Source organism: Bidens hawaiensis, unplaced genomic scaffold (assembly GCF_021521415.1).
Source record: "Bidens hawaiensis isolate Kalapana, Puna unplaced genomic scaffold, B.hawaiensis_p1.1 tig00027824_1, whole genome shotgun sequence".
NCBI classification, from domain to species: domain Eukaryota; kingdom Viridiplantae; phylum Streptophyta; class Magnoliopsida; order Asterales; family Asteraceae; genus Bidens; species Bidens hawaiensis.
In genome coordinates, this window is record NW_027494517.1 from 166450 (window position 1) to 235704 (window position 69255).

The 69255-nt window shown below is 38.1% G+C and overlaps 9 protein-coding genes, 1 long non-coding RNA gene, 1 other non-coding gene and 2 pseudogenes across 11 annotated transcripts; 6 read left to right on the top strand and 7 right to left on the bottom strand.

Moving 5' to 3' along the window:
* Positions 1 to 360: 360 nt before the first annotated feature.
* LOC143575977 (non-specific lipid transfer protein GPI-anchored 1-like) lies at positions 361 to 2275 on the bottom strand. The gene is made up of 2 exons (XM_077060204.1): positions 1954 to 2275; positions 361 to 684 (listed from the first exon to the last, which is right to left on the bottom strand). The coding sequence occupies exons 1-2, from the start codon at positions 2258 to 2260 to the stop codon at positions 488 to 490; spliced, it is 504 nt and encodes a 167-aa protein (XP_076916319.1). The 5' UTR covers positions 2261 to 2275; the 3' UTR covers positions 361 to 487.
* Positions 2276 to 4138: 1863 nt separating this feature from the next.
* On the top strand, positions 4139 to 4676 carry LOC143575979 (uncharacterized). Its single transcript, XR_013142867.1, has 3 exons — positions 4139 to 4208; positions 4283 to 4366; positions 4492 to 4676. It is a non-coding gene; the product is annotated as an uncharacterized LOC143575979 (long non-coding RNA).
* A 28-nt stretch (positions 4677 to 4704) lies between these two features.
* LOC143575978 (arabinogalactan O-methyltransferase 1 pseudogene) lies at positions 4705 to 5553 on the bottom strand (annotated as a pseudogene).
* Positions 5554 to 6815: 1262 nt separating this feature from the next.
* Positions 6816 to 7352, top strand: LOC143575980 (uncharacterized). Its single transcript, XM_077060205.1, has one exon. The coding sequence runs from the start codon at positions 6907 to 6909 to the stop codon at positions 7201 to 7203; it is 297 nt and encodes a 98-aa protein (XP_076916320.1). The 5' UTR covers positions 6816 to 6906; the 3' UTR covers positions 7204 to 7352.
* A 1897-nt stretch (positions 7353 to 9249) lies between these two features.
* Positions 9250 to 10332, top strand: LOC143575966 (uncharacterized). The gene is made up of 4 exons (XM_077060197.1): positions 9250 to 9357; positions 9754 to 9848; positions 9917 to 9993; positions 10085 to 10332. The coding sequence occupies exons 1-4, from the start codon at positions 9250 to 9252 to the stop codon at positions 10156 to 10158; spliced, it is 354 nt and encodes a 117-aa protein (XP_076916312.1). The 3' UTR covers positions 10159 to 10332.
* Positions 10333 to 10476: 144 nt separating this feature from the next.
* LOC143575967 (protein DUF642 L-GALACTONO-1,4-LACTONE-RESPONSIVE GENE 2-like) lies at positions 10477 to 12021 on the bottom strand (annotated as a pseudogene).
* Positions 12022 to 12082: 61 nt separating this feature from the next.
* Positions 12083 to 14573, bottom strand: LOC143575968 (putative arabinosyltransferase ARAD1). Its single transcript, XM_077060198.1, has 4 exons — positions 14025 to 14573; positions 13115 to 13417; positions 12916 to 13011; positions 12083 to 12801 (listed from the first exon to the last, which is right to left on the bottom strand). Exons 1-4 carry the CDS (start codon positions 14571 to 14573, stop codon positions 12388 to 12390), a joined length of 1362 nt encoding a protein of 453 aa, XP_076916313.1. The 3' UTR covers positions 12083 to 12387.
* A 13-nt stretch (positions 14574 to 14586) lies between these two features.
* On the top strand, positions 14587 to 16950 carry LOC143575969 (large ribosomal subunit protein uL22y-like). The gene is made up of 7 exons (XM_077060199.1): positions 14587 to 14646; positions 15571 to 15610; positions 15711 to 15756; positions 16054 to 16279; positions 16356 to 16458; positions 16534 to 16601; positions 16697 to 16950. The coding sequence occupies exons 1-7, from the start codon at positions 14587 to 14589 to the stop codon at positions 16733 to 16735; spliced, it is 582 nt and encodes a 193-aa protein (XP_076916314.1). The 3' UTR covers positions 16736 to 16950.
* A 457-nt stretch (positions 16951 to 17407) lies between these two features.
* Positions 17408 to 27534, bottom strand: LOC143575958 (pre-mRNA-splicing factor ATP-dependent RNA helicase DEAH7-like). The gene is made up of 18 exons (XM_077060189.1): positions 27443 to 27534; positions 27018 to 27075; positions 26790 to 26919; positions 26403 to 26621; positions 25998 to 26041; positions 25443 to 25704; positions 25111 to 25299; positions 24854 to 24993; positions 24672 to 24760; positions 23832 to 23940; positions 23157 to 23334; positions 22455 to 22684; positions 21646 to 21822; positions 21011 to 21082; positions 20439 to 20615; positions 19886 to 19947; positions 19629 to 19781; positions 17408 to 19218 (listed from the first exon to the last, which is right to left on the bottom strand). The coding sequence occupies exons 2-18, from the start codon at positions 27021 to 27023 to the stop codon at positions 17616 to 17618; spliced, it is 3840 nt and encodes a 1279-aa protein (XP_076916304.1). The 5' UTR covers positions 27024 to 27075; positions 27443 to 27534; the 3' UTR covers positions 17408 to 17615.
* Positions 27535 to 43648: 16114 nt separating this feature from the next.
* TRNAL-UAA (transfer RNA leucine (anticodon UAA)) lies at positions 43649 to 43731 on the bottom strand. The gene has a single exon. It is a non-coding gene; the product is annotated as a tRNA-Leu (tRNA).
* Positions 43732 to 48510: 4779 nt separating this feature from the next.
* LOC143575959 (urease-like) lies at positions 48511 to 62021 on the top strand. Its single transcript, XM_077060190.1, is given in 20 exon segments — positions 48511 to 48599; positions 48780 to 48907; positions 49576 to 49649; positions 50006 to 50051; positions 50307 to 50412; positions 50837 to 50979; positions 51192 to 51302; positions 54864 to 55027; positions 55221 to 55599; positions 56385 to 56493; positions 56674 to 56813; positions 57213 to 57350; positions 57438 to 57529; positions 57638 to 57767; positions 57841 to 57999; positions 58188 to 58300; positions 58302 to 58353; positions 61199 to 61333; positions 61418 to 61489; positions 61713 to 62021. Coding segments are annotated over 19 exon segments (2511 nt in total). The 5' UTR covers positions 48511 to 48599; positions 48780 to 48781; the 3' UTR covers positions 61935 to 62021.
* Positions 62022 to 64531: 2510 nt separating this feature from the next.
* On the top strand, positions 64532 to 67719 carry LOC143575960 (uncharacterized). The gene is made up of 4 exons (XM_077060191.1): positions 64532 to 65042; positions 66012 to 66443; positions 66513 to 66813; positions 66960 to 67719. The coding sequence occupies exons 1-4, from the start codon at positions 64599 to 64601 to the stop codon at positions 67103 to 67105; spliced, it is 1323 nt and encodes a 440-aa protein (XP_076916306.1). The 5' UTR covers positions 64532 to 64598; the 3' UTR covers positions 67106 to 67719.
* Positions 67720 to 67835: 116 nt separating this feature from the next.
* On the bottom strand, positions 67836 to 69243 carry LOC143575982 (uncharacterized). Its single transcript, XM_077060206.1, has 3 exons — positions 68442 to 69243; positions 68284 to 68365; positions 67836 to 68202 (listed from the first exon to the last, which is right to left on the bottom strand). The coding sequence occupies exons 1-3, from the start codon at positions 69071 to 69073 to the stop codon at positions 67993 to 67995; spliced, it is 924 nt and encodes a 307-aa protein (XP_076916321.1). The 5' UTR covers positions 69074 to 69243; the 3' UTR covers positions 67836 to 67992.
* Between the last annotated feature and the right edge of the window lie 12 nt (positions 69244 to 69255).

Sequence of the window (69255 nt, forward strand, 5' to 3'; positions counted from 1 at the left end):
CTTAAAATCAAATGGTCGCAGGTTCGATGTTGGTAGTGGGAGAGGAAAAATATATAAATAGAAAGGCAATTGGTTTATGATTTTCTTGTAAGTAATTGAAGTATGTCAAAAACTAAAAGAAATTTGAAGAAATAAAATACAAAATTAAAATATTTCAAATGATTGAAATGTAAATTGTGATTTATCACTAGACAAAGTAGTATTTTTGGTTTGTTACTGTTTTTTAAAAATTAAAATGTGGTGGCATTGGTAATAGTGGTTGATAAACTATATTCATATGATAGTAAACGGAAATATAAAAATAAATCATATCCAAACTTCAATCATAGGTAAAAACTAGTTAAAAGTGCTTGTGGAAGTAGCATACACACTTTATATATCAAACCAAAAACGCAACTACAAATAAACTATCTCGGTGCATCAAAAGTCGTAAAAAGGTTATTGGTAAGCATAAACTAAAAATATCACTCAAGACCATAACTGAAATTTAGACACTTAAACCACTTATCAAGAAAACAAGGTAACAAAATACAGAAACGAGAATGGATGTCGTCGCTTCATGTTTGAACCCGTTTGAGGGAGTTGTAGAGGTAGGCGTCGTTCCTCCTGTTGTTGGAGAAACTGTGCTTGTAACATTATTGAAAATTGCGGCATCCGGTGAGTTTGCTGGCAGCTTCAAGAGCTCTACAATATATATAACAAAACATAAGTCAACATCATCTTAACAATACAACATATATACATATTGATACTTTACATCAATAATTCTTTGTGATATACAAAGATAAGGATTTATGTTGTCAACTGTCATGTGTGTACATGCACGTTGCTTGTTACAGGCAATAAATGAAGATGCAGCAAATAATAAAAGTCTAAAAGACAGCCACGAGTACTTCCCATTTGACACCATGCATGCTAGTCAATTAATATTAAATAGCCACAACTGTTACCAAACACCAACATGTTATCGTTAAATATATTGTTTGGGAAACCGTCAAAGAAGTCTATAAAAGAGAAAACCGACTTATTATTTTAAAATAATTTTGAAGAGGCGATATTTTTTTTGTATATGATGGATATTATGCTTACGGATGGATGTGACTAAACATGTTATGAGAAATTACAAAAATAATTTCATTATTGGTATAAAGCATAATCATTAAATAATTAATCTACAACCGGTAAGACATGACATGTATAAAAATATATGCAAACATAGATAATAAATATGATCGAAAAGTTAGGCTAAAAAATTGAACTATGTCCAGTATCATCATATAAGTTTAAATTAGAAACAAGTAGAGTCTACCCTGTTAAGCATTACCTAAAGTAAATAACAACCTAATTTAATTCTGAAGTTCAGTTTTGAGTTTTTTTTTTTTTTTTTTTTTTTTTTGTAAATGGAAAAAAGAAATAAATCCTAAAACTAGTCTAAAATTTAAGAAAAAAATGATCAAAATGTCAATCTGCTAGTAATAGTAAAAATAAATGTATGTTACCCATCTACACATGAAATAAAAGTTTAATTTTGCTTGTCATTCAAAGTAGAAGTACAAAAAATATGGATTTAACTAGCCTTTTTTTTTTCCAAAATGTTCAACTCAAATCTAGTAAGCTTGCTAATTAATAAATAATTATACTTATCACCCGACGAGATTTTCAACCAACAAAATTTTATCATGCGTAAAAAAACCTGGATAGCTAGATCCCATCCTAAAAATTCCAATTGTTTTAACATTTTTCTAAATCTAGGCGTCAAGATGGGATATTATCATGTGACATGACCTGGTTGGTTGAAAAATATAGTAACGTTAAAATTATTAAGTAGACGAGTAAATAAGATTTGGGGTTAACATGCATCATGGAAAAAGTGCTTCCTAATGCTTTATCAAAAGCTATTATATTATTATTGATGAATAAAATAATATTTAGATTTAGATTACTAGTACGTACTGGGGCAATCACTGATGCTAGCATTAGCGATCTTGCAGGCAGAAGGCAGCTGAAGAAGACGAGACTCTTGAATATTCATCTTCTGTAAAGCGGGATTGGTTCCGTTATGGATCTGCTGAATGAGGAAGCACAGACACGCCGGATTGCTCTCTTTCATGGCGGTGACGGAGTCACAACACTTCTGCTGTGGAGTGGACTCTTTGCCGGAAGCAAACGCCACACACGTCATCACCTGAGGTAGCTGCTGCGAACACTGCTCCGCCAACGACTGCTCCTCCGCCCAAACATAACTACAAAGCACCGCCATGCAAACTACCAGTAAACAATATGGTGTCATTTTGAAAAGTAGACAGTTTGTTTAGATGAAGAGTATAGTATAGTATGAGGAGATATATATATATATATATAGAGAGAGAGAGAGAGAGAGATTGAATTGAAGGTTGGGAAGAGGATGGATTAATGAGGAGGGAGGAGTAGTTGGGTTTGAAATTAATAATAATAATGTAACTTATTCTTATTATGGCAACGGCACCCAGCTGCAGGCGGTTGTCTCTATCTGTTTAATGACTAGTCACTCACTCAGTCGGTTATATACATATACATATATCATATCATATCCACGTACATACTCCCGAGGCGTTAGATATTTACTTACATACACATTATTATTGTCAAGTGTTAATAGATCAATCAAACCAAAAACAACCGAATTCAAGTCAAAATAGACACACAGAAATTGGTTTTATATTTTGCCCGTTTTAACTTCTTTTTCGGGCCGTTTTGAAAAATCATTGAAAAGTTTGGGTTGAATACGAGAAAAAATTTGGGCATTTAGTTAAAAATTTAATAAATTTATAGAGCTTAAACGACTATATGTTTAAATTGGTTTATTTGTTATGATTTGGGTTATACAAACATTTTTCTTTCTATAGAAATGTATTTAAATAAGTTGAGTAATTGACTTTAAACATTAAGAATAATACATCTTTCTCTTAAAAATATATACATATAGAATAACCAGACGGGTGTCCGCGCTATGCAGCGGGAAACACATATCTTTGTAATTATGTAACACGTTTATGGGTGTTCGTTGTTTGATTTGAAACAAAAAAACATTTAAATTGGACATTGGTTTGATTTCACCATTGATTTTTTTCATTAACTTTTGGCCGTTTATTTACAATTTTCAAAGGTTCGTTTCGGTTTTCGAAGACAAAAACCGGTTACCAACAGTTTGACTCACGGTTTAATTTAAAAACCATTAAAACCAAGCCAGATCGCAAATGCCCCTACGTAAAATGTTATTTGTTAAAATTTAAAAAACTATAACAATATGATAGTCAAATTAAAGAGAAAAACATACTCGTTTTTGTGGTGTAATTTCTTTAAAAAAATATTAGCGCATGAAAAAGTTATTAATGCTTAAAAATCATGAGGGAAGTTGAGTTAAAAATGAAAATAAAAATCACAAAAGAGTGAAAGATCATAGTTGTAACAATTTTTAAAATTTACAAAAGTTAAGTAAAGTGAAGGGGTTAATGTTGTAACTATTATTTATTAATCTATTTAACTTTTGTAGTTGTCAATTAAAGATTGTACGTTGAATAATTTGTAAATCCCTTAAATCTAAAGTGTTTTAATTTGTCCCTCTTTCATACGTTATATATAGTATTATTATAAAAAAAAAATGGGCCTACCAGGGTGAACAGGCCGGGGGACGTAGACCACCCCGCCCTCCTTCAAAGCCGGCCTTTTGATGTAAACATTTCGTTCTTTTCTTGTTTAGAAATTAACAATAATATATCTTGGCCAACCTCCTCTGCTTGCCACTAGCACTCCCCATAAAAATTACCAACATGATATAGTTGTAAAGTGGGCAGGAGTGATGATGTTGCTTCAAAACAAGTTAGGGGTTGGTTTTTGTTACAAAAGTTAAGTGAGAGATGTCGCTTAATAATAGTTTGTAGGTTTCCTAAAGTAAATAGGTCACACCGAATAGGCTTATAGCTTTGTTATTTAATTTTAAACATGGATTTTTTTTTTAATAACGAGTTGATCATTCCAATTCCAAACTGTCCAAATAGATTTTTGATGGCTAATGAATGATTATAGGAATAGTTAGGCCAGGCCAGGCCCATTTGAATTGTTGGTTTTGGGTAAATAGTTACCCAACCGTTTACAGCCATGGCGGTGATGATTTTGTGCAAGCTATGGTTATTGCTGTTGAGTCAGTTGTTCAATCTCCTATTCCACAGGTACCTACATTAACAATAATAGGCTTTCTTTGTCTCTATGAAATCAAAGTGCTTGCTAATTTTAATCCTAACAGGGTCATGTCAAGCAGAAAATGTCGTCTGGTGGGAAGTACGTGTCCGTCAATATCGGACCCGTTCATGTTGTTTCCAGTGAACAGGTATTTCTTTCTTTCTTTCTTACATAATTGAGCTTAGAAACTTCATAGTATTGCCTGCATTTGCTAAATCTAAAATTATTTTGACTAGTAAATACTATGCAACTGTCTTTTCTTACAAGTTCAAGCCGTATACAATGCTATGCGCAGAGACGTTCGGATGAAATATTTTCTGTAGCTAGCTCCTTATATGTATCCGATTCTTTACTTGTCACATTCAATTCATTGTCTTAACTATTTCTTTTGCTTTTTAGTATTCTCTTTTTCGCTATTAGCACAATATACACAACTTTGTTTTTTTTTTTTTCTAAAATGTCATAAAACATACAAACAGACCAAAATGATACTAGCAAAACCTAGCGTTGTTGTCGGTAACATTCTCCACCGGTGGTATCTCAAAGTGCCACAATCTTCCCACGGCTTTCTTCAAATTCTTTCGACACAAAAACTCCTCTGCGTAAGCTTTCTCCACCTTCCGATCCACATCGTGTAAGAACACGTGTGTCACGCCTGGCTTTTTCCTGTTACGTGCCATTACAGCAGCCGAGTAAATCGCCCCCATTCTCCCTGGCGCCTCGTTAAAATACCCCCTGGGTGCATCAATCATTATCATATCCCACTCGTTATTATACACCTCCTCAGGTAGATTCGTGATTGCTAACTTGCAGCGTGTGTTCCCCTTAATATAACCTTTGGAGGGACCACATTCGGGTTCAGACCGATATGATTTCAGAAGCTCGTCGGCATCAGCGACCTTGGTCCGGTAGTTGATGATGGCAGCGTTGAGATTTGGCGCCGTTTTGAGGATGCTCCGGACCCACGTGACGTCTTCTTCAAGGAATAAAGTTTTGCCATTTGAGTTAAACGAGGCCCACATGAGGGAGTCGTGTCCTAAGCCGAAAACGAGGAAGTTACAAGGGGAAATGGATTTGAGGACGTTGAAGGAGACAGTGATCTCTGCGATGGATTGTTGTGGGACGATTTGGGAGGTGGCGTAGTGGAGGATGGCGTCGAGTTGCATTGGTGTCGTGGTTGTGGGGAGGAATTCATCGGAGATGGATTCGGTGCAAAAAAGAGGCATGTCACCGACGCCAAGGAAATTTGAAACGAGAAAAGTGCCGCCGATAATAGCGACCGCGAAAAATACTATGCAGAATTTGCTGTCCCGTAGGGTGTTCTGCATTTTGATTCTTCCAAATGTTGGTGTGGTTTGTTGCAGGTTCCTTAGGTAGATTGTAGAGAAACATACACTCAGAAAATTTAGTTATTGATCAATAACCAGCCACACAAATATTCCTAACTTGTATTTGATGGTCAATTGATTGATATTTGATTTAGAGAAATTTATGGATATTCACATATTTTACCTTTATATGGACATACTTGTTTCTAGTCTGGTGCATCTCAAATGACACATAGGTGTTTTTAGCTGCATAAAGCAACAAGCCTATTATTAAAATACGAACTAGGATTTAGGATCATGCACTTCACTACGGAACCGTTAAATCGAAACGTTAAACCATAAGCTCGCTGCAAGTCGACGCGAAGTCAGTATGTATCAAGTTACGACATCGAAACCAAACAAAAGAATAAACCCGTCAATGCCAAAATACAACAAATTATCATATGCATAACAAAAATTCAGTTAGTATCAGCGGTATCAACACAAATTCGTAAACATAAATTATTAAGCCAAAAAAAATATTTTAAAGGTTATGTATCAAACGTTGAAACGCGGATATAAAATCATGCGTCGATGGGATATTTTTAAATCTTGAAAAAGATTTGGTCATTGTAAAGACGAAATATAAAATATATGAAAGCAAAGTTTAAGAAAATCGTTTAACAGACAAATAAAACATGTAAAACCGACATTTGCCTTAGGAATCGGTTTTGGTTGAAAAAAAGAACCATAGTTTTTATGTGTGTCCTCATGGACCTAAATTTCTAGCAAGCTAGAGTTTTAAGATGTTTAAGACATCCAAAAACTAATGATGTTTAAAGCTGTTAAACTTGGACCTTAAATACATAGCTTAACCATGATTTTGGATATATAACCTTTTTGTTACTTTTAATCAGTTTTGTTCAAGAGTGAGATTTTAATTCAAATTGTGTTGTAACATCATTAAACCATTACAACTATTTTGACCACCGTAGAAAAGGTGCTCCTATAGGTAAAAACTCCCGGCTCAGTCAATGGTCTCAAAATTAAAAATATAAAATAAAGTACTTGGCTCCCTACATATAATTAAAATTGAGTATACAACATAAATTGATAATCATGTTGTTGGTATAATCTAGAGTTGAGTCATAATCACCAAAACAAAACAAGAGGACAAGGAGGAAGACAAATTGTGTCCATAATAACATCTTTCGTGTCTCACTACGTGTACATTTTTATCACCACTACAATTTTCACTCCATCCTATTTTCCCAATACACAAACACAAATCGTTATCCACTAAAAATAATATCCTTTGTATTCCTTAGCCTTATCAATCAATCTACAACACATTGCTTCCTCTAAACATTTGATTTCCAATATGGGTCCAGTTGTGTTAACTCAGGTTGCAACCGGTCTAAGCGTGTTAGCCGGAGCGGCTCTGTTAAAATCCATGATGGGTCCCGGTAGTTCCGGGTCAGGTCAATTCCCAAGGTGTTCAAGTTGCAATGGCACCGGTCGGGTTAGCTGTTTTTGTAACAGGTGGTCTGATGGCGATACGGGGTGTCGAACTTGTGCTGGTTCGGGTCGGATGATGTGTAATAGCTGTGGGGGTTCTGGTACCGGTCGAGCACTCCCGGTTCGGATCTCGGTTCGTCCTCCAAACCAACCATATTAACTAACACGTACATGTTGTTGTGTTGGGAAGATATAAAATATTACTCCATCAGTTTTACTATTGTAATAAATACAAACTTACTTTACTATTACTTGTAGTTATTTTGATGGTTGGAAACTGCTTATTGGTTTAACTTCTTTTTTCATGAATAGTTTTGGTGGTTGATTAAATGTTTGAACTAAACAAGTTCAGATTCACTCACATGCAAAACAAAACATCTTATCTTTAATTACTTTTTACATTTTGTGGCATAAAACTTTAGTTTAATTTATGTATGTTTAGTTAATGAATGAGTATAGTAAATTAGTTAATGTTGTGTACTATGAGCTATGATGGTCTTTCCAAGATATTAGTCCAAGTGGTAATGCATATTTGTGAAATATGAATGCTTATTGTATGCACATTTATATTGGAAGTTAATTCTGAAGCTTAATGGGTTGGTTTTTAAAGAAAGTGAAATTTGAAGGGGTTATTCAAGGCGTTGAAATGTTTTGAGTTATCAGTTGGTAATTTGTTTATGTTTATCTCGTTAGTTTGAAAGTCTAAAAAATAGAAGTTTGAGTCATAATATGTTTAGAACCAATATAAATAGATGGTTAGGGATATGTAGTTAGTTTCAAAAATTATAATAAACAGAAAGAGTTGATTTGGTTGAGATCAAATTTTGTATACGCGTTCTTGGCCTGATTTTCAACAGTTTATACGTACATCAATATAATGAATTAGTTCAAGTGGCAATCATGTTAAGATATAAGTTGTAATCTAGTTTATCATGAAACTTTAACACAATCATTTATTGTTGAGAAAGTAAACTCGGTCCAGGCTAATGAGAACTCAAAACATACATTCTTGATCGATTCAACATAATTACTAAAGTCTACATATAGTGATTTGTATCACTTCATCGCTACGTCTTTTCGCTTCACGTTATATTTAGACTACATCTACCAACAAACAAAATACTTTTTCTTTACTTATTGCAACTAATAATAGATAGACACAAATTAAATGGAGTAATGGTTGTCATATACTTGTTTAGTGCTTAAAGGTGCATAATGTCCGTTATTTCTTATACTAGGATTGGATGAGCCTAAAGAAAAACCACTCACAAATTAATCATTTATATTTTATTATAAATTAAGTGGTGTGGATATTAAAAAGTCTCGTGTTAAAATTTGTTTTTGAATAATGGATCAAATAAGTAATATTTAATGTGTATGTAGTGTATAGACTATAGTTTGGTAAAGACTCTCCATTGTGGAATTAGAAAACATACACCATAGTCCTAGTCATTATCAAATGGCGTCGCCATTCCACAACACCGTAATCTCCATGAGCCTTTTCTTCCCCAACGCCATTTCAACTATGAGGCATCCTCTCTTGGTGGATGGGCCCACTTTAAACATACACACATTTATTTACACACATTTATTCAAACATACACCAATCATATTCAAACATACACACATTTATTTACATAATTTTAATATTTTCTGTTTATTTTAAATATTAATTAAATTAAGTTAACTCACAACACGCTACTTAAGTTATATCTCCTCTGCCTACATGGTAGTAGAGGTGGGCAAATAAACCAGTTAATTGAAACATCCCGAAAATCAAACCGAAACCGACCGTTTTGAAACCGATTATATAGAAACCGGTTTGGAACCAATTGAAATTGTAGGTTCAGAACATGTTCGTAATGTTCTTCATCTAAAACGATTGACCGAACCGAGACCGGTCAAAACCCGAACCGAAACCGATCATAAATTGGTTTTGACTTTTGTTAATCAAACCTAACCAATTTCACATATTTTCTTTTGATAAAAGTGGCCCCTTAGATTTATTTAATTTTCTTCATCGTCACTTTGTGGTGTTGCCAAATTCTCTCCTCTCATCATTCTAGCTAGGGCTTGAAAAGAATAATAATAATAATAATGTAAGCTCGTTGTTTGAATTAAGCTTATGATTTCAATTTCAATATATCTTCTTCTTCTGTTGTTGTTAATTGTTAATTGATTGATGTATATATCTATATATATATATATGTGTGTATTTAGGAAGGGTTCTTCTTCGATCAAACGTCCGCCTACTCCAGACGATGAAGATCCAGATCATCGGGAGCCAACTCTTGAAGAAATTATTAACATTAAAGTAAGTATGTATGTATGTATGTGTATCTATCATTCCATTTAACTCTCTCTGTTAGGCCAGTCACACGAGTTTTAATATGTTTGGGTTTGAGCTTAACCTGTTATAGTAAGTAGCCTGTCTAGATTTTTAATTTAAAAAATACATACCACATTTTACTCATGCCCGTCAGAATATTTTTAATTGATGTTATGATTTGCTTCTATGGTCTTAACTGGTTAGCCTGTTACTAACCATGTTCGTGTTCATGTTTACTACCACAAGTCATCGTGTCTTATTGTGTCGTGTTCAACATGTTTTGACAGCCCTACTGTATGTCTGTCAATTATTATTTGGAAGTTTGTTTAATAAGGTAGTAAGGTTTGATTTGTTTTGTTTTTATAAACAATAAATAAACAGTTGATTGAGAGTGGAGAGAAAGAACGATTGAAGGAGCTGTTGAGAGAAAGGCTTATTGAGTGCGGCTGGAAAGATGAAATGAAGTCCCTCTGCAGGCAGGTTCTTAATTACTATATTATATTACTCGCTCCGCTCTGCTTTCTCATGTTAATGCCAACGACAGGTCATTTACAAAGAAAAAAGGACGGAATAACGTAACTGTTGACGACCTTGTTCATCTCATTACCCCCAAGGGCAGAGGTAGCTTTCTCAAAAACTACTTCATTTTTCTTCTTACTTTTAACTCATATCCAAACTTAATATTTTTGATTTCGTATTTGTTTTTATGCAGCTGCTGTTCCTGATTCAGTCAAAGCCGAGCTATTACAAAGAATCCGATCTTTCCTTCATTCTATGCCTCTCTGATTTCTATTGTTTCTTTCATATACTGTGGATAAGTTTCTTTCAATCAAATGCGTGTTATAAAAGTTTGTTATATGCATCAAGCTTTGCTTCATAGTCTGTGTTGTATAAATACAATCAAAACTGGGATTTCACTTTTTTTTTATTCATAGATTGGTCTACTCTTTAAATCTGATACGGTCTCCTGTATACCCAAAATATAGAATTTTGGGTTAAACAAGTGGTGTTTGTGTTAGCCTGTAGATACACGAGTCATAGTCGGGCCCGCTGGATTTTAGTATTTATGTTCATGTCATGTTCTGGTTCTTGAAAACTCTTTAGGTTTAATCCGTCAAATTCGTAAACACGAGCTATTTCATAGTCAAAAGACTGGATATTTTCTGAATACAAGAAGAGTCACAGACTACAGCGATTAATAAAAGTTTGAGCCTGAATAGACAAATAAACACAAATGAAGATGATATTCGATAAACCTACTTTATGCTAGAAATTAATAAAAACCGTTGCTAAAATGAAGCTAAATATCACGAATCCGTTATATAGTTGTGCTGGTGTTGATGCTGATGCTGGACTTGAGCCACTAGAAAACGAAAGGACGGTGCTATCAATTACAGGTCCACATAGGACTTGGCCGCTACTGGTTCGAGTCTCGTTAAACCTATAAAAAGTAATCGGAACCGACTAGTGTTGCTGAATTCCGCCTTGAACGACACCGAATGTCGCTCTCTTGATCCAACGCCAATACTCTTCATCGTGAAATTCCATACCGAGTTTCCAACTTGCAAAAAAACCACTAAATCTCCCACACACGAGTCATTAGCATCGCCCATGATAAAGTCTACATTAAATTGCCCATGCTGCATGAAGTATACCTTTGCTTCAATTCCCGATGGATCACCCGAAAGCAACTCGACTGCGCCACGTCCTCGTGGAACCGCATAGTGTTTTGAGTCTATATACTTTACTGTGCCTAATATGGTCCAATATTGTAGTGGAGATTGGAGAAAACTATAATGATCATTGTCGGAATCAGCCTCAAGTATGATACCCTGCGAGGAGTTATCGATGAAGGATGGTCCAACTTCGAACCCACTATTCACAAACCCGTTATCTGTCAAACATATATACATAATTATTCATCACAAATCTTATAAATAAAAACTAAAAGAGTCTTGATTGACATACTTTCATACAATCTTAGACTGTGAATCCCGTTTACCAAAAACGTGTCGACAATAGGCCAACAGGTCATATTGACATGACTACTGTTCACAAGACTTTGAATTTGTATTCCCACAATACCACTTCGGATCTCGTTGCTCCCTATCGAATAACCATAAGTTTGCCACAGTTGGTTCCCAAGTGATTCTCTAAAGAAGAATACTTGTGATCTACCGGGCCCCGAAACATTTACAGCTGTTAAGTTGTTGGCACAACTCATGCTGCTCGGAGCAAGCGTGAATGTGAGGACATAATCGTAACTTCCATCACTTTTAAATGTTTGGTTAATCATACCATTTGGACCCAACTGCAACCCGTGACCGTTTCCTGGTAAGGAAATGTTTCCACCTGCTGTCACGTACCAGACTGTACCGTTAAATGACCAACCTGGAATCACATTGGCTTTGGTATCGAGGAGCACCGGCTGGGAGGTGGAATTTGTGTTTAGGTTTGTTGGTGGAGATTCAAAACCAGGATTTTGTAGCTTGACCGCTTGAGTAGAATGTTCTTAAGTTTAAGTACAAAAATCGATTTAATCGTTAGATGAAATAAGATTATCGGAAAAACAAGATCCAAGAACATACCTGTAGAAGAAGCCAACGAGGCCAAGAAGAACAATACGACAACGATAACCGTGACAACCATTATGCATTCGGGTATTTCCTATCTAACAGAAATGGCAAGAGGTTGATTATGAACTAAATGCCTCAACTTATAGAGCAATGCCAAGTCAACGTTAAGGTCAAGTTGTAAAATGTATATTGTATGTGAAGTGTGTTGGAAATAGTATCATGTTACAAAGTCAATGGGTGTAAATATACAAGGCAAGTGGTAAGAGTATTTAAAGATGGTAACATGTTGGATCTCTTTGATTAATACAAAAGTTTGACAAAAATCACTACAAGAAATTACAGTGCCGTGTCAAAAGTCAACTTGTCTCACCCAATTGCTCAAAATTCATTTAAGGCATCTCATGTTACCGCATGTTATGATATGACAGCGTTGACATTGTCACCACCAATCGGGGATTGTTAATCTTCGGTTTCTATTTACAGCAAGTCTTTCAGCAGGAACCTTACTCCTAACCTGTCTCCATATCATATTAACCGCATCGTCTTTTTTTGGCGGGAACTGATATTCAAAATGGTGTGCTATTTCTTTGAGGCGGGCCCACATTAAAAGCCACTCGTTTTCGGGTATTTTTCTTAGGTGTTCAACCATGTAGCCCGGAACCAATGCATCGTTTACAGAAAAGAAAAGCGAGAACTTGGAATAGTCTAGCTCAGACTCAAAAGGGAGCTCAATATGGTCACTAATAATCACAGGTACGCAGTGGCTCACGATAGCATCGAACAGTCGGTTGGAGGAAGGAGTGTCGCCTGCTGGATGCAGACAGAATTTTGATGACCTCATGCCCTGCGTTGACTGGTCACGCCATAGGTTTGACTTTAGATATGCGTATTTAGAACATAGCCTTAAAACTGCATAAGCTTCAAAACAGTAAGTTTAAGGAAATCTAACTACTGGCAAAGGACTTACAGCATTTATGCCTTCTCCTGTAGCATAACTTGCTTCGAAATGAACATCGTCATAACCTTGCAGGATTTTCTCCAGCTTGCGGCGAACTTTGCCTTCCTGCACAACAAATTTTGTTCTCTTAAAATTGATTGTTTTTGTTTTTGTTTTTGTTTTTGTGAGAACAGAACAGAAGTTGATTAATTTTCTTTTTGTGACTTACAGCTTTTCTCACTGTTCTTCCTCGGAAGAACAGAAGTGTGGTACGCAACTTGTAAGGGTTCGAAGAATCATCACCATCATCCAGAAAAGATTCCACAACATGCTTATAAGGGGCGACGACGTCTTTCTGTAAAGTTGACATACTTTTGGGGAAACGCCCAAAATCTGCAACGATTAGAATAGATGCGTTCACTTGTTCCCGAAGGAACCTGAAAGCGTTGGGATGGTGCATGGGAATCACATGATCTCTTCCCGAAGTCCTTTGCCAGTAGTCAGATTTCCTCAAGAATTCAAGCATGTCAACCTGTATTTTAAACATATCAAATTATCATACTTTAAACACCCCTTCCCCCATCATACAATTTTTTTAACTAATACTCCAACTGGAAATGGTTACAGAGGTATGAACAGTGAGTTATGATCATCAAACATAATTATTGAGGAAGGTGTTTTGTTCTTTTAATTTTAATTGAAGAAGTTGCCTTAGCTCTTGTTTATCCAAGGAAAAATACATATGTGCATCTATTAATGTTCTTTTGTTATATAATAATGTCACATTTAAACATCATCAAACAAAGAACACAATAATAATAGTTTGAAGTAAATTAAATCAGTAAGTTTATTTATGAGGTTTCAACATCTTATGCAAATATTCGATCCAATGATTCTTTAGCAACTAGCTATTCGATCAGCATTTATAAACAAATAACCGGTTCTGGTGTTCAGCCAGCCTATGTTCTGCATTACATTACATTACATTACATTACATTACATTTTGTTAATGAATATCATCTGTGGCTATTAACATCCAATTAAACACTCCCTAATTACATTGGTTATATATAGGTTCGAAATTGAATCTAAAATTCATCCAGCTTAAACATTAATAATAATAATAATAATAATAATACCTGCAATTGTTGGTCGAATTGAGTATCGGGATCAGTCATGTTCCTCCCGTGCGTATTAAAGCTCAAGGAAGAAAAAAACGGGACGAAAAACACATCGGCAGCTTCAGGATCGAATACCCTAACCGGCTCATCATCATCATCATCAAGCACACGCAAAAGAGATGCCGTCATCCAATACTCGACACTGTGTTGCTGTTGCAACTGCGGATGATACGGCCACACCGGCAGATTTTCAACATTCAGCGGCGAGGAATCATCACGGTGGTAAGTAGTCGTGTTATGGTTGAGCATACCTACGTTGAACCGGTTAGGCAAATCGTACATGAAAACTCGAAGCGGAGGAGATCGACAGGCAGCAGCTGGTGATGGTGATGGTGATGGAGGAGTGGTGAATTTAGGTAAGGCGAAGAATGATAACTGCGATGATAATTTCAGATCACTGAATCCAGTATTATTATTATTATTATTGGTAATTGAGTAGTATGCGATTAACAGGACGGTTACCAGAAATATCACCACTGCTTTACCACCTTTCATCTTCATTTTCATTATTAGCTAGGTCATGTTTACGTACTGCTTCATTTCTCCTAATCTATTATATGTTCATTCAGATCCAAGGAAGGTATTATTATTATTATTATTATTATTATTATTGTGATGATGAACAAGACGAAGAATTTTGTCATCTCCCAAAAGTGTCACAGATGTTTCATGAAACAACTACCCGCCTTGGTTTTGTTTAACAACAAACAAGTACAGAATTGCTAGAGGTAATCGCCCGCCCGCGTTTAAGCGTCTTCTAGTTATCTCTAGTTTCAGGAAAATCCACATGCTCGAATTAAGGCCCACCGGTGGTATAACTCTCAGGATTGAACCTAAGATCAAAAAGATACAGATTTTCCTTCATTGAGCCACTCATGCCCTCTACAAAATGTTGTAAGGGTCAAACCTGAATCTCCGTTAAGAAACTCAAGCTTCCTACAACTACACCACTATTTATGTTGTAGTTGAGCGGATGAATCGAAAATAATAATAATATAAAATTTTATTTAACAAATGAAAAGTAAATGTAAATTAAGATGTGAAAAGTATTAAAATCGCTTTCTTTCGCCAAGAACTAACTATATATACCCCATCAGTGTAAGTTGTTTAGACATTGAACAAGAATGTATGTATTTATACAATCCAACATTATATAAAACGACATCTCGAACACTTTTTAAGGCATTTTGACACCATCACTTAATTGCTTTCTAAATACTGACGAATTCAGAAATTTCCTTGGATTGAGAACAAACTATGAGTCGATAAATAAACAACAAAAATATCTGTAACTATAGAATAATGCAAGCACAACAACTAAAAGAAGATATATTTTTTGTTTAAAGAGGCCCAAACGGCCTGCATATTTAATTCCTAGGTTTGCTATCCATCTTTCTTTCTGTTGTGTGCCGCCGGAAAGAGTGAGATTAGCAGGTAGCCATGGTATGCTATTCTTGTGTGTTATCATTCATCACCATATAATATTGATAATATTACATTGCAGGTGAAGAAGTACTCCAAAGAGCCTGATAATCCTACCAAATGTAAGCAACTAATTATTAAACACAATGTATGTAACCATAGCTACGTGTGACAGAAACAACTATATCTTTAATCATTTCTTCTATTGTTTTTATTTTGCAGCCTGCAAGGCTAGGGGTTCTGATCTCAGATGCCACTTCAACTACTTCTTTTTTTCTTTTTTTTTTTTTACTGTTTTTGCATTCAAATTGCTCTTTAGTCAAGCTACTTCAACAACTTCTTTGTAAAACCTTTTCTTTTACTACATACCTGATGTTATCAGTTTTTTTGGGGCTAACTGTTGTAGTGAAACATAAGTAATTTAACTTACATCATTGTTTGGCTGTTTTAATGCTTTTATGAAAGCCATTTTGTGTAATTTATAAAATGTTTTGTGCTGCCTTGATTAATGATTAGGCAAGTAAATTTATTGACTTTCATGAGCTGTATGTTTTTTGTAGAATACTAGAGAAACTGCACATGCTATCAGGAAGTTGCCTTTAATCAAAGCTAAAAGAAATTTAGAAGATGTTTTGGCCCACAAGCAGGCTATACCCTTCACTCGTTTTTGCAGGGGTGTGGGCCGTACTGCACAGGCAAAGAACCGACATTCCAATGGTCAAGGTCGCTGGCCCGCAAAGTCAGCAAAGTTTATCTTGGATCTGCTCAAGAATGCTGAAAGCAATGCCGAGGTAAGTTAACAAAGAGTTATTTTTCATGACTTAAAATAATTGATTGCTTCTTAATGTTTAAAAATTTAATTTGTAGGTGAAAGGGTTGGATGTTGATGCACTTTTTATTTCACACATACAAGTGAACCAAGCTCAGAAACAAAGACGCAGGACTTATCGTGCTCATGGAAGAATTAACCGTAAGTTTTCTGTTATTTTACATACATAAAGATACAAATATGTTTACAATAAACATTTGTGTTTTTTGCTTATAGCTTATATGTTATCTCCTTGCCATATTGAGTTGACTCTGTCAGAAAAGGAAGAGCCTGTCAAAAAGGAGGTAAAACTTATATTTGACTTCTGTAATAAAAATTGGCTTCATTTTTGCGATTTACGCTGTTATTTTGCTAATATGTTTATGTTTTAATTTTGCAGCCTGAATCCCAGTTAGCGGCAAGTGGCAAGTCCAAGTAACCATTGGTGTTGCATTTTGTGATAAGTTTTGGAAGTAGTGTGTGTTGGTTGATTGAGTCTGTTAATCTTTTGAGACAAATTTTGGTTTTGTAAAAGGAAATTGTATTCCTTGATGTGTCACACTTCTTTGATCATCAAATGGATTATGGTATTTATACTGGCAAACAGGTTTTGTTTCATGTTTTCTGTTACAGTTATTTTTAACTTGGTTGTGATTTATTATTTGGATATTGATTGTGGTGTAGAACACAGTCTAGATTTAACAACCCATGACGCAACTATCAGTGTACAAATATAGCTAAATATAAGAGTCGTTGAGTTGTTTGCTAATGCGCCAACGCCAAAGAGATTTATTGGCTACTAGCTGAGGCGGAGGTATTAAAGAACCTAAATAAGTGGCTCAAGGCGAGGACGACTGAGAACCAAGTTGAGAAGGATAATAGTGTGAGCATAGTTCAAATGCGATAGTTTTTAGATCAAACTGCGAACAAAATTGTTACTAACGATTTGGTATCTTTGAAAACCAATGATGGACGCCTTTGTTTGTACGGTTTAATGAAGCAAACAAAAGCGGAGTAAAATCTTAAGAATTGCGATCGTTTTTGTGGTTAAGGTAGGTCTAATATTTGAAGAGCAAACACGAATGATGAACTTTAAACTTTTTTGTCATAACATAAGAAACTCATGAACACCTAAATAGAAATCATGTAAATGTCCACAAATCCAAAGTGTAGTAATTTTATGGGATTGCACCATAAACTAAAACTCCCAAGAATAACATCTCTTAATGTTCTGACTTCTGAATATAAAGATCGTTAAAGAGAAGGCGTACGAATCAAGTTTGTATAATCATTGGTACATATAAAACATAATTTCGCAATTACAAACCGAAGTTTTTGGGTTGTCGTAGATAGGTGGAAACACCTTGCTTCAATCCAGGCATGGCGATTGCCTGTTGCTGCTTCTTCCTCTTCTCCCTCTCCTTTGCCCTTGCTCTAATCTCCGCTTCCAATTGCTCTCTTCTCAGATTCTCCATTTCTTTTTCCATTGCCGATTTCTCTTCTTTTTGCTTCTTTCTTTGTTCCTGCATTGCCTTATCAGAATCCTTAACCGAGAAAAACATGGGCCCCAGTTCCGCCAGCCAATGTGGCTCAACAGAAGTCGCACACTGCATGTATTCTTTTGTCGTCAAAATAAGCTCATGATACACCACATAATCCGGGGTGTACCCCAGCCCGTAAAGAGCCGAGCTAGGGTGCAAATGGCACGGCATCCCGTTCCTAGAATTCACATATTCTCCCACCCCTTTCAGTTGTGCAGCGTTATGAAAATAAGCTGAACAAATCGCTTTTCTTACAATATCCCAATCTGGCCCGCACGAGGTAAGTGGAATTTTCAGCGTTTTTAATATGTCTAGCAGCTGTGACCTCACTTCTCGAGCCTTTTTAAGCCCCTTCACCTGTAGATAATGATCATTACACCAGTCTCCACGATACTGATTGGCTTTCCATTGTTGGTAGACGTTCAGTAAAGTTAGATGATCGGATTCAGGAACAAAGAACTTTTCTCTAGCTGCATCGCTTTCCTCTGCTCGGTCTTTTGGTCTGAAAAATACAGACGGAACCGAAAGCATCGAGACAATTGTAAGTACTTCATTTACACATTCCAATTGTTCTCCCATCAAAAGCATTTTAGCTAACGGCGGATCCAGTGGGAACTCCACCATCTTCCACCCGAGAACGGTTAAACTCCCCGTGTTACTCAATGCACCCAAAACCCATAACTGGTACATTGAGTTTAGAATATTATCCTGTGGTGGTGGGTCCATGAAATCAAAATCCAGTAAGTTTTCCACTTTAAGTGACTTAAGTAACAAAACAACATTCCCAAGATTAGTCCTTTGAATTTCAGGGACCGGTTGTGGGAGCATTTCGTTTTGGTACGCAGACTCTGTAAACAGACGGTAGCAAGTACCAGGCCCAGTACGACCCGCCCGACCAGCCCGTTGGTCAGCAGCAGCCCGACTGACCGGAAACACCTGGAGAGCATCCATACCCATACGAGGATTATACACCTTCATTTTACCATACCCAGTGTCGATGACGTAATAAATTCCATCCACAGTTAACGATGTTTCCGCAATGTTTGTAGCCACAATGCATTTGCGGGCCCCATCTTCGGGTTTTTCAAAGATTTTTGCCTGTAAGTCAGCTGGGAGCTGGGAGTAGATAGGGAGGATTAAAAGGTTGGACACTTTTGCCTTTGTGGTTGAGACAAGCTGTTCCATGCGTTCTGATAAGGCATAACATGTGGCTTCAATTTCGTCTTGACCTGTCATAAATATTAGTATGTCGCCAGGCGGGCTTGTGATGTGGATTGTCATTGCTTGTTTTACAGCAGCTTCAACATAATCTTCACAGGGGCTTTTACTGTATAAAATTTGAACCGGGAATGTTCTCCCAGGAATATGGAAGATTGGGACACTGTAAAAAGAAATTTAGTCATATATATACATTACCATGAAGTCATATTGATATTATAATTTGAGGTGGCAAACTTGACCTATTTACTTATGAATGGATCAATAAAGTTTGTATTTTCTCTCTTAACAAGTTAAAACAGGTAACATAAAAAAATAAAAAAATAAAACCCTTGAAAGGGGACGGTCAAAAAGTGAACTTTGATAAATTGAAAAAGCTAGATTATCATTAAGATAAATTGAACTTGTCACTGATATTGTTTTAAAGTGGAAACTATTTAAATAAAAACTGATCCAGCTCGAATTGACTCAACCTGTCCTTAACCCATCCCAAAACAGCCCATGTTGTTTTGCCACCTATGCACAATATAGTTGCTTTAAATATAGATAAACAGATAAGATCATAGAAATTACCTCCCAAAGAAGGTTGAAAACTTCTGTGCATTAAGGGTAGCAGAAGTAACAATAAGCTTGAAGTCTCTACGCCTTGCAACTACTTTTTTAAGGATCCCAAATAATACATCAGTGTTTAATGATCTTTCATGGGCTTCGTCCATCACAACAACACTGCAATATTGCATGCAAATTTAGACAAGTTTAGCTAAGATAAGTAATTAACTTTATATCACACACACAACACCCCATCAAGACCACTATTAGATGATACTTACCGATATTTGTCAAGATCCGCATCTTTCAATGTTTCACGCAGAAGCACACCGTCAGTCATGTACTGTAAAGGAAAAAATATTAATCTATCTATACTTGCTACAAATACAGTAACGAAAGTTGACTACCATCTAAATATGAATAATTGCACAACTAGCCTGATACAGAATGATCCCAATTTTAATTTTTTATATAACAACAATTTTTAATACATAAATAAAAAAACGAGTAATATAATGTATAACTTAATTTATCTTTTCACCCACGCTACAGTGACCGAACTTTTAAATTGAATAATTTATGTTTCAAAGTACAAATGATAAGGAAATATATTATAAGAGCATTAAGGTTGAAAGATCATGCACGCTTTAGCTTTCAGAACTAATTAAATTTGAATTAAACCTCACATATGATATAGTTACATAATACATATTATTTTTAGTTTTTTTCAATGGTACCCATGTGTTACACAGGAAAATAATCTTGTATCTTAAGTGAAGAGTCAAATAATATGCGTTCCTAGCAAGTGAAGATCTAACACAAGGATTAACTTACCTTTATGACAGTCTTGGGGCCGGTCACATCTTCAAAACGAATAGCATAACCAACCAAATCTCCAAGTTCAGTTTCCATTTCTTCGCTGACTCTTTTAGCAACACTCATTGCCGCCACACGTCTTGGTTGAGTACAACCAACTATACCACTATTTGTATAGCCGTCTTCATGTAGATACTGCAAATGAAATTCGCAGACATTAGAACACAAAATAACTAAGATTCAACACTGTAGATAGAATACAAACATAGATTATATGAACGAATTAGAGGATAACATACGAAAAAGCCACCCAAATATGTAGTTAGTTCCGTTTATAACAAATCTGACGAATAACATGCTGAACAAGAAACTTTTGTTTCTTTTCTGACCGTTGAATAATTTCTTATTTACAAAATAAAACAAGTAACCAAAGATAACTTTGTTTTGTCTTTTCAAAACTATAAAGGATTCACTCATCATCCAGCCTGTTATTTTGCTGGATTTTGTATAAAAAACCAGAAAACATGTTTGGGTGGTTGTTCCAATAGTATGGCTAATGAATTGATGAATAATTGGGGTCTGGAAGTTACCTGGGTTAACTGTGTTGTTTTTCCAGAACCAGTTTCGCCTACAACCACCACCACTTGGTTCTCTCTCACCACCTATTTTTCAAAGTAAAAGAAAGAAAGTCAGATCAATAGAAACTAATATAACTGTTATTGTTCATAAACTTAAAAACCTTAATTTCATAATTAAAAATAAATACTCATATAGAATATGGAACAAACCAGCAAGAACCTATTCCCAATCAGAATGACACAAAACTGATCTTTTGTCAATATCATGAACCGAAAACCGATTCTCTACTTAATTGTTAAATAATTTGTAATTAAAATACTAGTTTGGATAACTTAGGTTATAAGAGAATAAGAATTAGATAAATAATAATAAAACTGGCTTCCTATGTGTGTGTGTGTATTGGGCTTGAATCAAATACAAATGAAATTAATGTGCTAAACGTGAGAATCAAGTAGAGTAATTATATATACAAGTAGAGTAATTATGTAATTACATCATAGAGTAATTATTATAGAGTAAATAAATACAACATAATATTTTTGTTTCCTTGAGTTTTTCACATAAATACTTAATACAATATTTTTCTCAGAGTAGAGAATTAATCTTAGATCAAGGTATACAATATATCTGCAAAGGAAAGCCATACCTGCAATAATTCATCCCGAACAGAAAATATTGGAAGATATTGTCGTTGTTGTGAAAGTGATTTTGACTTTGCAAAATCGCTTACTGCTTCACCTTTTTTAAGATGTTGAGCAAACTTTGCATCTTCCTTAAAATCAACTTCACCGTCTTCACCAACCACAGCCGTATCAGCATCAATCTAAAATGTAATCGAAACAAAATATTAAACAATTAATAAAGTGCTACTACTTAATAATATTTATGATATTATATGGAAGCCACCCATGTACTTTCGAACTTTTTTCATCAAGGCACGCCCATATATTTTTTACTATTTTCATTAAAGCACACCCATGTACTGAAACTACTTTATAGGCCACCCAAACATGTATTTCACCAAATATGGCTAAAACAATGCCTAAGCACAAAAATTGCTTCAACGCTGAAAAGCAACAATTCAATGTGAAAAACTAGTGTGTGTTCCATTTTACAATACTTGGGCGGCCAATAAAGTGGGTTCAAGGGATGATGCAAATGGAGGCCACCTAAGCATGCGTCCTATTTCATTTATATCAAATTCAGACAAAAAAAATATATCTAATGACAAAAGTACCCTTTAAATATGTCTGATCAACACAAGAGTATTGCTGTCTTTACAAAATTGTAAGAGTCTGTCCATATATAAGCATGTACATGTGAAATCAGATACATGCACAGAGACCTATAAAGTAGACAAGTAGTTCCAACAAATGGGTGGACTAAATGAAAATACTTTACACTTGGGTGACTAACACATACATTAGCGCAGTACTATAAAAAGGTATTGCTAACCTGCTCTGCGGTCTTTTCAACACCAAGAATATTACCGAGCTTTGAACCGGCCAGTTCCCAAAACCGTTGACGTGATTTGTTCATACTTTGTTTCTCATGGACCTCACGAACAAGTTTTGAACCGTTTCTAGAAATAATTGCCATATCTGATGTTGGATCTTTTACAGGCATTATGGGTTCTGCTTGCTTAGTGAACACAATTCTTCCATCTAAGAATGGAGGTTTTGTATCTGAAATCAACAGATAAAATTTCAGCAAGTGAGTTGGGAGTTTTAATTGTTAAAAAAAACATCAGCAAGGGCCTTTTAATGAACTTATCATCCGGAGCACCATTGATCAACAAAAAGACGTCTTGGCCAACAGGGAACTTGGGTATATTACTTACAAAAATGACCATTATTTAATTATTATTTTAGAATACTATTGAATATCAATTCCTTTTAAATTGGACTGTTCTTCCACTGTAATTCATTGTTTGCTTAGCTGGCTTACATGAAATACTAGCCTCGCCTTCTAGTTTCTAGCCTCACTGTTTTCGATTTGCTAAATGAAGAGCAGGGACGTTTACGGGTAGGGAGTTCTATTAGACTTATAACTTAAGGTTTTCTTTATTTCGCTGTATTACTATCAGCAATGAGTCAAGAAAAGATTCTCATTACCAATCCTTAAAAGTTCATGCAAAAAAAAGTGAAGAATTCATACCATGAGTAAGAAGCATAACCCTACGTTCTTCCTCATCATCAAATTCTGTTTGCACTTCTGTACCTCTAACAGCACCAGATCTCATAAGTTGTCTATCTTCCCACTGAGCATTATCAGCAGTACGCTGAGATTGCTTTTTGCTCTGTGCAAATGACATCTGGGTTCCATCCCTTCGAGTCTATAACTCAAAAAGAAAAACACTGAATTAGATCCTAAAATATCCAAATATAAAATCTTCAAAAAACTCATAACGGTCCGCATTAGGAATCGAATGGAAAAGACATCTTTGTTTAACACATAGGAATAGAATATGTATATAATCATATAAGAAATGCATCTCCTTTCCTTTATAGATTACAAATTTACAACACTAGTTCTCACGCACTTCAGAAAGAATAAATAAGATACTTTTTTAAAATTTTTCATAGAGATATTAGAAATATTAGAAAAATCATTTTTTTATCATTATCTTATCTGAGGCTTCCTTGAGCTTTTATTCAGTTTAACGCATTAAACTTTATATTTTAGTATTAAGTATTTTAATGGGCGTGTCAAATATAAACATGAATATATGATATATTCATAATGGAAAACCAGTGGATGCATCCAAATATCAACCAAGAACGTAAACACACACTAAAAAATAAGTAGCATATATAAGTATATTACACATACCAGTTTTTTTGCTAGCTCGACTTCTTTCTTCTGCACAGACACATCATCGCCAAGATAAAATGATGAGCTGTCAGCATCAAACAGAGTGTTTCCTTCTTCGTTGTCATACCTATGATGACAACCATGTTACTATTTCAAGCATTGAAAGCAGTGTATACAACAGAACCAAAAGAAATGACTGATCAAGCTACACTGTTACAGGATACAGAATCCTGCATCTGAAGATGCAAATTTTCCCCGCAGTAAGCATACAATGGAACTAGAATACATATCAATGTGACTTCTAAAGTATCTATGAAATAATCAGAACTTTTAACAGCGTCGATATATAAACCATGTGGTTTGGTACAAATAAGAAACTTCACAATAAAGCAGTGTAAGAGTTGATTTTTTTTCTCCATCTTTTACAGAAATGCATGTATAATCATTTACATGTATCTATCTCTTCCCAGTTTTGTTACTTAGTTTTAACAGAAAATATCATAATCTTCAGTTGTTTACTTTCTGTGAAAAGTGGGCATAGTATTTATGTTTAATTTTCACAAAGTTTATAGATGACAATAAGTTGGGAAGATTATAGACTTGGGCAAGAAATATGAATTTTATGTATCTTTTGTTCAAAAATAAACAAATTTCAAAATAATTGGACGTGATCTCTAAAAACGTGGAGATAATGAATCCGCAGTTAATTTAATAATAAAAGAGAAGGGCAAATTAGGCAGAATATCAAAATCTTGCTAACAATGTGCCCTTCATGTTAAAAACCTATAATAATGGTAACGATCCAACTTCATTCCTAGAGTTCGATGAGAGGCATCTTAGTTTAATATATAAGCTTACCATGCACGATCAGAATTGTATTCCATCTCTAATCGCATACTCTCAGTAATCTCTGGATTTATAAACTTTTCCTTTTCAGCTTCTTCATCCTGTGTACACAACATAAAATAGGTCAAACAAAAGACCATATGCCTAGTGTATTAGAATTTAAAAACAAGAAATGGGTGGAAATGTAGTTTAACCTCGGAGGGTATGCAATTTTGTGCAGAAAGTGGTTGTTGGGACCTTCCACCTGATTTTGACGTTGAAGATCTAACTGATCCAGATGCCCTAATTGGAACTGGTGAAGGGGCCACACTGTCCCATGGAGAAGCACTATAGCCTGTTAGGGTACCAAAATTTGTCAGCACAGGAATCCCGAAAGTAGAATGTAATGAAATATTTAACTTTCCTAATCATAATTTACACACAAGTTGAAAACCGAAAGATTTTAACTTACCAGATTGGGGAGTATTGCCCCCATGCCAAGGAGAAACTAATCGTGCATCAGGCGAAGCACCAATAAACATTGGTGATGCTGAAGGTTGATAATGTCTACTGTTTGAACGACTATCACGCCTTGGCGTATCTTCCGAAGTCCTTGGTGTATCCTCCCATTCCCATCTCCCATCATCCCACTCAGATCTATCTGCAACACCCAAACACACTTCAATACTTTATTATAGCAAGCAAATACAACACATAAAATGATAAGTCTGTAACAGAGTTAAAAAAAATGTTTATTCTCAAAACAAATATGGTTTTGCAAAATAAATTAGACTCTAAACATACCAGGAGTCCTCCTTGAACTTTCACCTCTGCTTCTTTTATTCCCATAGTCTCTGTAGTCCCTTCCATTACGAGGTGATTCCCTACTTTTACTTCTGGACTCATCTCCTTGACTATCCCTATGAGTACTGTGTCTCTTTGATCCCCTACTTTGACTTTTTGACTCATCTCTGTAATCACTTCTATGCCTATCACGCTCTGTTGAATCATATCTAGAACTCCGATGATCTATACTTCTGGAATTTCTGGATGAAGGGGTGATATCCTAAAACATCCAAGTAAAATATCAATAAAATGTGTGGGCAATTTGATACAGTAATTATACAAGACAAGTAACTTTAACGGATGAATCAACAGCCATTAAAAAAAATATTTTAAAAAAATACCATTCTGACTGTAGACTAGTCTTAATATTTTAAATCAAAATTGCATACTACAGATTTTAATTGCAAGTTTCATAAAAGTAAGCGTCAAAATTCGGATAATGTCGACTAGACAAAACAGTAATACTATACACACTAATTGTATGATGCAACTGCAATTCTAATAGTTAGTTACCTCAGAATGTGACCCACTGAATTGTTCTTCAGTGATTTGACTTTCTGCAATATTGAGAAAAGGATCAAAATTAAAGTGCATAGATTAATCAATAGTTATCCTTAGTAGCACAGCATGCGTCTGCAAACTACACAACTTTTGAAGGAAAAAAAATACTCATGTGTCCATTATGTTAAAAAGGCATATTCTTGTGGTTATACAAAATTTATTCATCTCGAATGTGTGCATAAAAAAAATCAAGCAGCTTTTTAGACTCATTTGGAGTTATACATTATAGATACTGTCTAGGTTGGATAACTTTATCTATAAATCGGTTTTTTATGCATAGTTAAAGATTCCATAAAAGTGAATGAAACAAATAAACATTATATGACCAACCAAGAAAAACTCATTAACAACAAATACCTGAATCGGATGTTTTGCTCCCCCTAGAACCACGGTACCGTTTGGTCATAGAATTCCGTACACCGTTGGAATTTGCAGCTTCATCTGGGCCGGTGACTGAGGAGGAAGCATTTTCCTCCTCCATCTCATCGTCCATAGATACCATCATTGAGGAAATCCTTTGTTTTGGAACCTTAAATGATCCCTCAGCTCGCTTTGCATTTGCAAGAACATCCAATCCTGATTCATAGTAAACGTTGGTTAAAAATTCAATAAAACGGATGCTGTCCTAATCTTGGAGCATTATTTTGGCCACACAATACAAACGCCCTATAAACTCATATACTTCGATTCGTCATAAAAAAATCAGATAATTATAAAAAAAAAAAGTTGGAACGGAATAGTAACCTAGCAAGGATTTCCTCTCGGGCTGTCTGAATAACAGTTTCTCTTTTTCAGGCAGCTGTAATCCACCAGCACCGCCACTGGCTTCATCTGGCTCCAGAATCTCCTTTGTTTTGTCGATGTCAATCGGATTCTAGCAAAAAGCAAATTATAAGTCAATTAATAAGAGACTCAAATGTTAAACTTAATAATAATTTAATAACAACAACAGAGTTAAACTAACTAACTAACCTTCATGGCTGTATTGTAGTATTAATGAAGGTAGACCACCAGTGAACAAAACCTCCTCCTAATAATCATGAAGTTGAGTCAAATGAATTAGATGTCCAATTCAATTCAATTGAATATAATAGACTATAATAATAAGCGTATGCAGTAGCAATCAGCGAAGCTAGGGTATCAAAACTTAACTTAAATGAATTAGATGTTCAATTGAATTCAATAACAATAATAATAATAATAATCGTATGCAGTAGCAATCAGCAAAGCTAGGGTTTCAAAATCAAAATAATGAACGATACGATGATAAGCTAGGGCTTAGACATGCAAATAATTAGATTATGAATCTATAAACGACGATTTCTTACCACAAATAATAATAATAATAATAATAATAATATAGAGCTTCGATTCGATTAAAGTCGGAATATCACCACCAGCAGCTTTGCTTTGGTTTGGATCAAATCAATCAATCAGTCGAGCCTCAAAACAAAGTGTGTATTTTATTATATTAATACAAAGGATGGATGGATGAAGGCGGTGGTCATCGGGGTAACTTTGACTTAATATGAATCAATTTTGCCCCAATATTTATTTCTCTTTAATTTTATTTTATAAAACTTGATTTTTTTTCAATTGGTAAATTAGTCTTCTAATTGCTTATTCTCTTGTTAATTGCACTTTGTGTTCATGTGGTTTTGAGATGGGAGCCATTTTGCGTACTTCCGTCTAGTTTTTGTTTGTAGCTTTGTCAAAATAAAAGGACAGACTTGTATTCTACCCCTATTAACCTTTTTTCTTTGCAACCTGCTCGCAACAACCACCACCACACCTGGTGTTTCATCAACAAATGACATGTATCTATGGTGACTGAAGGTTGGAGCAAGCAAATTGAATAAAAGGTGTGTGTGTGTGTGTAAAATTAATAGTAGTTGTGTTCGTGTTAAGCAAACAAATCATGGTGTTCAAGCTAACTAAACATAATTGTGTAATAAGAAGTAAATCGAGTGCAAACTGAAGGTGTTTCTTTATATTAGGTGATGGTGGCATGACGGGTAATGCCCATGTTGGATACAAAGTGGGTGTGAGAAGTCAATCGACTCTGAATTGAATGTGTCTTCTTCATATTAGATAATGGTGGCTAGGGCTTTGCTGCTTTGGTGTACGGTGGTTAGCAGCAGTGGTGTAGATGAATGCAAATAAGCCTTGAGTTTAAATTATTGTGAGTTTTTTATTTGTAAGTGTGACTTGGATTGTTTTTTGTGTTGTTGTATTTTGTCAATTTTGATAATGTATCTGAAGAGGTATGTACCCGCCTCAACACCGAGCAAGGTGGGTCAACCCACAAGATATAGACAAGAGGCTTGAAATCAAGACATTACGAAGGCGCAAAGCCAAAACCTATGCGCATGGCGCATATCACATATGCTCACGCATATCACATATGCTCATGCATCACATGCTCAGGCATCATATGCCCAGGCACCACACATGCTCAGGCATCATATGCCCAGGCACCACACATGCTCAGGCATCATATGCCCAGGCACCACAGATGCCCAGGCATCACATATGCTCACGCATCACATATGCTCACGCATATCACATATGCGCGTGGCGCATCAGCGCGCGGCGCATATCACATGCTTGTGCATATCACATCTGCGCATGAAACATCTGCGCGTGAGAATAAAGAGAAGACCTCGCGCATCCTCAGGATAGGCGCATATCATACATGCACATAATCAACCTCACCCTTATCCAAATCAGGATTAGGGCAACCTTGATTGTGCACGTCAGACAACCTTCCAGAAGGTATCTTTTTAAGGAATAAGAATATGCTGATGTTGACAGCTGCCGAATGAAAGGTGGACAACTCAGCATAACCCATGTGCTACCACGTGATTATAACCAATGAGAAAGCACCAGGTGTCCCAGAGGACACGTGGCGCAGAGCAATTGGAGGAGGCCAACAAGGCTGAGCCCAATCAGTGGAAACCCTAGCACTATAAATACAGCATCAACTCCACAAGGAGAGACATTCAATCATATTCAATTACATTCAATCACAGACAGTTACATCCAGTAACACAATCACACAGAGTATTCAGCTATTAAGCAATACTCTCCAGATTTCCTTACTCTGATATTATTATCTTCTCTCACAAATACTTATTCTCACACCGGAGGGTTACCCCAAAGAGGACCCCTCTGTCCCTTTCTGAGGGGTAAGTTGACGGTGCTGTTCATTTTGTAGGTGGAAGAACCCAGATCCAAGAGAAACCATCGGTGAAATAGTATAATCACACCCGAGGAAAGTAGATCGTCTACCAGTGAGTCGATCCACGTTTCTTCATTGGCGCCATCCACTGTTACAACGGCAACAAGATCTACTCAGATCTATATAAAAAACCAATTTTCACCATGGTTTCTGGCGTTCGTAACGTTGATCAAGCTCTGGAGGATATTGAACGTGAGGATGTTAATGAGGGACAACAGTTTCTGAGGGCGCAGCGTGATTCTACGCGCGCCACCAGTAACCGTCCTTTCATCACAACTCCTCATGGCCAGACTGAAACTCCTCCAGACGATCTTACGTTACAAAATCTTGCCGGCGCGAAACAAAAAGGACCAATGGGTCCAGAAGATGAAACAAATGATCCTAAAGAATGGCTCATAAACGAGCAGCGGCGTCTAATGGACAAGTACAATGAGATGGTCAAACAGAAAAAGCTAGCCGACTTAACACAAAGGCAAGCGTTTGATAAGCAAACTGTTCATGGAACAAAAAGGCCGCGCGCGCCGGAAGAAGGACATTCTGTTCACACTGCACACACTGAGTTCAGTGATGAAGAAGTGCACAGCATGAGGAAGACGCGAGATACTTATGCAGGAGGCTCACAGCTCCGCGCGCCTGTGAACATGGCGCCTGGAGCCAGAGCAGATCTGGATCTGCACGCACCATACAGCCCACCAGTAAGAGGGCAAGTGGACGTAACCACACCATACAGGCCAGCCATCTTGGTGAAACATTCAAAGTTCACTGAGCGCATCGCGAAGGCTCCCATCCAGCACAAAACCAAGATGCCAAGTGGTTTGGGCAAATATGACGGCACAACAGATCCAGACGATTTCTTGCAAGGTTTTTACAACACGGGAAACCTAGAGAGCTGGACGATGCCAACATGGTGTCACATGTTTGCTCGCTGCCTCACGGGCGCGGCGCGTGTCTGGTTCGAGAGCTTGCCGACTGGGCAAATCGATGGGTTCGAGGAACTATTGGAAAAGTTCCAAGCCCACTTCGTACAGCAGCGCAGACACACGCGTGACCCTGATGACATCATGCACTGCGTGCGCAGGAATGATGAAACGATTGAAGACTACATCACTCGTTTCAATCAGGAGTCTCTGGCAATCGGAGGTATAACTGAGCAACTCCTGCGCGTGGCCTTTATACAAGGCGCGCGCAGTGATCAACTACGCCGAGCTCTCGTAAGCAGAGATGGCATGCCCACCACTTGGGCCAAACTAATGGAAGCATCGCGAGTCTTCGCGAGAAATGAAAAACAAATTGCCCAGGATAGGGCAAGAGAAAGAGCGCATCAAGCTGAGTCACCGCGCAGCAACGAAAAAAGGGGCAAACATAACTCTGTATGGTCCAGGTTGCAATCAACCAGTTTTTCTTCCGCAGAAAAGCAGGCGCAACCAAGCTCACCCCAGCCCCAAAAAGACGTTCGTAGTCGCGGGGAGGGTGACAAGAGGGAGGGCGGCAGAGATCCTAGCAGACCTCTGCCAAGAATATGGACTCCCCTCACTAAAACGCCTTCACAGGTGTTAAGCACTGAGAATGTCCAATTCAAAAGCCCCAAGCCACTACACTACAAGGGACCATCAGACAGTGGCAAGTACTGTGAATTTCACAAATCCACAGGGCACAACACTGATGCATGCCACCACTTGAAGGATGCAATTGAAAAGGACGTGAAATCAGGCAAGCTGGCTCACCTGGTGAAAAACTCAAGACCAGAAAATGAACAATCAGGAGCCTCAGCCAGCAATAAGTACAAAAGAATCTGTGTAGCCGAGGGAGGAAGGCAAGGGCAAATATCAAGAAAGAGAAGCGCGCAAATCCAAGGAGATTGGCGCGAGCAACAAGTCATCTTCCCAAGAATCAGGGGAGGCCCTTCCATCAGCAGTCCTCTTGTCATCACTACACACATTGCTCATTATGAAGTGTCAAAGGTCCTGGTGGACACTGGCAGCGAATCAGACATCATGTATGAGCAATGTTTCAGGAAACTGGATCCGGCAGACCAAGCAAGGCTTGAGATTGTGAATGCACCGATCTCTGGTGTCTCGAATGAAATCATTCATCCCCTAGGTCAAATACAATTTGAACTAACCATGGGGGATGAAAAACACAAGCGAGCCGAAGTTGTCAACTTCTTGGTCCTGCCCACCACTTCTTGCCACAATATGATCTTGGGTAGGGAAACGATTGCCCAATTCAACGCTATACCGTCGCCAGCGCACGGCGCATTGGGGTTCCCAACACCAACAGGTGTAACTTTTGTATACCGAGATCATTTGTGCGCAGTGACAAGTACTCCGCGGGAAGGGAGGATGAAACTTCCAATGGCAGACAACGCGCCAGAGGAATGGATTCTCAACCCAAAATTCCCGGAGCAGACAGTCACAATTGGCGCTACGATATCAGACGACACGAGGTTGAGAATGAAAAGATTGCTCACAGCATATATGTCGGTCTTCGCGTGGCAACACTCTGATATGACTGGGGTTCCGCGAGACCTGGCGCAACATTCTCTCAACACCTTCAAGTCTGTAGAGCCAATTGCTCAAAAGAAGAGAGTCATGGGGGATGAGAAGGCGAGGGCCATGAATGAGCAAGTTGAGGATCTATTGCGCGCAAACATCATCCGCCCGATACGATACCAGACATGGGTAGCCAATCCTGTGATGGTAAAGAAAGGTAACGGGTCGTGGAGGATGTGCATTGACTTCAAGGACCTCAACAAAGCGTGCCCAAAAGATTGTTACCCCCTCCCAAACATCGACGCAAAGGTGGACTCCGTGGCGCCATTCAAGCTCAAATGTTTCCTGGATGCCTACAAAGGCTATCACCAGATACAAATGGCACCACAAGACGAGGACAAGACCGCATTTAGAACCGACAAGGGTGTTTTTTGCTACACAAAAATGCCCTTTGGCTTGAAGAATGCGGGCGCCACCTACCAAAGACTTATGGATGCCGTTTTCAGCGAGCAAATTGGAAGAAACCTAGAAGTCTATGTGGATGATTTGGTGATCAAAAGTAGGGAGGAAAAGCAAATGCTCAAAGACATCGAAGAAACCCTTGGGCGCCTAAAGGAAGTTAACATGAAGCTCAATCCGAGCAAATGCACTTTCGGCGTACTAGAGGGAAAATTTCTAGGTGTAATGGTCACCAAGGATGGTTTCAAGGTGAACCCTGAGAAGGTGGAGGCCATCCTTGACATGCCCTCGCCATCTACCATGAAAGAAGTCCAGAAGCTGAATGGTAGATTGGTCTCAATCAACAGGTTCCTAGCGAACCATGCAAGCAAATCTACCCCATTTGTCAACACATTGAGGAATTGCTTAAAGAAAAGCCAATTCAAATGGACTCCTGAGGCCGAGCAAGCTTTCAGTGAGATAAAAGAAAGTTTGATAAATTTGCCCGCGCTCACAGCTCCACTTCCTGGTGAAACTTTGACATTGTACCTATCAGCAGGAGAGCGCGCCATCGGCGCAGTATTATTGGTGGATCGCAAGGGAATCCAAACGCCAATATACTATGTGAGTCGGGTGCTGACAGATCCTGAGACGCGCTACTCCATCATGGAAAAGTTAGTTTTGTCACTAACACACGCGTCGCGCAAGCTTCATAGATATTTCAATGGTCATCCCATTGAAGTTCTGACTGGTTACAACATCCAGCAAGTCTTGCGGCGCCCCGCGCTCTCGGGAAGGCTGACAAAGTGGGCGCTGGAATTAGGTGAGCACACGATCGCCTATAAGCCCCGTCCAGCAATAAAGGGACAGGTCTTGGCTGATTTCATTGCAGAAGTCCCTGAAGAAAAAATTGAAGAGGCTCAGCGCGAGGTAGACCCTCCGCGAGCCAATGATGAAGAAAATGTTTGGAGTTTGTTCACTGACGGAGCTTCAATCAACGAAGGGTCTGGCGCAGGCCTCAAGCTGGTGGATCCAGAGAATCATGAATATACTTACGCCATCAGGTTGGACTTCAAGAGCACCAACAATGAAGCTGAGTATGAAGCCTTGCTGGCTGGCCTCCGCATCGCGCACAAATTCAGAGTGAAAAAGCTAGAGGCACATGTTGATTCATACTTGGTAGCAGCACAGGTCAATGGCCTTTATGATGCCTAGGAGAACACCATGCCTCTGTATCTAGAGCAGGCGAAAAAGCTCATCGAGCAATTTGACTGCTTCAGAATCATTCATATTCCGCGCAGTGAAAACAAATCTGCTGACGCGCTGAGCAAGATGGCATCAACCAGCTTCGATCACTTTGGCAAAGATGTCAGAGTAGAAGTAATGAGCAACCCGTCGGTGGGAGCGAAGTCTGTCCTTGTAACTCATACAACCCCTTCATCATGGATAACTCCAATAATGGAATTCTTGAAGGAGGGAAAAGTACCAGACGATCGCGCACATGCGAGAAAGATAAGACACAAGTCGCAGAATTATGAACTGCTTGATGGTACACTATATCGAAGCTCTTATCTTGGACCGCTCATGAAATGCCTTGATGCTGAGGAAGCAAGCTATGTGATCAGAGAGATACACGAAGGAATCTGTGGAATACATGCTGGCCCGCGCATGGTGGTTGCCAAGGCAATGAGCGCAGGTTACTATTGGCCAGGCATGTACTTGGACGCTTTAAAGGAGATCCAAAGATGCAAAGCATGTCAGAGCTATGCGCCAAACACCATGCGGCCAAAGAACAACTTGATTCCGGTGACCTCCGCATGGCCTTTCCACAAATGGGCAATCGATATTGTGGGTCCCCTACCGCAAGCGCAAGGGCGACTAAAATTTTTGGTAGTGGCGGTAGACTATTTCACAAAATGGGTTGAAGCCAAGCCACTAACAAAAATCACAGCCGAAGCGATGAAGCAGTTTATCTGGAGCCACATCATATGCCGTTTTGGCTTGCCCATGGAAATTGTGAGCGATAATGGCAAACAATTCACTGACAAGAAGTTATCAAACTGGCTCAAGGAATTGCGCATCAACCAAATCTTCACTTCGGTATACCACCCTCAGGGGAATGGCCAAGTGGAGCGCGCGAATCAAAGTTTGTTAAATGGGCTGAAGAAAAGGTTGGAGGGAGAATCCCATTCTTGGGTCGAAGAGCTACCTAATGTCCTGTGGGCACACAGGACATTAAGCAAAACCAGCAATGGCGAATCCCCGTTCAGCCTAACCTATGGAACGGAGGCAATGATTCCAGCAGAAATTGGATGCCCATCCCATAGAGTGCTCATGATGAGCAAGATTGATAACGAGCGCGAAAGAAGGTTGGATCTCAACTTACTTGAAGGGCGCAGAGAGGTGGCTATCATCAATGAAGCCAAATACAAGAAAAAACTGGAAAAATATTACAACCAGCGTGTGAAAGAATGCCACTTCAAGAAAAATGATTTTGTCCTTCGAAACAATGAAGCTAGCCGCGCGATACCCCCGGGAAAAATGTCCCCCAATTGGGAGGGACCTTATCAAATCTCGGAATAATTGGGAAAAGGCGCATACGCATTAAAAGATTTGAATGGAAAGAAGATCCCGCGCGCATGGAACGCGGCACAGCTTAGAAAATGTTTCATGTAAAAATGTCAAGTTTGTAATCAAGGCTTTTTAAGCCATTATGAATAATGATACGCGCTATCTTCTCTTAATGTGGATTCTATTACCTTTTGCATACATGTTTCACACTTCCCTTTATTAGTTTTGAGCAATATGACAACATTGTATTGACATCAAAATGAAATAAAACGAAGTAAAACATACATGCGCGAGCTTCAAGCTCAAACGCGTTAACGAGTCTTAACTCTAAAACGTCAGGGCCTTAGCCCAATTCTATTACCTTTTGCATACATGTTTCACACTTCCCTTTATTAATTTTGAGCAATATGACAACATTGTATTGACATCAAAACGAAATAAAACGAAGTAAAACATACATGCGCGAGCTTCAAGCTCAAACGCGTTAAAGAGTCTTAACTCTAAAACGTCAGGGCCTTAGCCCAATAATGTGAGCCTTAGCTCAAATCACTCACAACATCCATCCTACATACTGCGCACCCAGACCATAAAAATACCTAAACACAACTAAGGCAAAGCAAATGCCAAAACATAGTTGTTAAGGTCTCAGGTCAAGGTCGCGCATGAAACTGTAATGGATATCTGAGTAACTCATATTGACACGTAAAGGCTAAAAAACTCATAATTCCATGCGCGATAACGTCGCGCAAAAGAGGAATAATGAAAACGCCAAGGCGCGTGTCAACATAATCAAGATATGGAAAAATCACTTACAATATGACAAGGATTAAGTATAATAATTTCCCTACAACCTTGTTCTTATTTCAACGTGCAAGCATATCCTATATTCAACAAGCAAACATGCAATATAAAGCGATGAATGGGGAATGCGCAAGATGCGAAAAAGGGAAAAACAAAATTTCATTCCAAGGCATTGAAATTTACAAGTATACAAGATGAAAAGATACAAACTACAAATAAAAATAAAAAAAATGAAGGGCTTCTCAAGTCTCCACGTCGACGTCAGCCTCTTCATAGTCATCATCATCGTCCTCAGCATCTGGCGCAGCCCGCTCCTCATCTCCAAACTGACCATAGTCAAGTTCTTCGTCTTGAATGGATTCTTCTATCACGACAGTGTCAGGAGCGGATCCTTTGGCCACGCCAGAGCCGCTAGCAACGCCAGCATTCCCCGCGCCATCATCGCCGCCGCTAGCCTCCTCGCACTCGTCAAGTAACTTCTTAAGCGCGCCGAGATCGGGCTGGTCAGCAAGCGCGGATATCTGCAAATCATAAGGAAAAATATGAGTATAAAAGGACTTGGAAAATAAGTCAAGTTTATCTCGTTAAGGTTAAAATATCTGTGCAAGGATGGGAATGGGAGTATTCAAATACTTCTCCCCCATCGCGGCCATTTCCGCGCAGGCAGCGTCGCTCTGATAAGGGTACTCGGATGGGTTCTTCTTCAACATGCCATATTCATAGCCATCCGTAAACCCTTCAGCTCGACCAACCAAGCGCGCGGCAGCGTTGCAATCCATCACAAGGGCCTGGAACTCGTCTGAGTATTTCATCGCGTAAGCGCAACGAGTCATGCCCTGTGAGATCAGCCATTGGCGATCCTGCGCGAGGCCAGCAACAGACGTCTCGAGGGCAGGAACCTGAGAGTTTAATAACTCAACAGTTTCCTTAGTCTGTTTTAGCTCCTCTTTGTCGGACGCTGCTGCCGCCAGGACTTCTTCCTTCTCCGCCCGCGCAGCATCAAGTGCTTCCTGGCTAGACGCTGCCGTCGCCAAGGCTTCATCTTTATCGGCCTGCGCGGCCGCCAGCTCCCTCTTCAGGCGCGCAACCTCACTCTCCAGTGATGATTTTTCAGTGATAGACTGGACAAGAGCTTGGTCACGCGCCTCCGCCTCCAGCTCCAAGTCGCACGCTCTGCGCGAGTACTTGGCCGCCTCCGCCTCCGCCTCCGCCTCCGCCGCCTGCAGCTTCTCCCGCGCAGCCTGAAGCTCATGACCGCGCTTCACGAAGGCGCTGTTGGCACTTGCTCTGTTCTCACTGAGCTCTGCTTGGAGCTTCTCAGCTCTATCGCGAGCATCAGAAAGATGCCAAGCAGACACCTTAGCCTCTTGCTTGGCTTCCGCAAGAGCATCACGTACTTTTACGTAATCATAGCGAAGCTCTTGGGAGGCAGCAAAGAAGGCCGACCCAGCAAACATATGATCGTTGAGCAAGTCGTCGCGAGCGCGGTCCTCCTGGACCCTCCTTTCAGATGGAGACACAGCATGAGCCCAGAATTCCGCACACACACCCATGGACTGAAATGTGCTGTCTTCAGTAATAGTCCATCTCGGGCGGTAAATGTGATCGGCTTCCTGCAAAAACAAAGCAATTATCTAAGTCATCAAAACATTAAGATGGAAGTCCGCGCAGTGGAGCAAAAAAAAACAAATACCTGCGGGGATGAAGCAGAAAAGTCAGCACCAGCCCCACGAGAAGGCTCCGCCGCGAAGCCTCGTGGCGCTGCAGGACTGGCGCGACCGCGGTCGGAGTCTTCAACTTCAAACTCCTCTTCCTCCTCGGAAACAGGCCTTTTCTCCTGCGACCTAGAGCCAAAATCGGTCTCGCGAGGAGGGCTGTGCGCAGGAGGAGGTGAGGGAGGTCTCGACGCCGCCAGGTCGGCGCGCAAAACGGCCTCCTGCTCCTGAGTAATCCCAATGAGGGGAGATTCTACGCTTGCAGGAGCAGGAGCAGAGCCAACGGCGCTGGCACCGGCGCCAGGAGTGCCGCCAACAGCTTGTACGCCAGCTACGGCTTCTATGAAAAAATCAACAACAAGAAAAGGTTCATGACTTGATCTAAAAGAAAGTCAGAAAAAAAGAGCGCAATACGTACCTTGGCGCAACTCCGTTCACGAAGCAAACATCGCCATGAAGTCCATTCTACCCTTCTTTGAGGGTAAAACAGGGGACTTCGAAGCGACCTCCGGCGCAGCCTCGGCATCTTGTTGCGCTGTCGCCGGCTCTACAAACATTTGAGTGAGCAAAGATTCATTAGTAATTCTATCAGAATCGCGCTCATAGAACCATAAAAGATAAGCAAAGGATAAGCAAAGTATACCTGTCGAAGGCGCAACACCGCTTCCCTTTTCCGCCGCTCGAAGGGAGGAGGTAGTGGCACCATACCTCAGGTGGACAGGAGGTCTGCCCACTTTTTGAGGCAGGGAAGACAAGGAAACCTTGGTGGTAAACTCCTGGGTTTTCCCAAATCCCCCCGCCTGAGTAGGAGGATCCTGAACAACAGGGGCAACATCTTTCTTCTGTTTCTTACTGGCCCATGCGCCAGTTTTCCCCTTAGCTTTACGCTTTAGTTGGGGCGCCTCCTCCTCCTCCTCCTCCTCTTCCGCGAGCTCCAGCTCGTAGTTTTCGAGCGCATCTACAATACACGCAACAGAAGTGTTAGCAAAATTTGGTATTATAAAGGAAAATGCATAAGTACAAAGGCTTACCAGGCGCATCGCTGTCGAAGACAAATCCCAGATCAACAGGGATGAACATGTCATCAAAGCGATCGGGGAAACCAACCTCCCCAGTGCCGAGCGCGACGGAGCCACCCTCCATATGCTCATCATATGCGGCGTGGATATACTCCTTGGTGAATGCACAAAACAAGTCAAATGATATCAGCAAAAAGAATTATATTCGCGCAGAAGTAAAGCAATGAGATAAACTTACACAAGCCGTCGACTTGGATAACGGGCTCAGTCGCGCTGTCCGCCCACCTCCTGCTCATACCAACCCCCACCAGCGCCTCCTCACAAATGTTCTTGGCGGGGGATGGTTCAGCGGTCAACTTATTAACCCAGGAGCCAGTTGGGTTCTTGAGGACACCCACATCCGCAGGCGCAGAAGAAATCGCGCGCATGGTCATGCGGATGGGGATCACACCAGCCCTTATATAGAAAAATTTCTCAGACCAGTCATGAAGGCTCTTGAATGAAACAGTGCAGCACTTCACCTTCTGACTGCGAGGAATGAAGGAGACCAAGAATCTTGGATCTTGGGCTTGTAAAAAAACTGAAAGCGCCGAGGGGTGGGCTACTCGCGCTGAGATTTGCACATGAACTCAAAATGAGTCATGCTCACAAGTCCAAACGGATGGACTTGGGATATGTGAATCCCATAGAACCTAAGCAGCGCACCCACAAACCTTGTCATCGGGAGACGAAGGTTGCAGTGGGTGAAAAAATGGCAATACAAGGATATATAGCCGGTAGGCGGGTCCGCCGCTGTTTGCCCGGCCCCAGGCAACATGCAGCCAAACACAGGGAGGAAACCCTGAGAGGCGATGAGGCTGTCAAGATCGGCCTGCCTCAGTTTGCAGGGGATTTCATTCCACCTCTTCACCGCCTTGGTCCTCCCTACCTCCTCCGATGAGACCTCAGCAGCCTTCTTCCCCTTGCCGGTCTTCTTCAATGTAGACACTACTAACGATTTTCTACGGCAATGGATGGGGGAGATTGTGTGGTCTGAACTATCAGACATACAAGTGTAAAAACGAACGGAGGATGCTTCTGAAGAACAGAAACCTAGAAGCAGAAGACGGTAATCGGAATAGAATGAAAGAAAGAAAAGAGCTATGAATATTAAACAAGAAGATGAAGGATAAAAAAACTCTAAGGGCTGGCTTTTATAGGCCCAGGAGAGAGAAATTTTGGTGCTGAACGGACTTCACGCGCCCCCACTCGCAGGATTAAGCCAATGCGAGCGCGACACGTGTCCCTGACACTGTGTGAGGGGACATGAAAGGAAACTATACGGCTGCTGCCAGAGTTCACGCGCCACCACTCGCAGGAACGGACCAACGCGAGCGCGACACGTGTCCCTGACAGCATGTGAGGGGACACGAAAGGCAACTGTAGCACCTCGAGCACACGAAAGGCCTGACACGTCTCCATCACTGGCCCACGTCAGCAACAACCAACCACGTACAGGGACGATTCGTTTGCAACCAAAAGGATAGAATTTCGCGCAACGGTGAATGATAAGAAGAAAAAGACAAACCCCTACTAAAAGAACAAACTGTTAAGTCTAATATCTATCTTGCCTCGCTCGCGCGAGACAAGACACACATTAGACTGGGGGGGCTTGAAGAGGTATGTACCCGCCTCAACACCGAGCAAGGCGGGTCAACCCACAAGATATAGACAAGAGGCTTGAAATCAAGACATTACGAAGGCGCAAAGCCAAAACCTATGCGCATGGCGCATATCACATATGCTCACGCATATCACATATGCTCATGCATCACATGCTCAGGCATCATATGCCCAGGCACCACACATGCTCAGGCATCATATGCCCAGGCACCACAGATGCCCAGGCATCACATATGCTCACGCATCACATATGCTCACGCATATCACATATGCGCGTGGCGCATCAGCGCGCGGCGCATATCACATGCTTGTGCATATCACATCTGCGCATGAAACATCTGCGCGTGAGAATAAAGAGAAGACCTCGCGCATCCTCAGGATAGGCGCATATCATACATGCACATAATCAACCTCACCCTTATCCAAATCAGGATTAGGGCAACCTTGATTGTGCACGTCAGACAACCTTCCAGAAGGTATCTTTTTAAGGAATAAGAATATGCTGATGTTGACAGCTGCCGAATGAAAGGTGGACAACTCAGCATAACCCATGTGCTACCACGTGATTATAACCAATGAGAAAGCACCAGGTGTCCCAGAGGACACGTGGCGCAGAGCAATTGGAGGAGGCCAACAAGGCTGAGCCCAATCAGTGGAAACCCTAGCACTATAAATACAGCATCAACTCCACAAGGAGAGACATTCAATCATATTCAATTACATTCAATCACAGACAGTTACATCCAGTAACACAATCACACAGAGTATTCAGCTATTAAGCAATACTCTCCAGATTTCCTTATTCTGATATTATTATCTTCTCCCACAAGTACTTATTCTCACACCGGAGGGTTACCCCAAAGAGGACCCCTCTGTCCCTTTCTGAGGGGTAAGTTGACGGTGCTGTTCATTTTGTAGGTGGAAGAACCCAGATCCAAGAGAAACCATCGGTGAAATAGTATAATCACACCCGAGGAAAGTAGATCGTCTACCAGTGAGTCGATCCACGTTACTTCAGTATCTAAAGCTTTGTGTAATGGTTGGAGTAAAAAACGGTGGATTTGATGGAGATATAGGTGGAGGACGAGGTGATAGTGGTGGTGATGGAGATGGAGGGGAGGCATAGGAGATAAAGGGATGCAAATTGCATGTATGGAAAACACATGGACACAAAATGAAACATCATAAAAGGGCATAATCTTATTGGATTTTTTAACTGGTAGTAGACGTAGGATTCAACCGGTTCAATATTTATGGGAGAGACGGAAGTGGTTCCCAAAACCACAAGGAAAAAAACTGCAATTTAATTTTAAATGAATGTACATTTACTATTTCCCCATCGCCAACCCCGAATTTCATAAACCTGAATGAGACCGAATTCAAATCAGACATCCATTGGCAACGATTTCACAAGTGGTCGAGTTGACATCAATTTTTCTCAATTGAATGAAACTGTATTGTCAATTCCTTTTGTTTGGTTCAGGGTGTGTTTGGCAAAAGGCTTTTAGAAGCTTTTTAGGGGCTTTAAGCTACAAGCTTTTAGAAAAAAAACTCATATCTAATAAAAGTATTGTTTGGTAAGAGGAGCTTAAAGCTTTTAAAGGATGAGAAAAAGCTCTAAATTGAAATGCTAGTAGCGTTTGAGAAAAAAACTAGCTACAAGCTTTTACATTTGAACTTACAAGTTTGGTACTTGAACTTATATCAATTTTTGTTAATTTATATAATAGTTACACATTTAACTCTTATTCAAAACTAACTACCCCATGACTTTTTTAGGAGCCATAACTTTTTCACACGTTAATAATTTTTTAAACAAATTACATCATAAAAACGAGCATTTTATTCTCTTTAATTTGAGTATGATATTGTTATACTTCCTTAACTTTAAAAAATTAACATACTACGCGATTATCGGTTAGGATCGGTAAAAAGTCGAGTCAGATGAGCTCGAGTCATGTGTAAGACCAAATTAGGAGTCGAGTCAGATGAACTTGAGTCATGTGTAAGACCAAATTAGGGTCAGAACGAGTCGATACAAAGATGGTTAAATTAGTTAGATTCGTGTCGGTACGCTTTTGAGTCGAAAGGGGTCAGGTCAGAACATATTTCAGATTAAAACAGTGCATGTTCAGAAAGGGATTCATATCAAAATATGTTGGTTTAAAAAATTATCTATTTGAAAATTACTGTATATTTCAGCTTTGTTTCTTGATTTTCGACATCATTTACAAGCTTACTGCTTTTCCATGAATTACACGTCTACCTAATGCACTGTCATCAGGTGAATCATATACCGACACTGGTTATGCGGTTGATGTTAGGTTGTGCGCCCATTCTGCCGCACCACGCGAGCACCCAACTAGTTTTATTAAAAGCTTCTGCTACTCTGCCAAACACCTAAATTTTTAAAATCTACAGCTACCAGCTTCCAGCCTTCAGCTTCCAGTTAACAGCTAGTTTTGCCCGGGTATGTTTGGCAAGGAGCTTTTAGAAGCTTTTAAGAGCTTTAAGCTACAAACTTTTAAGAAAAAACTCATATTTATTGAAAAGTCTTGTTTGGTTAGAGTAGCTTTAAGCTTTTAGGATATGAGAAAAAATTTGAAGCTAAAAGCTCCAACTAGTAGTGTTTAAGAAAAGCTACAAGCTTTTGGTATTTCATATTTTACAATTTTAGTACTTGAACTTCCATCACCTTTTGTTAATTTATATAATAATTACATATTTAACCCTTATTCAAAACCAACTACCCCCTGACTTTTTAAAATGCCATAACTTTTTCACACGTTATTATTTTTTTTAAAAAAAATTACATAATAAAAACGAGCATTTTATTCTCTTTAATTTGAGTATCATATTGTTATACTTCTATAACTTTAAAAATTAGCATATTATGTGATTATTGGTCAAAATCGGCAACAAGTCGAGTCAGGAAAGCCCGGGTCATTTGTAAGACCAAATTAGGGTCAAAACGAGTCAATGCAAAAAGGGTTGATTTAGTTCAGTTCACGTTGGTACAGTTTTGAGTCGAAAGGGGTCAAGTCAGAATAAGTTTCAGATTAGAACAATGCACCGCGCAGGCACCCAGCTAAATTTATTAAAAGCTCCAGCTACTCTACCAAACACCTAAATATTTCTAAAAGGCTACAGCTACCAGCTACAGCTTCCAGCCACCAGCTACAACTATCAGCTAGTTTTGCCAAACACTGTCTTAAGTGATATGACGTACAACTCGAAAACTATTTTAATCAACTCACGTATGATATAACAGTCATCTAAAGTAAAGGCAATCATGAAAATGGACAACAACTGAGATTGAAGGAATTGTGTTTGGAATGTATCTCGATAAGTAAAATCGACAATATTGATATAACAAGTTCAACAACTTTCATGCGGGATACCTATGACTTAATCAGGACGGACAATACTAATAATATTAAATATATTTGGTAAACAATTGTGTTTGGTATATCTACATATCTACCAACACGTTTTATATTTATATAGTAGACACGTTTTATCTTTCCTTTCCATTGAACTCGTACATAACTAAAAACTAACAAGAGCCAAACTGCTTGTTAAGAAAAACAATTACATATAACTAAAAACTAACAAGAGCCAAACTGCTTGTTAAGAAAAACAATTACATATATTAAAAATGCTCTGCTGGCTATGGGGTTCGAACCCATGCGCACTTATGTGCAGAAGATCTTAAGTCTTCCCCCTTAACCTCTCGGGCAAACCAGCTTTTTTGTTTATTTGGTTTTTATTCAATAATTTAACTTCAATGAGGAAAGAAGATTCATTCAAATTTTTAAGCATGTGCATGTTCTATTATTGTACCAGAGTCACGTGTAGTGGAAATAAGATCATTAAAATATGTTATAATAAATAAATAAAGCTGATCTAATTTGTAGTGGTGGATTCATTCACCAACTTAGTAGGTGAAACGTAGTTGGCTGTGATTGGTCATATGTGTCCATGCTTTTGTTTTTTTTTCTTCTTCTTTGCCCATGCCACAAATATCCACCAACATTATTATTCATATTATATCCGCACACATACATCTAAAAGTATTTGAGTGGATGTATTCATCATTAATATTAATTGACATGTATAATTTTCTTAGAGAAACAAATAAGCTTTTTACAATAAAGTAAAACAATAATATATAAATATAAAACGTGTTGGTATATATGTAGATATACAATCCCCACTTCTAACCTAGTGGTATAAATGTTTTGAGTTATTCAATAAAGACTCAAGTTTGATCTCGACTTATCACTTTGGGTGGAATATTGACAATGAATGCTTTGAGCCAGGTCTTACGAGGTTGTCCGTTCGGACCTCGAGCCCACCGTGTGTTACGTGAGAGAATTCTACAGCACAATGATTGTCAAGTAGCAGTTGTCGGTATGATTTCCCGACGGAACAGTACTCAAGCCAAACTTTGAAGGTAACGTGAGCCCGGTTAAGACAACAAAGTATGACCAGAGGGGGCAATGTTGCTTTTCAAATTGGAGAGTGCGATGGCCTAAACAAAACAAAGAAGGTTAACGTTCTAAAACGAATATATTTTTTGAGTTTTCTCTTTCGGTTGCTATATTTAGTGTTGGTAGAGTTGTATCGCATCGTTATTGTTATAAACGAAACTTATTATTTCTTAGCGTTACTATTAGTACAACAACTTGTACATGAAAACCGAAAAGTTTAAAAAAATATTTGTAGGTGTTACGTTAGTCGCCATCAAAACTTAAAATAAGTAATGTTTTGAGTAAAATTTAAAATAGAGGTCTTGTCCCCCTTTCCATCTCATTCAAGGTACCACCTCCATTACCCACCACCCTAACCCACCACCTCCATCTCCGCCTCACAGCTCCACTGTAACCCTCCCTTTCCGTCTCCGCCTCTCACCCACCACCGCCACTGTCGTTACCCCCCCATCTCCACCTCACTGCTCCACCCTTATTTTGCTACCGTCATCACCCATTCTCGGTTTTTGCTTATTTGGTCTTCTAGCATTTCATTTTCTGGGCGATTTGTTTTGAATGACATTAGTTTGGAGGTTTCGCTAGTAATGCCCGCCAGGTGTTTGATTAAATGCCAACACCAAATTTTATTTTAATTTCCTTTGTTTCCAAAAACAAAAAAGTTTTAATTTCTTAAGTGATTTATGAGGGCATGTGGTGGAGAGTCTGGTCCTAGCTCGGGCACGGGGATTTGGCGTTGCCCCCTTAAAAATTTTCATGTTTGCAAAGATGGTATCCCGGGATACAAGGGGTACTCTAGGTTACTCATGCATTTTCAGCGGGATCACTTCAATGTAAGGAAAGGAGAGATCAGTTAAAGGAGCGTCTTGCTTCGGACTTGGAACTCTACAATGACGTTGTCGAAACCTTGCGCTTGCTTAAGAACTGGTTATGCGGGGAGTGCATGGCCCTGCATGCCTTGAATAGGCCTTGTCTGCACGGAAAAGAAGTTGTTAAATGCATCCTACGTGCAGAAGGCGACTTTGATTTTATCGTGGGGATCCCTCAACCCCGCGATTCGCAGGTGGAACTTGGGAGTGGTCAGTCTGAGACGTTTGTGGTAGATGTCGCTCTCCTTGAGCGCGTCCTCGCCATTCCTATTGCCACTGTCAAAAGTATCCCGCCCGCGTGTCGCATGGCTTTTGCCCAGGCTTTGTCAGGGGGGCTCCGTAAAGTGGTGGATGCCCCGAGGTCTATTGAGGCTTGGGTTAAACTTTTGTTGTTGCCTCGTTGCACGTTACGTGTTGTCAGACCGGCTACTAGGCAAGAACGAAGGTCCGGTAACAGGAAATCGCTTCAATGTAGCTCCATTATGCGGGCTTTGGCTGTTTGAAAAGATGGGGCAGGTTTAGAAGAGTTGGTGCTACCGCTCCTTGAACTTCTAGTGATGTGGGATTGCCAACATAAAGAAGAGGGAGGGGGCAATATCAAGCAGTGCCTCCGGAAGGTAGCGGACGACCATTACACAGCGGCGATCAAAGTCCTGTGTTCATCCAGGGTCGCGCCTGCCGGGGGGGATACTTTGAGAGCATTGATTGATAAACATCCTGTGGTGGACCCCCCGACCATGCCCTCCATCGTGCCATCGGAACCAGCCTTGCAGGTGGACGGTGATTGTGTGTTGGAATGTATTAAAACCTTCCCGAAAGGTACATCTTATGGGAGGGATGGTTTGCGGGCCCAACATATTTTAGACGCTTTCTGTGGCCAGGGGTCTCCGACCGCCTCCGGGCTCTTAAAGGCCATCACTGATGTTGTCAACTTGTGGCTTGGGGGGCTTTGTCCAAAAGTTCTAGCGAAGTTCATTGCTTCGGCACCGTTGACCCCCCTGTTGAAGCCTGACAATGGAATTTGACCCATCGCAGTGGGGGCCATTTGGAGAAGATTGATGTCGAAAGTCGCTATGAGTAAAATAGGGAAAAAGGTTGCTGCTTATCTAGGGGATTTCCAATTCGGGGTTGGGATCCCTAATGGGGCAGAAGCGGTATTGCATAGTGCTAACAGATATTTGAGCGCGTTTCATTCTTACGGGTTCCTGGCTATGCTCACTGTTGATTTTTCTAACGTCTTCAACGAGGTGGATCGGACGACCCTTCTCAGGGAAGTTAGCTGCATATGTCCATCCATCTTCCCATGGGTCCAGTTTTTATATGCCCCCCCCCCCCCCGGTTTATATGTGGGTGATACTCATATCGGGGCTTTTACTGGGGTGCAGCAAGGGGACCCCCTTAGCCCTCTTCTTTTTGCGTTGGTCCTTCATCCGCTCATTCTTAGGGTGCAGGGGACCTGTCCCTTGCCCTTCCATGCTTGGTATTTAGACGATGGCACTATTATTGGTAAGGCTGAGGAGGTCGCTAGAGCGTTGGGCATTATTCGCTCAGAGGGGGCGTCTCTAGGGCTTAGGCTTAATATTCGAAAAACAGAGGTTTTTTGGCCGTCATGTGATGATTTGAAGAAAGTGTCGGGTTTATTCCTTGCAGAGATTAGCAGGCCTGCGATGGGAGTTAAACTCTTGGGGGGAGCGGTTAGTCGGGATGCAGGGTTTATTCGGTCTTTGGCAACTAAAAGAGCTTTGAGGGCGGTTGAACTTATGAAACGCCTGCCGGACCTGAGGGACCCCCAAAGTGAGCTCCTTTTGTTACGCTCGTGCATGGGGGTTGCTAAGTTAGTGTTTGGGCTCCGGACCTGTCAACCTGAACATGTCAAAGAGGCTGTGTCCATCTTTGATGCGGGCCTGCGGGGGGCAATTGAAGATATTGTTGTGTGTGGAGGACCGCATTTTGGGGACCTCCAGTGGAGGTTGGCTTCCTTCCCTATGCGTTACGGAGGCTTAGGAATTTTCTCGGCTGAGGATGTCTCCGCATATGCATTTGTGGCTTCCAGGTCTCAGTCGTGGAAATTGCAAGACCACGTCCTGCGAAACGTTGGTGTTACGGGGGTAGATCCTGACTACTCTTTTGCACTTGGTAATATTGGAACAACTCTCCCGAACCTTGATATGGGCGGTTTTATTGATAAGGAGACCGCCCCCAAGAAACCTCAACAAACCTTGGCGAGTGCTCTTTATGGTAAACACGTACATGATTTGGAGGAGCGATTCGATATGACCCCGAGACAAAAGGCAGTTTTAGCTTGTCTCAAGGGGGCTCATGCCCAGGATTTTTTGACTGTTGTGCCCATTGAAGGTCTTGGGCAACGGATGCCGGCGGTTGAATACAGAGCCATCCTTAAATACCGGCTTATGATTCCCCTTTTCCCTCCATAAGAATTATGCCCCATTTGTAAAAAAGCTTGTTTGGATTGATTCGGTGAGCATGCCCTCCACTGTAAGGAATTGCCGGGATTCAGGTATCGTCATGACTGGGTTAGAGATGTGTTATGGGATGTGCTTAGACGTGCCGGGATCTCAGCCAAGAAAGAGGCACCTGTTAACTTTTTGACTGATCCGCGTGAGGGAAGATCTACCCTGCGTCTTGCAGATGTTCTTGTGTTTGGCTGGGCAGGGGGTAAGCATGCGTGTGTTGACCTCACTGGGGTGTCCCCGTTGGTGGGGCTGAGAGACAGTGGCTTCGTACCGGGACATGCGGTTTTGAGAGCGGAGTCTAGGAAGGTTGCTAAGCATGAGACATTGTGTTTGGAGAATCAGCATGTGTTCATTCCATTTGCCTTCGACACTTTTGGATCCCTAGCTCCCGAGGCGGTTCGCTTCTTGGAGCGGGTGCAGAAGGTGGTCCACAGTGACTCGCAGAGCCCGGGGAACCAAGGATTTATATTTAGTAGAATAGGTTTTGCGATTCAAAAGGGGATAGCGGCGCAGCTTGTTGCTCGCTTACTCATTATCCAGATATAGTTCGGTTTGTGTTATATATAAAAGGATCAATATTTTCTCATTTAAAAAAAAAAGTCTCATTAAAAAAAAAATAAAAAATAAAAAATAGAGGTCCTGCATTGGAGGAGATAACAATAATAATATTGGCTGTTACATTACAATTAGCATCATCCCGAGGTGAGGTCAACGCAGCCTTCGCTTTCAGTCTCATCAGTCATCACTATCACAACCAATTCCAGTTCCAATCGTTATCGCCGGTGAGAATTCAACTCCAATTCCATTTCAATTCAATCACACATATATATTCGAATCGCTTCTTTCTAAGTTATATTATAACAATAATAATAATAATAATACGTATATTCATTCATTGATTAATCCAGTTAGTTTTATCCGTTGTATTTTACGCTAACTTAACTGCTGTTGATGAATTGAAGAGATGAGGCTGGCACCGCGGGAGGTGGAGAAATTGATGCTACACAATGCCGGATACTTTGCTCAAAAACGCCTTGCTCGTGGACTAAGGCTTAATTATCCCGAAGCTGTTGCTCTTATTGCTACTCAGGTATTATTATTATTATTATTATTATTATTATTATTATTATACTTACTCTGTTTCAGCATCAGTAGTAGTCAACTAGCTGCTGCTGCTGATAGAATGATATTGTTTTTGAATGAATGACTAGTAGTAGTTACACTATTAATCTTCACTTCATATACACCTTGTACTTTGCTTTATTGACATGGATACCTCTCTGCTTATTTATTTCTCATACATACACTACTTGTTTCAATAATCTTCACTACTTTGTTTCTCAAAGTCAACCGGAAGCATCCTGCTACTCCATATTAGACACTTGACTTCAATATGAATACACTCTAGGTTTCACAGTTATGTTATCTATCTATCTCTCTCTCTCTCTCTCTATATATATATATATAGATATGTATGTATATCCTTGTAACTCGAGTATTCAGATATACAAAAACGTTTACAGTTATCAAGTTTTGCTGTCCATTTGACCATAAATGTCAAACTAGAAATGTTAATTTTCAATGTGAATAGGGTCATTATTTACTTTGAAACTGTATGAGTTGTTTATTTCATGTCTTAAAAATATATTGATAACTATGATAACTACATAAAACCGTATGACAGTTTCACCCAAGGTCACGGTGCATCTCTTTTGTTTTCTAATCTGATGACTGTTTATCTGGCCGGCGTGTTGTTAGATTTTGGAGTTTGTGCATGATGGTGACAAGAGTGTGGCAGGACTAATGGATGTTGGGAGACAGCTTTTAGGAAGGTACCTATTACTTTATAAGAATAAAAATTTCTGTTATCAGTAAGGTGCCACTGCAGATGTTTGTAATAATAATAATAGGCTTTTATATACAAGAGTAGGAATTGAAGTTTTCTTAACAAGTTCATCTTTGTGATCCAGTTGATTATTTTAAGTTATCAAATATATATGTTCAGGTGAGTCTTTTTTTACAATTGATGTGTTGTTGCACGTGTATTCTCAGTGATGGGTAAATTACATTTACAGCACTGATTTTGTTATAGTATTATTATTATTATTATTATTATTATTATTCATACATGGATTTTAGAAAGTGTTGGGAGATTCACAAATCTTATATATTTTCTCTTTGCCAACAGGAGACAAGTTCTTCCAGCAGTTCCACACCTTTTAGATTCTGTGCAGGTAACTTAATTTCTGTTACATTATGTTCCATGTTGCTACCATAATTAGTTAGTTTGCATTAGCTTTTTTTCCTTGATACTTAGAACTATAGATGGAAAAATGGATGGGTTGGGACGGACCTGTTAGCGGGTCGACATGGGTGAATTTGAGGATGAGTAAAGTCGGGTTGACTTGTAATATTTTTTTGGCTTCTTTTGATTTTCTCTTAAAGTTTTAGTAACTTCTCCTTTATGGTCAATTTAAACTTTTGTTCAGGTTGAGGGGACGTTTCCTGACGGTACAAAGTTAATTACCGTACATGATCCGATATCATGCGAAAATGGAAATTTGGAATTGGCTTTACATGGGTCTTTTCTTCCAAGTAAGCAATCTGTATATTCACTTTATAGATTCATTTTACCTATCTCACCTTACCTTTTGAGTTTGTTGTTTCTTACACGAGTCACGTCTAATTTGACTAGTGCACTTTATGTGTAAAAGGAGTAAAATATCCTTACCACGTTAAGTGTTGCCTGCCTCATTTCCGTTAGTCTATACATGTTGCTATTGTTAGATGACAATTTCCTCCATAATATATCAAATCTATAAAGGTATCAGTTTTCGGAGATGAGCATGCTTGATTTAATATTGCCATTTAAGGTTTATTGAGATACACGGTTGTCTCTCAATAGCAACCGATTTATACTCAGTAGTCCAATTAATTGAAACAGATTCGGGGTCCTAACATATGGTCATAAAAAATCTTTTCAGACACTAATCTAATGGAAAGTTTGTTGCTTCTACAGTTCCTTCACTTGAAAAGTTTCCAAATATAGAAGCTGGTACGATTCCTGGTGAATTAATCTTAAGAGATGGCCATATATTGCTTAATTCAGGTAGGGAAGCCGTAACAATCAAAGTAACTAATGACGGAGATAGACCAATACAGGTGGGTTTCTTTGTACCTTTTCGTGTTTTCTTTCTAATAAATTTCACTACTTCATGACAGAGTGTTATTAAGGCTATCTTCGAAGTTAATATGGCCAGTAAATAATAAGAATGCATCGATTTTATAATAGTTATTGCTTTCTAAACAAATTCATAGCTCCCCCCCCAAAAAAAATTAAAATTTACATATTAATGAGGATTACAAATTTTCAGGTTGGCAGCCATTATCATTTCATTGAGGTCAATCCGTGTTTGATCTTTGATCGAAGAAAATCATACGGCATGAGGCTAAATATACCAGCAGGAACAGCTACCCGATTTGAGGTCAGAAATTTAACATAATAGCTTTATATTTCTAGGTTAGTTTTTTTCTCCTTTTTACTAGAAAACGTGAAAACATATTGCTAGGGTTGCTGACTGTTTTTTTAATGCTCTCACCATTCGGGATCTGCTACATCACTTGTAGAGTTCTCTTTCGCAAAATTTAACTTAATTCCTTATGTTCCTCAATAGCATTTTTGGTGAATTTATTGTTGGTGCATAATGTCAGTAGTTCATAGTCTAGTGTCTGTAATCGAGTCTGTAATGATTAATTATGTTTTATATGTCTTAAGCGAAGTTACTGACAAGTTCGCTGTTTAGGCGAACTTGTTAGTCAAGCGACCATGCAGTCGGCGATGATTGCTCTGACTTATAACAAACGTTATAGTTTCAGTCAGATGGTATTCTATGAGATCGATAGACAAAGACGGGCAGTGGCGCGTGAGAGGTTCATTATGTATCCAAGATTCATCCAGATGATCTTGAACCATGTGGCTCCAAATCTACCTCAGCGCCGCCCGATCAGATACGTGGAGAGTGTGAACAAACGTATCTTCGCTCAGTGCAGGACATCGAGCGCGAGGAGTAAACCTGAGCTCCGTCCCAGGCATACTCCACTCTTTGGGTATTTAATCAACCCGGAGTATGTTCCTGCCAATGGGGACGAGTTCAGAGACCCTCGACCACAACAGGCAGGAGCACCTCAACATATACCTGCTGCGCCTGTTGTGTCACGAGAGGAGAACATAGACCTTGATGAAGTGTTTGGAGGTCAAGGCTACTTCGATATGGACCGAGTTGATCCTCAAGAAGATGTACAGGTCTCGGTAGCACAAGTTTCGAGGGTGGATGTTACTAGAGCAGCTACGACGGTGGCTGACTCAGATTTTGATGAAGTAATGGATGAGGCAAGACGTATGATGGTGACTCGAGAAAGAACGTATGGGAAGAGAAAGAGGACGGATGACGACAGTGAGTCAGAAGAAGAAGAAGACATTCATAAGTTGATCAGACGTTCAAGAAGGGACAGGACATGTGTAGGTATGGGAGCAGGTGAGAGTTCAAGAGTCGTACGTTTCGCTCCGCCCGCACTGTCAGGTATGTCGATTGTCCCTACATCAGTACAGGTTACAAGTTTAAGCGCCGCGGATGTTCCCGTGGTGGCTACATCATCTTCTTTTGGCATCCCATCTATCACTACTTTCCAGCTGACGACTCCGGAGATTGTGTCTTTACCACCTCCAACTCTTACTCCTTCAGAGGTGGTTGCACAATTTGTTGAGTCGACAGTCGTTGCAACTGCAGGGTTGTCGGTCACGATACCACCTGCGGTTACGTCCACAGCTGCTTCTGATGTCCCGGTTTCATCGGAAATCCCTCCTCAGTACACTCACGATTTATCGCATATGAGGTTCGATTTCGATGCAACTCTATCAGACTCGGAAAGAATAGCCGCACTGGAACGGGTCGTGGCAGAGCAGTCAAGGGTGAATCTTATCCAGACCCAGGCTATTCAGCGCCTAGTAGCAGAAAATCAACTACAGTCGTCCCTCCTGGTTGAACATGGAAAATTTATAGATGCTATGAAGGAGTTCTTGGCATCTCAGGGGGAGACGAGCTGTAAAGGCGACGAGCTCAGGACAAAGAAGAGGAATGACAGAGACGATGATCCCAATGCATCGAAAGGTGCAGGTGGTGAGTTGCCAAGAACTACTCAAGCTCTTGGGACTTCCACAGCTCAGGGGGAGTCTGCAGGCGCAGCTGGCGGTTCTGGTGGTGATGAGGTGGTGATGGTAGATGACGAGGAGATGGGAGATGATGTGATCGACGCCTTGAAGGAATTAGATGATGATATGATGGATGATGAGTTTATGTGTGAAGATGATGTTCTACCAGTCGAAGAGATTGAAAAGATTGGTGCTGAAATAGTGATTGAAGATGATGTTGAAGAGGGTGAAATAGTTGAGGAGAATGTTGAACACGAGATCCCTGAAGTTGAAAAGTCAGATGTATGTCAAGATACAGCAGGTGATGATACAGAATGGGAGGAGCAGCCTAGATGGAAGGAAGGCTATGCTCATTGGTTTATCAAAACTAAGAAGCCTGCTGTTCCAACCATGTTCAAGAAAAGTTATAATATCAAAGGCTATGCTGAATCAAAGAAAGGAATTATCTGTTGGCTATATGATGAACAGTTAAAAGTGTTCGTGTTGAAAAGATATGATGGGATCCAATACTTTAAGAGGACGTTGAGATCTCTCAATACATTGCCTGAATGTGAGGTGAAGGATTTGGCTAGATTCGGGTTGATTAATAGAAGCGACGACAACATGGCCAGAGTTATTGGGAAGATCGTGTGGAAAGAAAGTATTAAAGAAAAGAAGTTTGAGTTATTAAAGCCACAGAAGGGAAAGCTAGTGGAAGATAAGGAAAGAGGAATGAGAGCAGATGGCAAGCCATGGATGGTAATGAAGTACAAACCGATTCGATGCATGAAAGAGGTTCCAATGAAGACTATGCCTCAAGATGTGTTGAAAGATATTAAATGGTGGTATGTTGATTGCCAGACTGCTGAAGCCGTGATGGAAGACGAAGATGAACAAGAAGTGCTAAGAGTGTATGATCCGATGCATCTTGTTAACTTATCGAAAGCTGATCTGCAGGTGTTAAATGAAAAGAAGATATTTTATATTCCTGCTTGGAAAGACGAAGCGAGGAAATATCAGCGAGTAGTCATGGTATGCGTGAGAGAAGGAGTACATGCATGAAGACCAAGAGATTGAAGATTACAAGACACGTGCTTGAAGTTCAAGACATGAAGCTACTGCCAAGGGGGAGTCTGTTGGTGCATAATGTCAGTAGTTCATAGTCTAGTGTCTGTAATCGAGTCTGTAATGATTAATTATGTTTTATATGTCTTAAGCGAAGTTACTGACAAGTTCGCTGTTTAGGCGAACTTGTTAGTCAAGCGAAGTTATGGACAACTTCGCCTGAACATGCCAGGCGAAGTTGTCGTGTATTTAAATAGGTTACGGTTTTGTTTGAGTGAAGTTGTTGAAACAGTTGTTAGTTGAACGATAGTTGAACCAGAGAGTTCGGGTCTGTAATAGTGATATCGAATCACGTGTTTTGGTTATAATATAACGTGTTTGTTTATCGTATCGTGTTTGATATATTCGTGTCTTCTACGCTCGTAACGACCTACGCAGGGATTCCGCACATACGTAGATCGAGATATCTCGTGTTGATCCGTCAAGGGAACCTACATTTATGGTGCATTATAAGACAGTTAATTAACTTTGAAAATATGTGATTAAGCTAAACAAACCCCTTCTTTAGTTGTCTTTTAATTTCTTTAATCATATACACTGAAGCAAAAACCTTAGTCTGTAATTATATATAGGTAAAAGGACTGTATTAACCTTACTAAATACAGTGTTGCTCACCTGTTAACTGCATATCCCCATTATTATTGTTTACATACCAGTATCATCCATAATAACAATCACAATGAGATAAGAATTGTTAGCTTTTCTTTAGTTTTTTATTGCCTACTTTTTGTAGCCAGGGGATGCAAAACCTGTTACTCTTGTAAGGATTGGAGGTAATCAAGTTATCAGAGGAGGTAATGGAATTGCAGACAATCATGCCAGTGATTTCAATGCCCAAACAGTGATGGAATCTGTTATGACAAGAGCATTTGGCAATTCAACAGATACTAGTACCAGGTAAAGGAGTTAAAACACCGTACTTCGATTTCTTTAGTGTTCCGTGAGCTCCATGTGGGCAAAGCGGACAACATTGGTTCGTATGATGGGCCAAATGTTACAATTACTTACTCCATTATCATGTTCATTCTAGTCCTTCTCATTCCACTATGTTCAACTGAACAGACCCTAATTATTTTAAATTCAATTGCAGTAATGGTATCATTGTAGAAGAATCTCCACTAGCCTGTAAAATGTCTCGTGAGGCTTATGCTAATATGTACGGTCCTACTGTTGGTGACAAAATTCGTCTTGGTGATACTGATTTGTTTGCACAAGTTGAAAAAGATTTTGCTCATTATGGTGACGAGTGTGTGTTTGGTGGTGGAAAAGTTATAAGAGATGGAATGGGGCAAGCTGCTGGATTTTCGGCAACTGATTGCTGGGATACGGTTATTACAAATGCTTTGATAATTGATTATACAGGAATTTTTAAAGCAGATATTGGTATTAAAGGCGGTTGTATTTCTTCCCTTGGGAAATCAGGAAATCCTGATGCCATGAATGGTGTTTCTGATAACATGATTATTGGGGTAAGCTGTGAAATGGTTTATCTATATCATTAGAGGTGGAAAAATGGGCGGGATGGGCCACAGGAAATTTTTTGGGATGGGCCAAAACGGAGTTGGTTGTGTTGTTTAGAAACACTTTTGTCCTCTATCTCTAAATTCTTTTATACATAATATGTGTGTCAAATATGATTATAATATATCAATAGCAATCGAATATTTTGAGTCAAAGTGATGTAGGAGTGAATCCTGATGCCATTTACTCAAAAAAAAAAAAGCAGATTAGCAGGTCCCGTGCACTTTGAAACTGCTAATCTGAGTTTTAGATACGCAAGCAGCTGAGCATAAAAAACGGTTCCTAAACACCCTCTAGAAGTAATAGTTGCCCAAAACTGTACTTCTAGAGGGTGTTTAGGAACCGTTTTTTATGCTCAGCTGCTTGCGTATCTAAAACTCAGATTAGCAGTTTCGAAGTGCACGGGACCTGCTAATCTGCTTTTTTTTTTTTTTTTGAGTAAATGGCATCAGGATTCACTCCTACATCACTTTACTCAAAATATTCGATTGCTATTGATATATTATAATCATATTTGACACACATATTATGTATAAAAGAATTTAGAGATAGAGGACAAAAGTGTTTCTAAACAACACAACCAACTCCGTTTTGGCCCATCCCAAAAAATTTCCTGTGGCCCATCCCGCCCATTTTTCCACCAATGATATAAGCCAGGCTATGTTTATTATCGCATTCTGCATAAATGGGTTGGAATTATCACCTCTAGTTATAATCCATATCTTTTGGTCAGGTGAGCACAGAAGTGATTGCTGGAGAAGGCATGATAGTGACAGCTGGCGCTATAGATTGTCATGTTCACTTCATATGCCCTCAATTGGCATATGAAGCAATATCTAGTGGTAACATCTCTACCTTTTTTCTTGATATAAACTCTGGTCAAACTTTGCCTTTTGTTATTCTGATAGCAATCGAATAATCTTGAAATCTACCCGAATTGAAGGTTCAAGAACACGAAGCTTCTAGAAAACTTGATTTCCCAAATCTTATTTGGTTTGTTTTTTTGAATGTGGTGGTGTTAGGTATCACAACAATAATAGGAGGTGGGACAGGACCTGCTGAGGGGACCCGCGCAACTACTTGTACTCCCGGACCTATACATATGAAGTTGATGCTGCAAGCCACCGATGACTTACCAATTAATTTTGGTTTTACTGGGAAAGTATACCTACTTCTTTCTGAAAAAAATGCATTCTTTCATCTTTAATTTCATATACTTAAGCATGTTGTAACCAACAGCTTCTTTGAAGTCCCAACAAATTGTCTAACTACTACTAAAAATGAGGCTCTAAAATGAAAGCTAAATACAAGGTGCCATCCTTCTAGACGATACAGTGAGAGGTTACTTAAAAATGCCACAAAATATTGCAATTTAAAATTTGTACATAAGTGCATATTTGAATTGAGAAAATGTCAAATTTACCCTCAACGTATTTAAGATACCAGTTGATTTGAAATGCTTGCAAGATCCAATGCTAAGGATCATTGAGGGTAAAATGATATTGTTAGTAAGGTAAAGGTTTTTTTTTTCATATTTTAAAAGGACATATATGTGTTTCAGGGTAATAGTGCTAAACCAGAAGGTCTACATGAAATAATTAGAGCTGGTGCAATGGGACTCAAACTCCATGAGGATTGGGGAACCACTCCTGCTGCTATAGATAATTGTTTGACTGTTGCAGAGCAATATGATATCCAGGTCACTTATGTTTTGCAGCTTTTAAAGAAAATGAAGGTTTAAGTTACTTGTAGGTATCATTTTTTCACCAAAGTGTAATTTTGATAGGTTAATATCCATACAGACACATTGAACGAATCTGGGTTCGTTGAACACACAATTGCTGCATTTAAAGATAGAACAATCCACACCTACCATAGGTAAGAGCTTCTTCTTACCTCCTACTTTTACTTTTGTTAGAACTATAGTTTAATAGATGTAAGTGGATTATTGCACACATTGAATTGAATGTGTTCTTTTGGTTTCAGTGAAGGTGCAGGGGGTGGTCATGCTCCAGATATAATCAAAGTTTGTGGTGTTAAAAACGTTTTACCCTCATCAACAAATCCAACACGACCTTACACTAAGAACACAATAGATGAACATCTTGATATGCTGGTAGGTTCATTTAGAAAAAGAGGAAAAAAAAACAGTTGGCTGTGTGTTTTAAATTTTTTTCTATATTCCACAGATGGTCTGCCATCACCTTGATAAGGACATACCTGAGGATGTGGCATTTGCTGAGTCACGAATCCGAGCTGAAACAATTGCTGCTGAAGACATTTTGCATGATATGGGGGCTATAAGCATTATATCATCTGATTCACAGGCTATGGGTCGCATTGGGGAGGTTAGTATAAACGTATCTGGATACAAATTTGGGGTGAACCATACAACCCCATAAGTTCTTTTTTATTCAAAGGATTGGGTTAATATTGTTTTTGTAACAATATTAATTAGCCTGTGTTTGCGGGTCAACCCTAGCCAAACCCAAGCAATACAAATTTACCTGTTTTGACCCGTTCTTTACACTAAGAGGTAATTACAAGAACTTGGCAAACAGCTCACAAGATGAAGTTACAAAGAGGCCCGGTTGATGGTAATATACCAGATAATGACAACCTTCGCATCAAACGGTTCATTGCTAAATACAATAAATCCAGCAATAGCTAATGGGATTTCTGACCATGTTGGGTCAGTTGAGGTGCGTTTTATAATACTCCTGTTTTCATTTTATTTATTCTTGAACGGAAAACAAAACTATGTTGAGAAAACCACACATAATCAAATTCTGAAACTGCAAGAAACAGAAATGCTAAAATGATCTTTCTTAAATATGCTTATGCTTATGTTTATATATGCTTATGCTTATCCTTATGTTTATATATGCTTATGTTTATATATGCTTATGCTTATATATTCTTGTGCTTATACTTATGTTTACATATGCTTATGCTTATATATTCTTATGCTTATGTTTATATATGCTTATGCTTATATATTCTTATGCTTATGCTTATGTTTATATATGTTTATGTTTATATATTCTTATGCTTATGCTTATGTTTATATATGCTTATGCTCGTGCTTATGCTTATATATTCTTATGCTTATGCTTATGTTTATATATTCTTATGCTTATGCTTATGTTTATATATGCTTATGCTTATATATTCTTATGCTTATGATTATGTTAATAATGCTTATGCTTATGCTTATGTTTATATATTCTTATGATTATGTTTATATATGCTTATGTTTATATATTCTTATGCTTATGCTTATGTTAATATATGCTTATGCTTATGCTTATATATTCTTATGCTTATGCTTATGTTTATATATTCTTATGCTTATGTTTATATATGCTTATGCTTATGCTTATGCTTATATATTCTTATGCTTATGTTTATATATGCTTATGCTTATGCTTATGTTTAGATATGCTTATGTTTATATATTCCTATGCTTATATATTCTTATGCTTATGCTTATGTTTATATATGCTTATGCGTATGCTTATGTTTATATATTCTTATGCTTATATATTCTTATGCTTATGCTTATGTTTATATATGCTTATGCGTATGCTTATGTTTATATATGCTTATGCTTATATATTCTTATGCTTATGCTTATGTTTATATATTCTTATACTTATATATTCTTATGCGTATGCTTATGTTTATATATGCTTATGCTTATGCTTATGCTTATGTTTATATATGCTTATGCTTATGTTTATATATGCTTATTCTTATGCTTATGCTTATGCTTATGTGTATATATTCTTATGCTTATGCTTATGTTTATATATGCTTATGCTTATATATTCTTATGCTTATATATTCTTATGCTTATGCTTATGCTTATATATGTTTATATATGCTTATGCTTATATATTCTTATGCTTATGATTATGTTTATATATGCTTATGCTTATGCTTATGTTTATATATTCTTATGCTTATGCTTATGTTTATATATGCTTATGTTTATATATTCTTATGCTTATGCTTATGTTAATATATGCTTATGCTTATGCTTATGCTTATATATTCTTATGCTTATGCTTATGTTTATATATTCTTATGCTTATGTTTATATATGCTTATGCTTATATATTCTTATGCTTATGTTTATATATGCTTATGCTTATGTTTAGATATGCTTATGTTTATATATTCCTATGCTTATATATTCTTATGCTTATGCTTATGTTTATATATGCTTATGCGTATGCTTATGTTTATATATTCTTATGCTTATATATTCTTATGCTTATGCTTATGTTTATATATGCTTATGCGTATGCTTATGTTTATATATGCTTATGCTTATATATTCTTATGCTTATGCTTATGTTTATATATGCTTATGTTTATATATTCTTATACTTATATATTATTATGCTTATGCTTATGTTTATATATGCTTATGCTTATATATTCTTATGCTTATGCTTATGCTTATGTTTATATATGCTTATTCTTATGCTTATATATTCTTATGCTTATGCTTATGCTTATGTTTATATATTCATTCTTATGCTTATGCTTATGTTTATATATGCTTATGCTTATATATTCTTATGCTTATGCTTATGCTTATGTTTATATATTCATTCTTATGCTTATGCTTATGTTTATATATGCTTATGCTTATATATTCTTATGCTTATGCTTATGCTTATATATTCTTATGCTTATGCTTATGTTTATATATTCTTATGCTTATGCTTATGTTTATATATGCTTATGCTTGTGCTTATATATTCTTATGCTTATGCTTATGTTTATATATGCTTATGCTTATGCTTATGTTTATATATTCTTATGCTTATATATTCTTATGCTTATGTTATGTTTATATATGCTTATGCTTATGCTTATATATGCTTATGCTTATGCTTATATTTATATATTCTAATGCTTATATATTCTTATGCTTATGCTTATGCTTATGCTTATATATTCTTATGCTTATGCTTATGTTTATATATGCTTATGCTTATATATTCTTATGCTTATGCTTATGTTTATATATTCTTATCCTTATGCTTATGTTTATATATGTTTATGCTTATGTTTATATATCCTTATGCTTATATATTCTTATGCTTATGCTTATATATCTGTTTATATATGCTTATGCTTATATATTCTTATGCTAGTCTTTGCTTGTAGGATGTATGTTTACTCTGTTTACCTGTATGTAGCTTTATGAGCCAGGGGTCTCTCTGGAAGCAGTCTCTCTATCCTCACGGATAGAGGAAAGACTTGCGTACATCCCACCCTCCCCTGACCCTACCGACAACGTGCTATGCGGTGGGATATACAGGGCTTGATTGATTGATTGATCTTTCTTAAAAAATATGTTAGAAAATGATACTAAATGTCAAATCAAATGCTATGTCGCATATTATATAGTGCCTCAATAAAAGTTGGTTGCTGAATCGGGGAAAAGTGTAACATTTGTGTCTATTTCGTGTAGTTTACCCTTTCAAATTCTACATTTATCACTGATTAATGGAAATGAACTTGTTGCAGGTTGGAAAGCTGGCTGATCTTGTAATTTGGAAGCCATCTTTCTTTGGAGTAAAACCAGAAATGGTGATTAAAGGAGGTGATATTGCATGGGCTAACATGGGGGATCCAAATGCAAGCATCCCTACTCCCCAACCGGTAATCCTTATTTTTTTATTAGTCGAATATCAAATCTGACAGATGGTTATAAAGTTATTTTTTTCAACTTGCTACTTGTTATAGGTTATAATGAGGCCCATGTTTGGAGCGTTCGGTAAGGCTGGAAGCGCCAACTCCATCGCTTTCATTAGCAAGGCACGAACATATCTCTCCATTCACACACACACGCACACACGCTACACATACATATACATATACGTATACATGGTGTGTTCAAATAGAGACCATAATATTTTATAAAATATGAACCATCTTTATTTTTTCACTGGTTCCTATTTGAACTTACTCGACACACACATATATATGTATGCATGTATACACACAAACATAACTTCTTGACATCATAAATGATGAATAGGCTGCTATGGACTGCAATATAAAGACATTTTATGGACTCAATAAAAAGGTGAAAAGCGTGAAAAATGTAAGAAATCTCACAAAGCTCGACATGAAGCTAAATGACGCCTTGCCACACATCGAGGTTGATCCTGAGACATATACAGTCACTGCAGACGGTGTGCATCTCACATGTACTGCAGCTACAACGGTCCCTCTTTCTAAAAATTACTTCCTATTTTAGGTAACGACTGTCTTTAAATTTTTCTTATTTAAAACCGGCAAACTGAACTGAAATCAAAACCGCACTGAAACTGGTTAAGTACAGTCCAATCATCTACTCTATTATACTTTCACCAATAATAGCAACTTACTTGGAAAACCCTTTCATTTTTCTACCAATCATAGCAACATATATGTTGTAATAAAATAAAAGTAAGTTTTTATTATTGGATTGTATAACTACTTAGCATATAAAATATGATTACATAGAATCTTATTAAAGTAATGATGTCATGTCAAGAGGTTGGAACTTAGGAAGCATTTGACCCTTCAACTCATTTGACCTTTCTTTTATAGCTAGTTTGAACTAATATGTTAACCCATATTATCCGTTCTCATTTAAATAGGTTGAAATTGCCACCTTTATTCGATTTTTTCCCGGGATTTTGTCATGGGTATTCTTGTGCAATTCTCGCGCTTGAGTCTACAACCCGTGTTAGTTATGATTGATGGAGGGAGGACTCATTCCGACTCAATAACATGTGTTCTCCACTTGTAAGATGACATTATTTATTTCTTTTACATTCGACTCATTGTTTGGTCGTAAATTGTATAGCTAATAAGTCATGAATTCAATTCGTCACTACCTTTTTTTTTCATGAGACCACAGTTTGCACCTTCTTGTAACTTATAATTATTCAATACTTTTTTTTATTATAACATTTTTAGAAATGATAAAAAAAGGGGTAAATTCTTGAATGATATTTTATTGATCAATTAATTGTTAACTTATAGGCTTCTAGCGTGTCAGATTGACGGATCAAATTAGTCAATCTGAACATGACCCACATTTTTATTTCTGTCATAAATATTAATTCTAACTTGCACACACTTAAATCGTGTAACTGAATCACAACCCGCTTAATCTACTTATCTAACGTGTCAAATGGGCTGATGAGTTATAATCAAGTTGTATACGTTTCAACCTGGTTGTAAAAAATGGATTTATCAGGTCATAAACAGGTTAGCGGGCTGATATGTTTAACCAAACAGATCAACATAACACGAGTAATTTGACGTACGTCGTTCACCTTGAGGGTTTAAACTTTAAACTATGTCATATTTTATAAGATAAGATTAATAGACTACAAATATAAAAATATGATAACCAAAAAGATGATTCACTTTTTATATTAAATAATTGAATGACGATTGTTTGCTAAGTCAAGTGGCTTACGAAAGAGGATTCATGAAGCCTTGACTAATTTTCATTTTTTCTTTAAATTATGTTAATTATTTTTAAAATGAGCTATTCTGTAAGGAATTTTAATTTTACCATTATTAATTTCAACCTGTTTTAAGTTTTAACAACACTAATAGAAAATTTGTTTTTAAAACCATAATATTTGGTTCAACTGTTTATCGTTAATTAAGATTATATTTAAAGTACACTCTAACACTAAAGAAGTTTTAATTTTTTAATGAAAAATAACTAAAATAATATGTACAAGTATAATCTGAAGAAGGTATGCTTGTCACACCGTCGTTTAGGCATGCGCCAAATAATAAGTCACCAATCATTGATTTATTTATTTCCTCTTTAGAATTGTTTATTGCAAGTAGCTCACTTAATTTATTATTATTTAGATGTAGATATATGTATACTTGGATCTCAATTTTGGCCACGCGGGGATCTATAATTTTATATTCTTTTCATATGATAGTTTAAATATAACTTGATATTTATTTTTTATCTCACAAGCTATAAACCAATTCAAAGTCACAAATAATTTATTAACCTTGTTGAAAATCTATGCATTTATTGCTAAAGATAGATTTTAATGGCACGGACAATGAGGGATAAGTGGATAACAATTCCAAAATATGAAAAATTCTTAAAATACCCACTTAAAAATAGTCGAGACGTGCAAAAGTGCGAAAGACATAATCAAACGAGTAGTTTTCAGACCCACTTAAATAAAGACACGTGGACTTTGTTGTTTTCGTAACATCACCTCAACTCAACATTTTCTCGACCCTTCAACCCTACCATTCAACTTATATCACACTATTTTCCATCATACTATTTATATATATTATTTAAAATTCAAAAAGAATGAAAAAAAAAGATAAAAATCTAATTGGGCAATGGCGGGCGTGGACTGGGTCATTGAGACTCCGCCACTAGTGATCTAGAGGTGGGGTCTGTTAGACAAGATATTATTTCATATTTAAATAATGTCTAATTGTATAGGGTCTAGTTTGTATTATTCAAGTCTATATATATCTTGTAATCTCTTTATTATTATTTACAACAACAATTATCATTCCTTTTAATTAACCGAGTCCGAAGTATTTCAGTGAGGCCACTTACACCACCTCATCATCACTAATGAAAGAAAACTATAACATCATAAACCGTAAATTTATTAAAAAAACCATCAATAATTTATAAGTTGCCCCTTATAGTTGAGGTCAGTGTCATAAAGTATTAAAAAATTGCATCTATGAAGACAATTGCCACTTTCCCATTTAGAATAATCATTCCACATTATTAATATTAAACAACTCTTATTACCATAATAATAATAATTATAATTATAATAATAATATATGGGTCCTTAAAGTTTCACATTTTCACACATCACCCAAATCAAATCACTCCCAAATAATCTTTAAGCTGCAAATGACAGATCAATCACTCCTCTTAAACTTAAAGTCAGACCATATTCAAATTTCACATGACCAAGATCATGATCAAGATCAAGAATCAAGTCATGATCTTGATACATGCCTGCAACAACTGGATTTGTATTTACTACTCTTGGGATTCAATCAGTCTTCTTATATCAGATTTGGGATTTCATGGATAACCTTTTTAATGATTGGAGTTGTGCTTCCTGTGTTTGTACTTTTGATGATCACCACCTGTTTGAATAGTAAATGTGATATGTATCAAGTTCAAGGCTTTGAGCTTGTTGTGGTCTCTTCACATGCTTCTTTGGCTGCCTCTGCTCTGCTATGTCTTTCGCATAATCTCCGAAAATATGGGATTCGGAAGTTTTTGTTCGTTGATCAGGATAATGGTCATGTTCAACGGTTTTCGAAAGATTATGGTCAAAAGATTTCTGTAAGTATATGTTTGCCATTTTTTTAATGGTTTTGATTATTGTTAGAGAATCTTTAGGCATAAAGTTTGATGCTTTGCTTATTTTCTTGAATATTTGAAAAACAATAATAATGCATACCGGCTTTAGTACTTGCTAATGTTGTCCAATGAATATGATCACTTTGACTTATAGGAGGTTTAACTTTAAGGGGTGTTTAAACTTTAAAGTTACTAGAATTATGATGATTCTTTGATAATTATTAAAATAAACAAATTTGAAATTTATCAGAATATTTTGATTATGTAAGTAAATGTGAAATTCACTTGCCTTTCTCGAGCTTCTGCTCTACCTTTCGCATAATCTCCGAAATTATGGGATTCGAAAGTTTTTGTTCGTTGATCAGGATAACGGTCATGTTCAACGGTTTTCGAAAGATTATGTTCAAAAGATTTCTGTAAGCATTTGTTTGACCTTTTTTTTAATGATTTTGATAATGGTTAGGGAATCTTTAGGCATAAAGTTTGATTCTTTGCTTATGTTCTTGAATATTTGAAAAAAATAATGCATACCGGCTTTAGTACTTGCGAATTCTGTCCAATCAATTTGATCACTTTGACTTATAGGAGGTTTAACTTTAAGGGGTGTTTAAAGTTACTAGGATTATGATGATTCTATGATAACTATTAAGTTAATAAAATTTGTAACACAAGTTTTTGTCAGACACTTTAGGCATTATCCTAGCAACTTAATGATTGATTGAATATGTTTTGATAATAGTTAGGGTGACTATGAGAAACTTTAGGCATAAAGTTTGATACTTTGCTTCTGTTATTGAATATTTTCTTCTTTTATTACTTATTTTAACAAAATAATGCATATCTTTAGTTATAAAATGCAGAATAAAATCTCATTATAAAATGCATCATTTTGGAGAGAAGTTATGTATATATGATCAGTAAATTTTAACGTTTTACTGAAAATTTTATCAGGAATCGAAACGGGCACTATTACTATGGTTTCTTCCATGTCTTGCGTTGAAACTTGCTCGCGAGGTTATCCGCATGATGTACATTCCACACGAGTCATGGTGGCAATCTTGTGGCATTTTGGTCACTTTGACTTTCTCATGGACTTATGTAACCATAATCTTTTTATCATCATGTTTAGTTTTCCACTTGGTCTGCAATTTACAAATTATACATTTTGATGATTATGGAAATCTTCTGGAAAGAGAAACCGACGTCTTGGTATTTATTGAAGAACATGCCCGTCTTCGCCATCATTTATCGAAAATAAGTCACAGGTTTCGGATTTATATTCTACTCGTGTTCATACTTGTCACTTCAAGCCAGTTTGCTACTTTATTCCAAATTACAGAGTTTAGAGATAAAGTAACTTTCATTAACGGTGGTGATTTTGCGGTAAGTTCAAAATTCTACTCGCCTTTCGAATATACCCTTTGACTTCTAAAGTCAATTTTTTTTGGACAGGTGTCTTCAATAGCACAAGTTGTAGGGGTGATATTATGTTTAAATGCTGCAGCAAAGATTTCCCATAGGGCACAAGGCATTTCATCTTTAGCAAGTAGGTGGCATGCTTTAGCTTCGTGTGGGCCCGATGATACGTCTCAAATGAGATTTTCAAATAGAAATGGGAATTTTGAGGCTGCAAATAGTTTACTTAGATCGGTTTCTTCAGAAAGTGATATGGAACCGATGAATTATATTCCATTGCCAACAAATGCACAACTTACATCTTATTTGGCTTCTTACCATAGACGGCAAGCATTTCGTAAGTAAAGAATTTATTACTTTTAGTGCATCGTTGGAAAAAGTTGTTAGCTTGGTACAATCTGCAGAAGTTTTTTGTTAGTTAGATTAAATTTATATGTTTTGCATACAGAAGTTATATCAAATGGATTCTGAACTTCTGTACAGTTATGTATTTGCAGAATAATCCAGGTGGCATTACTTTGTACGGTTGGACAGTTGACCGAGGTCTTATAAACACAATCTTCTTCATCGAGTTGTCACTTGTTCTCTTTGTATTTGGAAGAACAACCGTATTCACTACAACCACTTAATTTTCTTGATTTTTTATTCAAAAAGAATCAAAATTCTTTAGATTTCCATGTCATGCCGAGCTCTTATTTATCATCAACAGAATTTCGATAATGAGAATGCAACTTTTGTCAAATGTCAACAGTCAACACGCGCTTGTTTCTTTATATGTGTATATGAGGTAATGCAATTTATCTATCGGTTTTGTATAGTTGGTTTCATGTTGTTTGAACTTTAAGCCATGATCATGGCATTTTTTTATGGTTTGCAAAATCATTTAAGTATACATACGATCATTCGTTTCCATTGTAAATAAGTTTAAATGATGTTGATATTCGCATCCTGTGCCATATAACAGTTCTTTTTATGATCATTCAATATTTCATTTGTTATAAGAGATTTTGTATTATTTTTGTAGTGCAGGGGCCTTCTATGACATTAGTCAATAACCCAAGGGGCTAAATGTATAACTTAACAATGAGGTTGACATATTACTAACTAACCCTTCATATTAACCAAAAGTTTCCATTTTATTTATATTTTAATTTTGTCCCACAAATTGGTTTTTGTTAAATAAATTTATATCATTAAACCAATAGTTGTAACTTGTATGCCAATTAAAATTGTATATTTCAATTTACAAAATAAAAGAACCATATAATAGCCGCTTTGATCGCTCTAGCTGTACGCAGTTTCGTATCAACGAGTAAAGAAAATGTTTAGGTTAAATTATCATAGTCAATTTCTAAACACAAGAAACTTATTATATGCTGTGCAACTTTAAAAGAAACTATCATTTTGAACAAATAATAACAAATGAAACCATTTTGAACTAAACATTATGATAAAAAAAATGCAAGATGAACATAATAACAACACATGAATCAACAAGCAATGGCAGAGGTTGGTGTTACCAGCAACACCAAGGCAGCTTAATGGAGAAAGAAGAAGGCAAGTGACCGGTCCGCCTTATATAATCTGCTCTTTCACAAGTTTGTACAGCTTTTTCATTCAAAATGGCCTCGGCTTTTGCTCGTTTTTCCTCTGCTATCCTCCTCGTTGAAGCAACTTTATTCGTATACTTCTCTTGTGCTCGAGCTTTCAGTCTTTCCGCCTTAGCCTTACCACAATATAAACAATGCGTTCACAATTAGGCATTAGTTATATATATGATGCTAAAACAAAAGAAAATGTATGTTACCTCCATTCTTTTCATTTCCATCTCGGCTTTTCGCTTTTCGTGATTCTCCCAAGCTTCTATCTTCACCTCTTCGCGCTTGAACCTATTAACCAACATCGGTTAAACGTTTAGTAGTTACACGTCACATTATGCTATAAGATTGTGTTTAAAAAAATTACCTTGCCATGTATTTAGCGCGTTCGGCCTCATCCCAAGCCAATGCTTGAGTTTCAAGCGGATTTAATTTCGAATCTTGACGAGCATTTCTATTTTGATTTTCAATCACATCTTCACCATTACTTTCTTCGTTTTCTCGCCCAAACCTAGTGGTCCCACTCGCGTCAACTCTTGGTACAACCGCAGGCGCTACATTTTGGCCCGGTCTAACAGGAGTTGACGAACCAGAGGCCATAGGGCTGCGTGCAGCCGGGGTAGTGGATCTAACCGGCGTGGCAGATCTCGAAGGCTCCTGACTAGCCATAGGTGTCATTTCGGTCCCCATATCCCTTACACAAACTGAAACACCAAAATCAACCTTTTTTGTTTCTATAACTGTTTCATCTTCACTGCTTGGGTTCGGTACGGGTGCGATGAGCCTCCTATCGTCCGCATTGGAGTCACGTGGCTCGGTGTTGGAGTGGCTCTTGTCTATGCCTCTAGACAAGTTAACCAACCATTTTTGGGCATCATCCCATTTTGATGGTGTCGGTTTGCCTAAAGCGGTCCGGTGGTGGTTCAGACCGCGGTTTTTTATCGGTATCTCTTGAGGTGATCCAAGATTTAAACAACCCTTATCCTCTATGGACCTCATGATCACTTTTCTTGATTAAAGATCAAATTTTTAACTTGTCCCAGATTAAAAAATTGAATCTTTGATCAAACTTTGATCAAATTAATCACATAAGCATATATTATATATAAAGCTTGTGGCTTTATGATTGCAAAATGAATAAAATTACAAGAAATCAATCAATGTGAATGAAGTTGACAGTA

What these genes read in the sequence shown, in the direction of transcription:
- LOC143575966 (XM_077060197.1), top strand. Translation starts at nt 9,250, where the DNA reads ATGTGTGTATTTAGGAAGGGTTCTTCTTCGATCAAACGTCCGCCTACT. An exon ending in AAGAAATTATTAACATTAAA is followed by an intron (nt 9,358 to 9,753) that starts GTAAGTATGTAT and finishes ATAAATAAACAG; the next exon opens with TTGATTGAGAGTGGAGAGAA. An exon ending in GAAATGAAGTCCCTCTGCAG is followed by an intron (nt 9,849 to 9,916) that starts GCAGGTTCTTAA and finishes TGCCAACGACAG; the next exon opens with GTCATTTACAAAGAAAAAAG.
- LOC143575958 (XM_077060189.1), bottom strand. An exon ending in TACAATTCTGATCGTGCATG is followed by an intron (nt 23,941 to 24,671) that starts GTAAGCTTATAT and finishes TTGTCATCATAG; the next exon opens with GTATGACAACGAAGAAGGAA. An exon ending in GCGGATCTTGACAAATATCG is followed by an intron (nt 19,782 to 19,885) that starts GTAAGTATCATC and finishes GCAATATTGCAG; the next exon opens with TGTTGTTGTGATGGACGAAG.
- LOC143575982 (XM_077060206.1), bottom strand. Translation starts at nt 69,073, where the DNA reads ATGAGGTCCATAGAGGATAAGGGTTGTTTAAATCTTGGATCACCTCAA. An exon ending in CGCGCTAAATACATGGCAAG is followed by an intron (nt 68,366 to 68,441) that starts GTAATTTTTTTA and finishes GTTGGTTAATAG; the next exon opens with GTTCAAGCGCGAAGAGGTGA. An exon ending in TGGAAATGAAAAGAATGGAG is followed by an intron (nt 68,203 to 68,283) that starts GTAACATACATT and finishes TATTGTGGTAAG; the next exon opens with GCTAAGGCGGAAAGACTGAA.
- LOC143575968 (XM_077060198.1), bottom strand. Translation starts at nt 14,573, where the DNA reads ATGAAAATGAAGATGAAAGGTGGTAAAGCAGTGGTGATATTTCTGGTA. An exon ending in AATTCGACCAACAATTGCAG is followed by an intron (nt 13,418 to 14,024) that starts GTATTATTATTA and finishes TTTAAAATACAG; the next exon opens with GTTGACATGCTTGAATTCTT. An exon ending in GAAGAACAGTGAGAAAAGCT is followed by an intron (nt 13,012 to 13,114) that starts GTAAGTCACAAA and finishes TTTGTTGTGCAG; the next exon opens with GAAGGCAAAGTTCGCCGCAA.
- LOC143575969 (XM_077060199.1), top strand. Translation starts at nt 14,587, where the DNA reads ATGTTTACGTACTGCTTCATTTCTCCTAATCTATTATATGTTCATTCA. An exon ending in TTCATTCAGATCCAAGGAAG is followed by an intron (nt 14,647 to 15,570) that starts GTATTATTATTA and finishes ATTACATTGCAG; the next exon opens with GTGAAGAAGTACTCCAAAGA. An exon ending in ATGCTGAAAGCAATGCCGAG is followed by an intron (nt 16,280 to 16,355) that starts GTAAGTTAACAA and finishes TTTAATTTGTAG; the next exon opens with GTGAAAGGGTTGGATGTTGA.
- LOC143575977 (XM_077060204.1), bottom strand. Translation starts at nt 2,260, where the DNA reads ATGGCGGTGCTTTGTAGTTATGTTTGGGCGGAGGAGCAGTCGTTGGCG. An exon ending in TAGCATCAGTGATTGCCCCA is followed by an intron (nt 685 to 1,953) that starts GTACGTACTAGT and finishes TATATATTGTAG; the next exon opens with AGCTCTTGAAGCTGCCAGCA.
- LOC143575960 (XM_077060191.1), top strand. Translation starts at nt 64,599, where the DNA reads ATGACAGATCAATCACTCCTCTTAAACTTAAAGTCAGACCATATTCAA. An exon ending in TTAACGGTGGTGATTTTGCG is followed by an intron (nt 66,444 to 66,512) that starts GTAAGTTCAAAA and finishes TTTTTTGGACAG; the next exon opens with GTGTCTTCAATAGCACAAGT. An exon ending in CCATAGACGGCAAGCATTTC is followed by an intron (nt 66,814 to 66,959) that starts GTAAGTAAAGAA and finishes ACTTCTGTACAG; the next exon opens with TTATGTATTTGCAGAATAAT.
- LOC143575980 (XM_077060205.1), top strand. Translation starts at nt 6,907, where the DNA reads ATGGGTCCAGTTGTGTTAACTCAGGTTGCAACCGGTCTAAGCGTGTTA.